This window comes from Trachypithecus francoisi, unplaced genomic scaffold (genome assembly GCF_009764315.1).
Source record: "Trachypithecus francoisi isolate TF-2019V2 unplaced genomic scaffold, Tfra_2.0 Lachesis_group6, whole genome shotgun sequence".
In the NCBI taxonomy this organism is placed as follows: Eukaryota; Metazoa; Chordata; class Mammalia; order Primates; family Cercopithecidae; genus Trachypithecus; species Trachypithecus francoisi.
Window position 1 is genome coordinate 120,008,399 of NW_022681471.1, and position 54,100 is coordinate 120,062,498.

At 40.7% G+C, this 54,100-nt stretch overlaps 2 protein-coding genes across 5 annotated transcripts in view; both read left to right on the top strand.

Moving 5' to 3' along the window:
* PIGA (phosphatidylinositol glycan anchor biosynthesis class A) overlaps positions 1–6,502 on the top strand; it is a 17,483-nt gene extending 10,981 nt beyond the window's left edge. For all 4 annotated transcript variants that reach the window (XM_033201129.1, XM_033201131.1, XM_033201130.1 and 1 more), the window contains 2 exons: positions 97–303; positions 4,576–6,502. In XM_033201129.1, the coding sequence (XP_033057020.1) occupies positions 97–303; positions 4,576–4,842 (474 nt within the window). In that variant the 3' untranslated portion in view covers positions 4,843–6,502. The remainder of the gene's footprint in view (positions 1–96; positions 304–4,575) is intronic.
* Positions 6,503–10,980: 4,478 nt separating this feature from the next.
* Positions 10,981–42,392, top strand: ASB11 (ankyrin repeat and SOCS box containing 11). Its single transcript, XM_033201599.1, is given in 9 exon segments — positions 10,981–11,038; positions 11,041–11,160; positions 23,935–24,014; positions 29,349–29,456; positions 33,438–33,588; positions 37,102–37,236; positions 38,681–38,800; positions 38,803–38,871; positions 40,743–42,392. Coding segments are annotated over 9 exon segments (966 nt in total). The 3' UTR covers positions 40,868–42,392.
* The last annotated feature ends 11,708 nt before the right edge of the window (positions 42,393–54,100 follow it).

Consider the following 54,100-nt stretch of genomic DNA (forward strand, 5'->3'; position numbering starts at 1 on the left):
TAATGAGACACATTTCATAATAATGTTTTAACTGGTTTTGTTGATCTTCCTGAGGCATGATTATGGTGGAGCATGCATTCTTTCTTTCTTTTTAAGATTGTAAGTACCAGAGTTGGTGGAATTCCGGAGGTGCTTCCAGAAGACCTTATTATTTTATGTGAGCCTTCAGTAAAATCTTTGTGTGAAGGATTGGAAAAGGCTGTTTTGCAACTGAAGTCAGGGACATTGCTGACTCCAGAAAACATCCATAACATAGTAAAGACTTTCTACACCTGGAGGAATGTTGCGGAAAGAACTGAAAAGGTATGTCACATGCTGAGAAAAGATTGTGTCTGAACTCTTACTTGATATTTCACATACACATTTGCTTTTTCTTACATAGAAGTTTACCATTTCTATTCTATTGCTTAAGTTGATGAAACCTCTTCCAGATGAAAAGAAACAGATTTGGTACACTTACCGGGCTAAGTGTCTAGTCAAGTTATTGCGTTTGATGTTTGAAAATAGCGGTAATACAGTCTGGCCCCCTCATTAAAATGGGCATTGCCGGGCGCGGTGGCTCAAGCCTGTAATCCCAGCACTTTGGGAGGCCGAGACGGGCGAATCACGAGGTCAGGAGATCGAGACTATCCTGGCTAATACGGTGAAACCCCGTCTCTACTTAAAAATACAAAAAACTAGCCGGGCGACGAGGCAGGCGCCTGTAGTCCCAGCTACTCGGGAGGCTGAGGCAGGAGAATGGCGTAAACCCGGGAGGCGGAGCTTGCAGTGAGCTGAGATCTGGCCACTGCACTCCAGTCTGGGTGGCAGAGCAAGACTCCGTCTCAAAAAAAAAAAAAAAAAAAAAAAAAATGGGCATAAAGAAGTTACAAAATGTTCTAAAAGTCACAATGAATAGAGACAAGATGAGTGTTAAATCTACTCTTAGATATTTTCTTGAAGCTGTTGATAATTCTAAAAGCAAACAGCTCTTTTAGGAAATGCATGGTTTTGCTGATTGCAGCAACTTTATAACTTGTGAATATTTTATTCAGGCTACTTCCTAAACCTCTTGTAGCCCTTTTGCTAACTACTGTGATTTTCTCCAGGAAAAGGATTTTTGCATCTTTGGGCTGATTGAGAACATAGTAAGTTAGAATTCAAAATGTACGTGACAAAAGTGGGAAAAATCACAAATGAAAAGCAGCAACAGAGAATTGACGAGTATAGGAAATAGATTAACACCCTTAGGTAGGAGATTACAGTTGTGGGAAATGCTTCCTGAATTTGAATTAGGGACTACTTTTATTCTCAGTTTCATCCTTTACATCCTTTTCATGATGTTCTCTGCCTCATGCCTCTTATTACCACGTAACAAGCTGAACAGAAACAACTCAGCTTCTTAGTATGTAGAAATTGTAAACCGGAAAGATAACCAGGTGGAACATGGAGAAGGTAGTAGTTTAGACTAATGCTACCAACGTGATATTCAGTGGAACAATGAGTTTTTAACCTAGAGTAGATAGCAAGTTGGAGCTGAGGAGAATAGCTCTTTACTGTAAGGCTTTCTTACTTGGTTTGAATGATGAATTCCAGTGTATAAGATGAACTCATTTGAATGGAAGTTCTAAAAACTTATCTCTAAAAATTGTCTTATACGTTTTCCATTGAAACATGAGATATTTGCAACAGTCAAGCATTTTTGACTGAAGCATTTTGAGACATTCTGACCTTCTACAAGTCTTGTACTATCTCCCCCATATGAAACATGGAATGTTGGAGTGTAGTGCTTACCTGTTGAGGAGTGCATGTCAAAGTCCCTGGGCAGCCTTTTCAGACTCTCTCTACTCCATCTTGATGTCCCCCTGCCTCCCCAACCACTCCCTATATTCCAGTGTTATCCTTTAGGAGCAGAGATAGAATTGGGGATATAATTGGCAGGGATATTTGGTTAGACAGGTTATTTTGATGATACCATCCTGATCTCCACTCCCTTTGAGAACCACGACACTGTAAGTTGCGACTTGGCCTTCTTGATGGACATCATATAAACTTCAGAAGCCTGAGCCACTGTAGGTAATAAGTTAACAGGGAAAGAACTATGGTGACGGTTTGTCAGTATATATTAAAGGGGTTAATTGGGATTTTTTTGGTAACCACATTTTTCTTTTAGTTATACTTAAAGTAATAGTACAGCATCTGTATTTTTTTACTTCTATGGTAATTTATAGTACACTTTTAGAAAAAGTAAATCCTTGCCTATAATTGATTGTCATTGCTAACATTCTCTTCATAGTAGTAAATTGTTATTTTATCACTTAAAACTGTAAGTAGATTAATTGACCTGAAATAAAGCTGGACAAAAAAGTCAGTTTGTAGTTACTCTTTTAACCCTATGACATTTTAATTCATTTCAATTCCTCCTTCTTAGTTTAACTGTGCTATTTAGAAAATCGATCATGAAATAAATTTGGAGTTCATGTTGTAAACATACTTTTTCAATTGCAATTCACCAGTCTCAGCATAATTCTCAACATAATTCTTATTAAAATGTTTGTATTCAGGACGTCCTCAGGGTAAAAGAGCTGGATGAAAACATGCCATACCTTTCAAGGGCTGTTGACCTGTACAACATGCACTGCATGTTATAACTTTCTTGAGTTCAAAAGGAGACGGTTTACAGGTCTGATATATGAGACTAAACAGAAGTAATACTCAAATTACAAAATATGAATGTTGGCCCATTTGATGTGTTCTGAACACGTATGTTTAAAGATCTTTGTTTTTTGATATTTTAGAGCTTAGTACTTACCGGTGTTTTAAAAAGCATGCCACCTTTTGAGAAATGTCTGTTCGTATCCTTTGTCCACTTTTTGATGGGGTTGTTTGCTTTTTTCTTGAAAATTTGATTGAGTTCTTTGTAGGTTCTGGATATTAGCCCTTTGTCAGATGAGTAGATTGCAAAAATTTTCTCCCATTCTGTAGGTTGCCTGTTCACTCTGATGGTAGTTTCTTTTGCTGTGCAGAAGCTCTTTCGTTTAATTAGATCCCATTTGTCAATTTTGGCTTTTGCTGCCGTTGCTTTTGGTGTTTTAGACATGAAGTCCTTGCCCATGCCTATGTCCTGAATGGTACTAGCTCATCATCACTGGCCATCAGAGAGATGCAAATCAAAACCACAATGAGATACCATCTCACACCAGTTAGAATGGCAATCATTAAAAAGTCAGGAAACAACAGGTGCTGGAGAGGATGTGGAGAAATAGGAACACTTTTACACTGTTGGTGGGATTGTAAACTAGTTCAACCATTATGGAAAACAGTATGGCAATTCCTCAAGGATCTAGAACTAGATGTACCATATGACCCAGCCATCCCACTACTGGGTATATACCCAAAGGATTATAAATCATGCTGCTATAAAGACACATGCACACGCATGTTCATTGCGGCACTATTCACAATAGCAAAGGCTTGGAATCAACCCAGATGTCCATCAGTGACAGACTGGATTAAGAAAATGTGGCACATATACACCATGGAATACTATGCAGCCATAAAAAAGGATCAGTTTGCGTCCTTTCCATGGATGCAGCTGGAAACCATCATTCTTAGCAAACTATCACAAGAACAGAAAACCATGCACCGCATGTTCTCACTCATAGGTGGGAACTGAACAATGAGATCACTTGGACTCGGGAAGGGGAACATCACACACCGGGGCCTATCATGGGGAGGGGGGAGGGGGGAGGGATTGCATTGAGAGTTATACCTGATATAAATGACGAATTGATGGGTGCTGACGAGTTGATGGGTGCAACACACCAACATGGCACAAGTATACATATGTAACAAACCTGCACGTTATGCACATGTACCCTAGAACTTAAAGTATAATAATAAAAAAAAAAAGCATGCCACCTACTTGCTCAGCAAAAAACGTTATTTCATTTGTCAACGTTTGACCTGTAGTATCTGCTGAAATTTCCCCCATCTCTTTATCTTCTTTTATTTGAAATCCATGAAATGCCTCTGTATGTCCTCACCATCCATGCTCAGCAACATGTACAGCCTCATGTGGCTGTTGAAAGAGGAGCCTCTGTGTTCCCAGAAGTATGCTAGATTGTAGCTCTCTGCTCGTGGTTGATGTCTGCCAGATGCCGGTGAGAGCATCTCAGCTTAGTCAAGGAATCTTCAAAGGCAAATCCTGCTTCAGTACTGCTGAATTAAATATTGACCCTACAGTGGTGACCCCAAAAGCTGTTCAGACTTTGCGGGACTTTGGAATTCTAGTAGTTGGCTAAAATTGATGGTGACTCCCTAGGGGAGAGGAACTGTGGCTTATTCTTTGTATCACACAGCCTCTAGCCTGGTGTCTTGCCCAGAATAAGTACCCAGTAAGTTTTGAATCAAATGGCAATAATTATCGTGATTAAGTTCATTAAGGATATCATTACTATGACAACAACAAAACACAAGCAACTTTTGTTTGTATTTGTTTATAAAATGTTCCTGTAGGATCTGGTCATTGTTTATCATGGGACAGGTGATGGGGTGATGGGTGAAAGTGCTCACACTTGGCTTCTCTCCCTCTAGGTATATGACCGGGTATCAATGGAAGCAGTGTTGCCAATGGACAAACGACTGGACAGACTTATTTCTCACTGCGGCCCAGTAACAGGCCACATCTTTGCTTTGTTGGCAGTTTTCAACTTCCTCTTCCTCATTTTCTTGAGATGGATGATTCCAGATTCTATCATTGATATTGCAGTAGATGCCACTGGGCCACAGGGTGCCTGGACTAATAACTATTCTCACAGTAAAAGAGAGGGTGAGAATAATGAGATATCTAAAACCAGGTAGAAGAAAGCCTAGATTGTAAGATTTTAAACATTTCTAATAGTTCTATTAAGACTATGGAAAATAACCTTGCTTTTGGGGGTTTTGTTTTTTAGAGTTAATTTAGTAAGTTATGCTACCTCTATATCATTCAATATTTTCTGTTGAGGAAAGATTAAAAAGTTATGCAATTCCTGAGTGTAGAAACTTCTTGCACTTATTTAAAAATTAGGAGAGAACATTTAAGCCACTCAGGTATGAAATTTTTCAGACTACTGAAATCCCTGTAGCAGAGATGTTTTAACATTATATTTTGAGAGCTTTGGGTGCTGAAGGGCCAAACGTTTTCTGGGCATTTTTTGGCCAGTTTTTAATGTTACACCATTAGACACTCACCAGATGTTTACAAGTTTTCTTTAGGGAACTACAATTATATGAACTGTTTTATATCATGTTCATATACATTTATTAGAAATCTAAATCACATCTTTAAACATTAGATTCACTCAGTAGGTGTTACATATAGTTAACAGGTTCCTTGAGTAAGATAGTCCATTAGTTACCAGCACATTTTGAACCCCTGCTCTGTGCAGAATGTTGAACTAGATGTTTCCCGCCATTAAGGACCAGGGGTGCATTGACTCTTTGTTTACCATTCAAATGGCTTACTTCATCATAATCATTGTTGATATGAGATAAATATCCAACATGCCAAAAATGCTCATGCCAGTTAATGCCGGGAAAAAAATCGCCAACACACTACTCGTACCTGTTGTATGCATTCTCCTAGGTAGGGCCTTCATCTTCAGTTGTGTTTATGAAGATATTTTGTGCTTTTTAAATACTGGGGACCGATATCACTGTTGATAGTGCAGAGAAACCCTCCACATTTTTCAGTGCATATTTGAGTTTTCTATAAATGCCTTCGTGTTTTCTGAGCAGAATGTATGAGGTGTGCCATCCCAAAACCAGCTGCTACCCTGTCCTTTTAATGTAAGTCACTCCCTTTCACTGTGGCCTCGCTGATGTCTGATAAGTATTGTCAGTGTGCAAAAAGCTTTACTTCAGAATGTTTTATTTATAGCAAACCGAGCTGAAAATTTTAGCAACAGTCTTTGTGGTTGGATGTTATTAACTGTAATTGTTGTTGCCCAGAGCCATGGGTTTTTTAACCCCAAATTATCCACATGGTGTGTATTATCAATTCTTTGAACTCTTAAGGTTTTTGTGAGAAAAGGACTGTGAATTCAAAACAGTGAGGCACTTGTGGGTGCACTACATAGATTCTGACAGTGTTGTGATACTGTAGAGGATTTTTAAAAATGACAACATTCACAAAATTTGTTACTTTTTAAAAAATAACATGCCTATTACCTGGTTGCACTGATATAAAAGAAATATATTTGTGTTTTGTTTGTACTAAAATGCAAAAGCAAGAGTGCAGTTTTTGAAATCTAGAAGTTAGGGGTACTTTTGTTGGAGAAAAATGGACTGATCTAAACCATTCAGGCTTACTGGGATTTTTATGCATAAAAACTCACATTTATAAACATGAAATAAACAGTGCCAATATTCATAGTAAAGTGAGAAACTATAATATTTGGCTATTATTCTATTCAACAGGTTTTAGATGCACGCCACCATTTTTTCCTTATATTTTTGCTTGAGTTTTTAAAATTGTCATTTAATTCTTTTTTTTTTTTGAGACGGAGACTCGCTCTGTCGCCCAGGCTGGAGTGCAGTGGCCCGATCTCAGCTCACTGCAAGCTCCGCCTCCCGGGTTCCCGCCATTCTCCTGCCTCAGCCTCCGGAGTAGGTGGGACTACAGGCGCCCGCCACAGTTTTTTGTATTTTTTTAGTAGAGACGGGGTTTCACCGTATTAGCCAGGATGGTCTCGATCTCCTGACCTCGTGATCCGCCCGTCTCGGCCTCCCAAAGTGCTGGGATTACAGGCTTGAGCCACCGCGCCCGGCCTTAATTCTTAAATTGTCATTTATTTGAGATGGAAATAAGATCTAAAGTTAGTTGCCTTTGCCTGTAAGACATGTAATTTGCAAATTACTACTCTTAACAAACGGAAGTAAATTTATTTTACGTAAATCTTAATTTTCAACCTTCCTGGATACCTTAATTGTAACTGTCAGTGTTGCACTGGTCGGTATGTAGAAACACATTGCTCTACCCTGCTACTTACGTTGATTTTAAAGTGAATTTACAGTGATGAGGAATTTGTGAGAACTATATTGTATTTCTTTTGATGTTTCAAAAGGTTGCCTATGAAAAACTGATTTGTTAAAACATGCTACATGTCCAAAAATAAAGACCAGAATGACATTTTGCTAATTTTCTGAGTTTGTCTTATTTTATGACCAGACTATTATTTACTAGTGGAACAGGCTATCCCTGCCCCCGACACAGTCTTTTCCAATGCAATTTGGATGTGTTGCTTGGTCTATGAGTAAAACAAGAAATACCCTTTGGGCGATGAATTACTCTGTCATTTTTTGTTTCTAGAATATCTTCTCTCTCTTACTCATGGAATAGCAAGTTCAATTGTGCCTTTGTTTCCTTACCCAAATAAGCCCTTGTTTTTCACTGCCCTAGCGTTATCATGTGAGACGAAAATATCTACAACCTGTATTGCGTATGTGAGCTACATATTTATGCTTTCTACTTTGCCCAACACAAATTCGTAAACTTTCTTAAAACATTATGAGACTTGTGATTTTCTTTTTTGTTTTTTTTTGTTTTTCCAGCTCATCAGCTATTGTTAGTGTATTTTCATTTATTTACTTATTTATTTATTTATTTATTTTTGAGACAGAGTTTCACTCTTGTTGCCCAGGCTGGAGTGCAGTGGCGTGATCCCGGCTAACTGCAACCTCTGCCTCCCGGGTTCAATGATTCTCCCGCCTCAACCTCCTGAGTAGCTGGGATTACAGGCGCCCACCACCACACAGGCTAACTTTAGTGTTTTTAGGAGAGATGGGGGTTTCACCATTTTGGCCAGGTTGATCTCGAAGTCCTGACCTCGTGATCTGCTGTTAGTGTATTTTATGTGTGGCCCAAGGCAATTCTTCCAATGTGACCTGGAGAAGCCAAAAGATTGGATATCCCTGATTTAGTTTCTCCCACCCCTTTTGTGGGAAGCAGTGGAAAGCAGTCACCTATGTTTATGTTTTGATTTATCTTACGCCAAAACTTATTTTTGGCAAAGTCAGGGTAGTATAGGTCTGTGTTTACTTTTGTGAAGTATTTTTAAAGCCTCTTTATCCATCTCTGCATTCCCAAATGAATGTGGCTAGATGTTAAATTGTATCCTGTGGCTGGATTTTTTAATATAAAATTATGAAAAAGTTCTATGTAGAATTTGATTTGTAGCCTATAGTACTTGGGGGAATTGATTTTACTTTATCCTTTATCATTTCTATTTGGGTATGGCTCAGTGGTTCTCAACTGGGGTTTGGGGGGGACAATTTTGTTTCCCAGGGGACATCCGGCAATGTGTGGTTGTTACTACTAGATGGGGGTGGGGCATTGGCATCAAGTGAGTAGAGGTCAGGGTTGCTGCTAAGCATTCCACAATGCTCTGGGCCATCCCCCACAACAGATATATCTGTCCCAAAATGTCAATAGTGCTGAGGCTGAGAAACCTTGGTGCTGTTGATTATTTCATCCGTGAAAGACAGCATGAATCAACTGTCCTTGTGTATCAGTAGCCTTTTATGCCCATCTCAAATGTAATGTTCAAATATAGTAAAGATGGCCTTTCCAGGAGTGGTGGCTCACGCCTGTAATCCCAGCACTTTGGGAGGCCGAGGCGGGCGGATCATGAGGTCAGGAGATCGAGACCATCCTGGCTAACACAGTGAAACCCTGTCTCTACTAAAAATACAAAAAATTAGCCGGGCGTGGTGGCGGGCACCTGTAGTCCCAGCTACTTGGGAGGCTGAGGCAGGAGAATGGCATGAACCTGGGAGGCGGAGCTTGCAGTGAGCTAAGATCCACTGCACTCCAGCCTGGGCGACAGAGCGAGACTCTGTCTCAAAAAAAAAAAAGATGGTCTCTCGGAAATAGTATAGACATCCATTTGAACCTTAAAAAAGTTGAGCTTCTCATGGCCAACTTTTTTGGCGTGTAAAACATTGGACAGCCATGTTTTAAATGAAAAAACCAAAACAAGATTGAATAATGTTAAAGAACAATATACATTACTGGTCTGACATGACTAAATGATTGTGTACTTAGAGTATAATTGAAGAAAGAGATACATGAAAAGGACTGAAAGAGTTGTATTCATGTATTTTCATACACTGGCATTCTACCAGGTAATATAAGCTCAGTGAAGTAAATCTTATGTTAGTATCCGTTCCTTGAGGGTTAAGACAACTCAAGGTCTTTATAGTGCTCTGATACACTGAAATCGATGAGCTGTAGTGGTTCAAGGTTGTATTCTTACATGTCAGCTTTTTAATGTAGTGAAACAGTTCTTAACCAGGCAGTCATTCTAATTTGCGTGCATGCTAGGAGAAATTCCCATATTTTTGCATAAAGCATTCGTTAAGATTTATTAGGCCGCTGGTATAACTATATTTTGGCTTGTCTTTTCAATTGATTTTAGAAATTTACAAAATCTAACATAGCCAAGAATGAAGGCAGAGGCCTAGAGTGATGAGGAAAACTAAAAATAAACCCATTTCACTTCTGTTGGCCAGCTGATAAGAGAAAATTGCCCAGCTAGAGAAGGTTGATTCATGAAATATTTGGGTACTTCATCCAGAACCTAGGGCATCTCTTTCGTCCATTTCACTATGACTTTTCCATGATGAAGGATAGCCCACATTTTTCAGAAATGGGCACCACCTTTACCAATGCTTGAAATGCAAGTGAATGATCAGGAGGGAACCTTGCCGTGGGACCTTGTGCCAGATGGAACTACCATGGCGAGTAGTCTGATGCTTCTAGTGTGACACTTTTACTTGGAGAGGCATCCAAGGTAGGCCTTTTATTAAATAAAGGCTTGACCAGGTGCAGTGGCTCACGCCTGTAATTCTAGCACTTTGGGAGGCCAAGGTGGGCAGATCACCTGAGGTCAGGGGTTTGAGACCAGCCTGGCCAACATGGCGAAACCTCGTCTCTACTAAAAATACGAACATTATCCAGGCGTGGTGACGCAAGCCTATAATCCCAGCTTCTCGGGAGGCTGAGGCAGGAGAATTGCTTGAACCCAGGAGGTAGAGGTTGCAGTGAGCCGAGATCGCACCACTGCACTCCAGCCTGGGCAACAGAATAAGACTCCATCTTAAAACTAAATAAAGTACATACAGCTTTAGGGTAAATTGTCTTTTTTTTCTTTTGAGATGGAATCTTGCTTTTGTCACCCAGTCTGGAGTGCAGTGGTGCGATCTTGGCTCACTGCAACCTCTGCCTCCCAGGTTCAAGCAATTCTCCTGCCTCAGCCTCCTGAGTAGCTGGGATTACAGGCGCCTGCCACGATGCCCGGCTAATTTTTGTACTTTCAGTAGAGACGGGGGTTTCGTCATGTTGGCCAGGCTGGTCTCGAACTCCTGACCTCAAGTGATCCGCCTGCTTCAGCCTCCCAAAGTGCTGGGAAAACAGGAGTGAACCACCACGCCCGACCAGGTAAATGGTCTTTTTTAACTGGTCATATTTTAGATTTGGACTTAATCCTCTATAAACTTCAGAATTAAGAGAAAATGAAATGCCCCAGGGAGTAGTACTTCCCACTTAGAACACAGAGCATATTTGCACTGTTTTTGTATGTCAAATAACTTGCTTTGTTTCTATGGAAGCTGAGAAGTTTCTATCTTTCCAACCCTGCTTTCTAACATAAAATAGGAAACAGGGGTTTAGGAGTATAAAATGTTTGGATATGAATCTTATTTGTTAGATAGTACTGAGTTGTGTAGTTCTAGAACTATTGGATGTTTCTGGTTAGAAGGAAGTTTCTTTAGTTTATTTAACACTGCTGTGGAGTCAGCACATGCAGTCGCCAAATCAGTTAGATTAGAACCTACAAACTGAGTTCTCGGTAACAGGAGCACTGAGTGCTAGAAGGTTTAAAATAGATGTCATATGATACCAATTATAACTCAGTGAAATTTTACAGTCCTAGGACCCTATACGGAGCATAAGCCAAAATGGAAGATGGTCCTGTTTTCTATGGCTTTAAAAACATTTTTATTACAATGTTTGCTACCTTTTTTTCTTTAAGCTTTTAATTAAAGTTTTTTTGGCTCTCCTAACCCATTTCTACATCGTCAAAGGAAATAGAAAAGAAGCGGCTAGGATAGCAGAAGAGATCTATGGTGGAATTTCAGGTAAAAGTACATGAATTTGTTCCTAATATTTAAAAAAAAAATCCCTCTTAGATAATTCATATGAATAGTATTTCTAGAAGGCAGATTATATTTATACTTTGATTTTAAGTGGGTAGTTTGAAAAACTGTCACTTAAAGTAGCAAATGCTGTTGGCTGCATCAGTTTGTGGAGGATTTTCAGCTTTATTTTTTGCAAGTTAGTAGATCTTGTAGCAGTTGTTATTTAAGAAGTAAATAGGTAGTGACTTACTAAGAGTATTTTGAGAAACTTCATTTCTACTGGCCAAAATAATTACTTGTATATAATTATTTTCTTTAATATTTTAAAGCAAACTTTAAAAATGAAGGGCATTCTAACCAGACTAAATTTTCTCAGGAAATAGAAAGACTAATAATTGAGATTAAAGCAGCAAACGTGGCAAGCTATGTGCATATATATATATATATATATATATATATATATATTTTTTTTTTTTTTTTTTTTGCTGTCATTAGCAATTGGAAGTGGCAAGCTATGTGTATTTTTTTGCTGTCATTAGCAATTGGAATTGATTAACCACTTGTCGCTGTCAGGAAAAGCTCTTCACTAAACCCATTTTATATGGTAGCATGCAAAGCACTGCAAACAAAGTTTATTCTAATATGAAATGCCAAGATTTGGGCAAATTTTAAATTCTCACACTTTGTAGAGAATAGTGTCCATTTCTGGAAAGAAATGATTTACTTTAATTGTAGTGAGATGCTACAAAAGTAAATGAGTCACATATCCCTGTCACTGCTGGGATTGTCACTTAATAGAGGAGTATTTATTCATAAACAAAGTTCAGAATTTCCCCATGTATTTTTAGTGTTCGCAGGGGTTCCAGGATTACATCATTCTTTATCTAGTATCCATTTCAATTTACATCCAGGATTCTCTTTCAAAATAGTCTTATGTGATTCCAATACACTAGACAACTCGGAAGACACTAGACAACAGCAGTCTTATCTAAAGAAATAAGACCTCCAAGGACGAAGCATCAGAATGCTTCAATTAACTGGGGAAAATGAGAAGAACGGTGAAGTTTCAGAAAGTATCAGAAGGTCCGGACCGTGGAAAGAGATTTCTTTTGGGGATTATATTTGTCACACATTTCAGGGAGGTATGTTACTTTGACTAGTTACAAAAAAAAAAAAGGAATGCTTCTGTTAAGTTTCAAGCTAAGCATGATCTGAAAAGTTATCTTCTAATTTAATTTGTCAGTTTGGGCAAGGGCTTTCTAAAATTTTCAGTAATAATTTTGGTGTTCTCATAGATACATCATTCTTCTGGTTTAAATTAGATGAAGTCCAACAAAGTCAATATTGGCAAGAACATGTTAAAAATGTTTTCTCCTGTTGCTCCTGTGCATTATTTCTGTCTTTGTGGTCTTTAATTAAGTGCACTCTTTTTTTTTTTTTTTTTTTTTGAGATGGAGTCTCGCTCTGTAGCCCAGGCTGGCGTGCAGTGGCACGATCTCGGCTCACTGCAACCTCTGCCTCCCAGGTCCCGGTTCAAGCAATTCTCCTGCCTTAGCCTCCTGAGTAGCTGGGATTACAGGCATGCACCACCATGCCCAGCTAATTTTTTTGTATTTTTAGTAGAGACAGGGTTTCACCATTTTGGCCAGGCTGGTCTTGAACTCCTGACCTCGTGATCTGCCCACCTCGGCCTCCCAAAGTGCTGGGATTACAGGCATGAGCCACCGCGCCCCAGCCTTAAGTGCAGTCTTAAAAAAGGTATAAAACCTTCTTACAGTCAAAACCCATGTAAGCATGGTTTGAATTTAATCTGGAGCTGGAATACAAATCTCTTATAGTTCATTCATTCTGTAGTGCAAATATCTTTACTTGTTCAATCTCTTAAAATGGTTTAATTTGCAAGTAGCATGGTATTCTAAGGTCAAAAGCATTTTTCAATTATTGGTAAAGAGGCAGGGAATGGTGCATGTTAATTTCCCAGTTTTATTACTTTCGTGTGTGTGTGTGTGTGTGTGTGTGTGTGTGTATACATATACATGAATCCCCCCCTCCACAAATTTACCAAGATTTGGTAAATAAGACTTTCTGTTTTTTGTTTGTTTGTTTTGAGATGGATTCTTGCTCTGTCACCCAGGCTGGAGTACAGATCTTGGCTCAGTGCAACCTCCTCCTCTGGGTTTCAAGCAGTTCTCATGCCTCAGCCTCCTGAGGAGCTGGGATTATAGGTGCACACCCGGCTAATTTTTGTATTTTTAGTAGCGATGGGGTTTCGTTATGTTGGCCAGGCTGGTCTCGAACTCCTGACCTCAAGTGATCTGCCCGCCTTGCCCTCCCAAAGTGCTGGGATTATAGGTGTGAGCCCCTGTGCCTGGACGCTAAATAAGTCTTTCTATAAGAATGTACCAGTAATATGCCAGGACCGGTAGTTTTCACATGGTTCTGTGTTTTTTCTTTAGATACCACTGTTAACAGTCAGATACTGTATTATTACAAATCTCCCCCTGCCTCACAAAATATTTAAAAAATAACAACTCTTTATTCCAAACCCAGTCCTTTAAATATTAAGGCAAGTAGGCCAATACACCTAAATAATAAATCCTCCTTAACCCCTCAGTCTCTCTAATTCCTAAATTATCCCACAACAATATATTTAAAGTTAGGCGCATTAAAAATCAAGAACAAAATTTTGGGAAAGTGTTAAACCAGAAATCACCTTTGCATTTGGTCACTTTTGCATTGGTCAGAGGAATGTTTGTTGGCAAAATGTATGACATTTAATCAGTAAATTAGCTAATTGACTTACAAAAGTCCCAGCCCAACGTTAAGTTTCTTGATTCTGCTAGCATATGCTGTTCCTGTAAACTATTGTCAGCAATGTCAAAAGCAAGGAAGGGCAGGAAAAGCCTATCCAGGACAGAGGTTAGACTTTCATAGGTCCAGAGCACTCTTTTTTTTTTTTGGAAGCTGCATTTAACACCACGTGCCTCATTAAATATCATTCTTTGTGCTGTAAAACCTTTTGGAAAGTTTTTTTTTTTTTTTTTTTCAATGGGGCGGTGGGGGTGGATTTCGTAGTCTGGAATACATTATTTTATATGTCTTTGTGGCTTAAACTATTACATTTGCTGATCACTCATCATAGTTGAATTAAGCCATGGTTGACTGTTATTAGTTTTGGCTTTTAAGCTTCTTTGTTTATTTTGTCAATTATATGTATATTTTTTTCTTTTTTAAAGTTTAAAACATTGCCCTTGGCCTTTGGTGTTATGCCTAGAGCACCAGATGGATCACTGGATCCCACCTTCAGTCCATAGATATTTCTGCGGACACTTTCTCAGGAGAGATGTGTTGCATGATTTTTCAAGCTTTGCTAATTTGTACTAAGCTATGTTTAGTACTGTGACTTGGTCATCAAGAAAGAAAATATAGTGTAGATACAGATTGATCATCTGTTATTCACAACCCTTCATCCAGCCATGTTTCAGAATTCAATAGCTTTTGAATGTTAGAAAGATCACACAATGTGCATGCTGTCTATTATACAGCACTTCTGATGGGGCCTGGAGCTGCCTCCCATGAGCAAACATTTTGATCTTTCCCTAGTGAACATATAAGTATTAACACTACGTGGAAATATAAAGAAAAATAATAAATTGCTTAACCTGGGTCCTGGCCATGCTTTGCTGCTAGACAAGTTTGCATAAATTTGGGGTAAAGCTTGGTTTTCAGAATGGAGGACCTTTACAAGTGCAGGTAACAGGTTGTAGAACTATAGTACCCTCTTTCAACAAAACAAAACAAAACAAAACAAAAAGGCTATTTTAAGCTGTGTCTGAAAGATCAGTACTCTTCTAAGGGTTATGCTAAAAATCACTTGTTGATGGACTGACCATGATTTGACAGCTATGCCTCTGCCTAACTCAGCATTCTGAATCCTTTTTCCTGTCTTTTCCATTCCAACAGGATAGCTTTTGTTTCATTCTTGCCCAAACCTCGACCTAGCCTTCTGCGCTTATTTAGTTTTGCTGGTTGTCTCCACAAACATTGGCCTAACCATCCTCTAAGTTGCATATCAGGTGCCTGCTGGCTTTTCCTAGGTTGGGACAACTAGTCCTTGGCAGAAGCTCTGCCCCGCACCAGTCCCCTTTAGCTCAGCTCTCTGGCCTTTAAGAGTTCAAAGGAGCCTTCTTTCTAATACACTGCAACATAGTTAATTGTGTCTAACACAGCTCCCTGTGTCTCATCTCCTCTCTAGAACTGGACATTCTGGAGAATATTTATTTTAGCTCAGTTTTATTACAATATTTTAGATATCTCAGGAAATATATTCTATTTTCCCAGTTACCTTGTTTCACATAAAATACCATTAATTCTGCTAGGCTCTTGCCTGTATTTTGGTTCAAAATTAAAATTCCTTATGAATTTTCTTTTTCCTTAATAAATGCTACAGAAGATGTTTCATATGATTTTATTTATTTATTTATTTATTTATTATTTATTTATTTTGAGATGGAGTTTCACTCTTATTGCCCAAGCTGGAGTGCAGTGATATGATCTTGGCTCACTGCAATCTCTGCCTCCTGGGTTCAAGCGATTCTCCTGCTTCAACCTCCCTAGTAGCTGGGAGTACAGGTGCCCACCACCACACCGGCTAATTTTTGTATTTTTAGTAGACACAGGGTTTCACCATGTTGGCCAGGCTGGTCTCGAACTCCTGACCTTAGGTGATCCACCTGCCTTGGCCTCCCAAAGTGCTAGGATTACAGGCGTGAGCCACTGGCCTCATATGCTTTTAGAACTTGAATAAAGAGAATAAAGATTGTTCCATGTGCACTGGGGATTATAACCAGTTAGGTCATCTTATTTGTTTATTTATTTATTTTGAGATGGAGTCTCGCTCTGTCGCCCAGGTTGGAGTGCAGCGGCAAAATCTTGGCTTACTGCAAGGTCCGCCTCCCAGGTTCATGCCATTCTCCTGCCTCAGCCTCCCAAGTAGCTGGGACTACAGGCTCCTGCCACCACGCTGGGCTAACTTTTTTGTATTTTTAGTGGAGACGGAGTTTCACTGCATTAGCCAGGATGGTCTCGATCTCCTGACCTTGTGATCTGCCCGCCTCAGCCTCCCAAAGTGCTGGGATTACAGGCATGAGCCACAGTGCCCGCCCGTTAGGTCATCTTTTTTAAATAAAAAAACAGTAATCTGAAATATTTGTTGAAATTAGAGTAAAAATGACAAAAACAGTTTAATCAGTTTTTATCTCAAATGGTTGGAACTTAGACAACTGTACTCCATCTGAACCAATGTTATTGAAATATATATGGTTTTAGAAGTTGTTGTGAAGTTGTCATTCAAACAGTCTGAGATACAAATCACATTCTGAGACAAATTCAAAGGGGGAAATGAAAAAGTACTTGAACATTTTCCACACACCTCATCAGGAATAAGCAAACATATTTGTGGAGTAAACTATCTTCATAATATGTTTGCAGCCCTGTGACATGGGCAGTCTACCAAAAAACTAAATATAGATTGCCTTAGAAGAGAATGATTGAGTCCTACTTAAGCATTCATTTATTTGGAAGTATTTATTTGCTCAGTTGCATACTTCCTGAAGGGAATGGAAAAACTCCCAAGCTGCCAAGTAACTTTTATCCTTAATTTCTCACAATTAGCTCCAATTTGCAAAATGAGAATGTAAGAGTGAGAGACTCTGTTGGGAACAAGGATAGAAAAGCAGGAGACTCCACCGTGGCAGTTTCTGGAAAAGGGTTCTGTGTGAAAACACTTGAAGGTCCTTTGAAGCAAGTTCTGGGAAATGATGGGACTAGAAAGGCTCCTTTCTTGAGAGTTACTTTGTTTCCAGTTGGGAAACAAAAAGGATTTCTACTTTTAAGGCGGTACAATTGATTTATTTCACACCATGTATAACAGTGGTCCCCAACCTTTTTGGCACCAGGGACCGGTTTCATGGAAGACAATTTTTCCATGGACCGGGGTGTGGGGGAATGGTTTTGGGATGATTCTTGTGCATTACATTTATTGTGCACTTTATTTTGTATTATTATTACATTGTAATATATAATTATATAATTATACAACTCACCGTAATGTAGAATCTGTGGGAGCCCTGAGCTTGTTTTCCTGCAACTAGATGGTCCCATCTAGGGGTGATGAGAGATGGTGACAGATCATCAGGCATTAGACTCATAAGGAGCGCCCAACCTAGATCCCTTGTGTGCGCAATTCACAATAGGGTTCACACTCTTATAAGAATCTAGTGCCACTGATGATCTGACAGGAGGCTGAGCTCAGGAGGTAATGCAAGCAATGGGGAGTGGCTGTAAATACAGAAGAAGCATCCGGGTGCAGTGGCTCACGCCTGTAATCCCAGCATTTTGGGAGGCCGAGGCAAGTGGATCACTTGAGGTCAGCAGTTCAAGACCAGCCTGGGCAACATGGCGAAATCCCGTCTCTACTAAAAATACAAAAATTAGCTGGGAGTGGTGGTGTGTGCTTGTAGTCCCAGCTACTTGGGAGGCTGAGGCTGGAGAATCGCTTGAACCTGGGAGGCAGAGGCTGCGGTAAGCCGAGATCGCGCCACTGCACTCCAGCCTGGGGCACAGAGCAAGGCTCCATCTCAAAACAAACAAACAAACAAACAAAAAAAAACAGAAGAAGCTTCACTTGCTCACCTGCTGCTCACCTCCTGCTGTGCAGCCCGGTTCCTAACAGGCCACAGAACAGCCCAGGGGTTAGGGACCCTTGATTTATAGAGAGGAGATGGATGTCAGAGCAACCCAAGATAAGTCAGTCTACCATGAGAATAAGGAGAAATTAAAAACCAATAGTTCTTAAAACCAGAACAAGGTGTGTTCTAAAGTCCCCATAACTTGAGTTTTAGTCCTATTTCTGATACTTCCTAGCCAGGAGACAGCTTCATGTGGAGCAGTGGTTGTCATGCATTTTGGGGTGTTACCATTCATAAAAGCAAGGCTCTTCCCCCCTTCACTGGAAGCTACGGGATGGGTACCCTAGGAGCAATACAAGTTTAGATAAGGAGCATTCAAAAGGAGGGGAGCCTGCCATTTCACTCTCAAGTTGGAAATCTGCTTAGAGAGACAAGTTGCTGAACCCCCCATGCCACAAGAATATGAGGAAGAGAATTTGAAAGCAGCGGTGTGGGGAGGGAGAAGCCCAGGACAACCACCCTTCCCTCTTTCTTGGTGGAATGGAAGATGGCACCACAGACTTGTTACCTTGATCTCAGAGGCACAGGATTGGAGTTGGGGACATCAGAGGATGCTGCAGTGATAAGAGACACTAGGAGAGGTGGCCAAATGCCAATGGGTAGGAAAGGTGCATGGGCATGAGCCCCAGTGTGAAGGGCATGCCACAGGCCTGGAGTGGGGCCTGAAGTGGAGACAGATCAAGCAGGACCAGCCTCCTCTTCCGGTGAGCGCTTCCCATCCCATTTCCCTTTCCTGTCCCTCTTCTTTCTCCCCACTCCCAACACTAGAGGTTTTTACCCTAGAAGAAGGAGGTGGGAAGCACGTGAAGAACATGCTGCCCTTCTGTCTCCAGCTGCTGGGTGGGCTGGAGAAGGCCATACCCTGCCCTGGGAGTGGGAAAAGGCCAGGAGCTGTGAAGAGGATCAGAGATTACAGTTAGAAAGAGGGCTAGTCTGTGTTACTTTAGAAACTCTTTATGAAAGTATGATGTAAATACAGAGACATGCACAAATCCTAAGTGAACAACTGCATGAATTTTCACAAAGTGAACACAATCAGGAACCAGCATCTAAGAGCAAGAAATTGCATATCATCAGCACAGCCTCCACCATGCCCTCTTGCAAACAGTCCTCACCCCTCCTTGGGGTGCTTTTGACTCCTAACACCCAAGGCAAGTTTCCTTTCCTGTGTACTTTATACCAAGGGTCTCCAGCCCCCAGACCGCAGACCGGTATCAGTCCATGGCCTGTTAGGAACTGGGCCATACAGCAGGAGGTGAGCGGCAGGTGAGGGAACATTACCGCTTGAGCTCCACCTTCTGTCAGATTAGTGGTGGCATTAGATTGTCATAGGAGTGTGAGCCCTATTGTGAACTGCCCAAGCGAGGGACCTACATTGCACTCTCTTTATGAGAATCTAATGCATGATGATCTGAGGTGGAACAGTTTCATCCTGAAACCATCCCCCACCCACCCCCATCTGTGGAAAAATTGTCTTCCACGAAACCAGTCCTTGGTGGCAAAAAGGTTGGGGACTGCTGCTTTATAGAAACCAAATCACACAGTACATGTTCTTTTGTGTCTGGCTTCTTTCACTCAATATTAGGTTTGTGAGATTTACCCATGTTGTGTATATGAGTTGAGTCTAATGGGACTGATAAGTAATGGAAAGTTACTAGAAATTGAGGATCACCACAGCCCACTTGGAGACAAGTTTTAGAAATAATGAAAACATTCGTGTTGATAACCTAAGTTAACTCATTTAACTGCAAGTTGCCATTTAAATCTGTTTTTATTTTTAAATGGAATACTTACAGTACCTTCAAGTGACTCAGGTTGACTGGCTATTGTCAGAACAATGAAACGACAAAGCCACACTTATGGGTTTGCCTCTTCCATTGGTCAGGGTGCCGAGTTGGCAGCCATGGGTGAAGACTGTCCGATCCACCCCAGTGTCTGCGTTCACTTCCAAGAGCAATTAGGCAAGAGTGTAAAGTGTCTGAAATACATTTCATATTGAATGAGATGGAGATGTATTAGAGGAAAAACCTCAATAATTGATATTATATGCATACATTGTCTCATTATTTCCAGTTTATGCAAATTATAAATATCCAAAGTTTTTTTTTTTTTTTTTTTTTTGAGATGGAGTGTCACTGTGTTACCCAGGCTGGAGTGCAAATGGTGCAATCTTGGCTCACTGCAACCTCCATCTCCAGGTTCAAGTGATTCTCCTGCCTCAGCCTCCCGAGTAGCTGGGATTACAGGCACCTACCACCACGCCTGCCTAATTTTTGTACTTTTAGTAGAGATGGGGTTTCATGTTGGCCAGGCTGGTTTCGAACTCCTGACCTCAGGTGATCCACCTGCCTCAGCCTCCCAAAGTGCTGGGATTACAGTGTGAGCCACCGTGCCTGGCCTCAAAGAGATTTTAAAATATTCTACTTGTCAACTTTCAACCAACTAAAGACAAGGGTAAATACAAATGCAATATATGCTCATGTTAAAAATTTTTATCTGTTTTTGAAATACCATTCGACCCAGCAATCCCATTACTGGGTATATACCTAAAGGGATATGAATTGTTCTGTTATAAAGACACATGCATGCATATGTTCATTACAGCACTATTCACAGTAGCAAAGACATGAACTCAACCCAAATGCCCATCAATGACAGACTGGATACAGAAAATGTGGTACATATACATTATGCAATACTATGCAGTCATAAAAAAGAATGAGATCATGTCCTTTGCAGAGACATGGATGGAGCTGGAGGCGATTATCCTTAGAAAACTAACAGGAACAGAAAACCAAATGCCACGTGTTCTCACTTATAAGTGGGAGCTAAATGATGAGAACACACGGACACATAGAGGGGAACAACACACACTGGGGCCTATCAGAGGGTGGAGAGTAGGAGGAGGGAGAGGATCAGGAAAAATAACTAAAGGATACTAGGCTTAATACCTGGGTGATGAAATACTCTGTAAAACAAACCCCCATGGCACAAGTTTACCTATGGAACAAACCTGCACATCCTGCACATGTACCCCTGAACTTAAAAGTTAAAGAAAAAAAATAAAATTGATGATGTCTATTATATATAATTATTTTCTTGGGATTTTTAAAAATCTATTTTTCTTTGTTATTATAAAAAGCAATACACATTCATATCAGGAGTATGGGATCACCAGTGATTTTATCTATCTACCTGTCTATCTATCTATCTATCTATCTATCTATCTATCTATCTATCATCTATCTATCTTTTTTTTTTCTTGTTAAAATGTTTGGAACTAATTTCAACCGACAGAAAAGTTACAAGAACAGTACAAAACATTTCCTGCTTCTCTTCACCCAGAGACTCCAACTGTCCTAATAAGGTCCTTTATAGCAAAAGGATCAGGTGTGTTGCCTTTAGATAGGGCATTTCGTCATCCCTTTCATGTGAAACTGTTCCTCAGTCTCGTCAATTATTTTGTAAAATGTCCCCTCAGTTTGGGTTGGGGCACAGTTTCCTCCTTATCAGATTTTGGTTACGCATTTTGGGCAGAAATGTCACAGAAGCGGTGGTGTGTTCTTCTCATTATGTTTCTTCTTATGGCACATGGTGTTGCTCATTGCATTCCATCAGATGACAATCTGTTCCATCACCCATGTTAACTTTGATCACTGCTGATGTTAACTTTGCTCACTGCTGATGTTAACTTTGATCACTTGGGCAAAGTGATGTCTATAATTCTGTTCCATAAAATTACCCCTGTTCCTTTTCTAGTTAGTAATTATTTTGCAGGGAGATGAGTTGAAGCTGATTCTATTATTTCTTCAATGTCTAAGTTGGAATTTTATTATAAGGAATCACTTTCTCTTCTCTGTCTTTATATGTTCATTTATGTCAGTGAGGACTTCTAGATTACCATTTTATTTGATAGGATATAATCTCTTATCTCATTGTTTATTTTGATACTCAGGTTGTCCCATATTTGGCCAGTGGAAGCCCCATTAAGCCAGCATCTATGTCTTTTTGTCACCCAGGTTAGAGTACAGTGGCATAATCTCAGCTCACTGCAACCTCTGCCTCCCAGGTTCAAGCGATTCTTCTGCCTCAGCCTCCTGAGTAGCTGGCACTACAGGCACGCGCCACCACACCTGGCTAATTTTTGTGTTTTTATCAGAGACAGGGTTTCACCATGTTGGCCAGGCTGATCTCAAACTCTTAACCTCATGATCCACCCTCCTTGGCCTCCCAAAGTGCTGGTATTACAGTGAGCCTGGTCAGCACTTTCTTACTTTCTTGCAAGATATTTAAGGCCCATCTTATATTTTACCTGGCCCAGACCTGGGATCAACATTTCTCTAAGGAGTCCTGGTTCAGGTTTTCTCAGTGCGCCATGCTAAAAAAATATGTATATACACACATCTATGTTTTACATTTAAATTTACTTTTATATCTAGATATATTGAAAATCACATTTTCATGCCAATTGCTCCAATATCAATCCAACCCTGTAAAGTGCATTCAAGTTTTCCCCATTTTCAGAACCCAAAGGGTCAGAGAAGTTCATACACTGAGTTTCAGTGTAGGAAAAGGTCTTATTGAAATGTTTCTAACCCTGATTCTCATCCACTGGAAAAATTCTTTCTTAAGGCCTTCAGTTATTTCAAATTCACAAAATTCAATTTTTGCTGGGATTTTCATGTCACCAAGTTTATAGGTACACCGTCAGGATCACCCACAAGAGGCTGAGGAGCCTTTGTGTTAAATCCAAATTACATTACATTCTATTCAGTGCATGAAGAGCACAACCATAATGTGAAAAAGTCCCACATTTTGCAAACTGGAGTAGGTTTGCTTCCAAAACAATTGATTGCCCTTTGGCAGGTTTAATGGGGGGTTACTTCTCAAATGCTCATTTAAACTAGTCTTGTTTGCAGACAAACAATTATAAGAAAAATATGTCTGGAAGGCAGCCCTAAGGCTGTTCCTTAGGGCACTGCTCTACTGTGCCTACTTATCAATCATACAATGTCTGGAGCACCTAACATCGTGATTGTATTTGATTGGCCTACTTAGAGACCAATGCACTTGACAAATATCAGATTATTATTTTTCCATTTTACCAGTAAGGAAACTGGGGTTCAAATAATTGTGGTAACTTGCTGAATTTGGCAGAGAAAGTGATCAAGATAGGACTTGAACCGTAGCAGTCTGGCTCCACTGGCCCGTGCTCAGTCATCACACTAAGCTGCGCACAACAAAGTTTTTAGGGAAAACCTTTTGGAAGATTAAATTGCCTGAAAAATGACATTCTGCATTGTAATAGATATGTCTTCATTATCAAATGAAGCAGATAAAATTACCTAGGGAATTTGGGGAAAAAACATTTTCCCTGATCCCTTAGAGCAAGCTTGTCCAACTGGCAGCCCAGGATGGCTGTGAATGTGGTCTAACACAAATTCATAAATTTTTGTAAAACATTATGAGATTTTTTTGGTGATTTTTTTGTTAGCTTATCAGATACTGTTAGTGTTAGTGTATTTCATGTGTGGCTCAAGACAATTCTTCTTCCAATGTGGCCCAGGGAAACCAAAAGATTGGACACCCCTGTCTTAGAGTCTCCTTCATAATACACAGGCTGTTGGGTCTTTGGGGTGGGGTAAAGGTGGAAGGCAGGAGAAGGATAAAATGTGGAAGCTCGTTGACCTTCTTGGCCCTTCATTTTGCCTTATGTAGAGCTATCGGATTCAAGCAATGGGCACTATATTTTTGAACTAAATCTATTGCTTATTAAAATTGCCCCCCAAAAGCCAGAGAGATTGACTGTTCCTTCTCTTGGCACACACCACCAAACCGTAAAGGACTTTACATTCAGTAGCTTGCCTCCCTGAAAGTGGCTGACGAGAGAGCCTGATGCGGGGTACCTGCTTTCCTCCTTTTCCCTCCTCTTCCCCCAAACCTCCTCTCACAGTGGGTGGGCAGCACGGACAAGTTGCAAGAAGAAGTCTTCAGGCCTTGACTTTGAGCTTGATTTGTGTTTCAGATTGCTGGGCTGATCGATCCCCACTTCATGAAGCTGCAGCTCAGGGGCGCTTACTGGCCCTTAAAACTTTAATTGCACAAGTAAGTGAACCGAAGACTTGATCCTTCATGCTTATGCTATAGTTACACATCATTCTTTATTAGCTTTGGCTGTAGCAGAGGTGTGGCTCACCCTATCCAGGTCCCACCATTGCCATTCTAGGCATGTATGCCCTCTCATACCTCACCATTTATTCCTCCTGCCTCTCCTTCCCTGGAGAGCTACTTCATTTTCTGCCCAGTTCCCTCTTTTTCCTCTGGGTCTTCCTTTACCTCGTAAGAAGTTTCCCTATGAGGGATGATAGAGGATGCTCTCAAATGTTTGTTGCACTAACTCACCTCATGCTCTTCCAGCATGCATTAGCACCAGCAGTCCTGAAGTTAAGTTAGTCAGCTATTGCTGCCTAACAAATGACCTCAAAGCATGATGGCTGAAAACAACAGATACTTGGATTTTCATGGTTTCTGTGGGCCAGGGAGCATTTAGCTAGGTGATTCTGGCTCTGGGTCTCTCACAGGCTGCCACGTGTCAGCCAGGGCTGCAGTCATCTCATGGCTCAAGTGGGGCAGGATCTGCTTTCAAACTCACTCATGTAGTTGTTGGGAAACCTCAATTCCTTGCCACATGAGCCTCTTCACAGGGCTGTGTCATGAGATGGCAGCTGGCTTCCCCCAGAGAGAGTGCAAGAGGTACCTAAGAAGGAAGTCACAGTTGTTTTATAACCTCATCTCCAAAATGACATTCTGTCACTTCTGCCATATTCTACTCATTAGGTGTGAGTCAACAAGTCCAGCCTACACTCAAGGGGAAGGGATTATGCAAGGGAGCCAATGCCTGGATTCCAGGGTTACTGGGTGCTATCTTAGAGACTGCCTATCCCAATGATACACTATTTTAAGAACACACATTAAAATAGGTTGACAATGGCTGAATCTGACTCCCTAGGGAACATTTATTGACGTCTTAGCTATGAAGGCTACTTTATTTATATTTATGACTACATCCCCAGCACCTTGAACAATGAATAGGGGCCTAGTAAGTATTTGTGAAATGAATGAATGAAAGTGTGCAGGCTCCATTCGCTTTGTATGTTTTAGGGTCTACATTTACACAGAGGAGGTAAGCCATCACGTCTTTCTTCCACAACTTGGCAATCATCTGGCTTTCTTGCTGCTTTGAATTTAAACAGCTGGGTGCACTGCTCTCTCTCTCTTTCTCTTTCTCTCTCTCTCTCTCTCTCTTTCTCTCTCTCTCTCTGTGTGCATTTGTATGTATTTTTCATTTATTTGTTTTTGATTTCTCTCCTTTATGAGTTGTGTTACTTCTTAAAAGGTAGAGGCAAATGGAAATCAGCACTGCCAGCAATGATCAAATGAACTTTGTACCTGATTTTATCACTTGCTTATTTATTTTTAAGTACTTTAAATTTGACGTGATTTGATTATTTTTAATATGTAATATATTCACATAGTTCAAAACTTAAAATTATCTAAAAAGGTGGACTGACCGGATGTGGTGGCTCGCGCCTGTAATCCTAGCACTTTAGGAGGCTGAAGTGGGTGGATCACCTGAGGTCAGGAGTTCGAGACCAGCCTGGGCAACATGGTGAAACCCCGTCTCTACTAAAAGTACAAAAATTAGCCGGGTGTGGTGGTAGGCGCCTATAATCCCAGCTACTTGGGAGGCTGAGGCAGGAAAATCGTTTGAACCTGTTGGGGGTGGAGGTTGCAGTGAGCCAAGATCGTGCCACTTCACTCCAGCCTGGGTGAAGGTATGAAACTCTGTCTCAAAAATAAATAAATAAAATTAAAAAGATGCACAATGAAACGTCTTGCACCCACCTCTTCTCTCTCAGTCTCCCACCTCAATACTTTCATTGGTATATTTTTAATGGGCTTTTTAAATTTTTGGATAATTTTAAAGAAGAGTTGAAAAGGATACAGAGAGTTCCCATATACACTGTACCCTTCACCCAACTTCCTTTAATATTGACATCTTATATAGCTATGGTACATTAGTCAAAAATAAGAAGTTAACATTGATACAACACCACTGACTAAACTGCTCACTATTGGGATTTCACCAGTTTTTCCTCTCATGTCCTATTTCTGTTCCAGGGTCCCACATTGCACTAACTATACTTAATAAGCATGTTAGCTTCAATAATATGATTAAATGTGTAAGGGGCATTCTTTACAGAAAAGTTCAACTTTTTCCTTTTACACCCCTACTTCTTTACCCTTATACACTGTTAAAAAATGTATTTGTCTACTTTTATAAACTTTATTTTACATTTAGATAGTATGGTCGATGTGAGTAAAACATTAAGCCGATGTGAGTGAAACATTAAGCCTATGTGAGTAAAACATTAAGTCACTGTGAGTAAATGTGAGTAAAACATTAAACCAAGATTCAGGAGCTCTTGGTTACACTGCTGGCTGTCACTGACAAGCAGTCTTAAAAAGTATTTGAACATTCTACTTCTCCATTTTCTCATGCACAGTTGAGGTGATCTACTCTAGATGATCTTTCAGGCCTGTCCAACATTACGTTTCTACAATTTTAGGGATTCTGAGATTTTGCACCATAACAAAGTTTTTTCTAGCACACTTCTGCCACCTTGTGGCTAGTATGTTTTTTCTTATTTTCTCAAAAGGAAAACAAAAATGAAAAGACCTTTTCTAACTCTTACTAGATGCCCAGTTTGAAATATGTAGCACAGATCTAGCGCAATGACATCATATTCAGGACATGAAAATAGACAGAATTCAGGAGTCAAAAAGATGCCTTATGATGAAGGGACAGACAATGATGGGAAATCACAGCTGCTGGCCACAGTAAGGATGCAACCAGAGATCTGGCAGGAGATGGTGGGCGTGTAAGTTGGAGTTTGGGGTTCAGGGTCATGGCATTGGGTTTGGAAGCTTTCAATTGGTCAGTTACAAGGCAGAGGATCAAAAGCAGGACTCAGCTGGGAAGGACAGACCAGGGACCTAATTCCTTTTATAAATCAAAAATAAAATTCTAAGCACTGTCCCCACCCCTGCAACCGTCTGAATGTACCCCTCCTGTCAGCCAGGGCATTCCAAAACTAACCTGAAAAATTGGTTCAGGCCATGACAGGAAAGGAGGGTTGAACATGCCTCATTATACCCGCCTCCCTTTTGGAACTCAGGAAAAGATGACCAGAATTTAACATCAACACAGACCTTAAGTCTGATAAGAAACATTTACAATCTATTCTCTCTGAAGCCTGCTACCTGGAGGCTTCATTCACATGATCAAACTTTGGTCTCCACAACCCCTTATCATCACCCAGACATACATTTCTATTGATAATAACTCAACCAACTGCTAATCAGAAAAAGTTTCAATCTGTCTATAATCTGGAGCCCCAGGCCCCCACTTTGAGTTGTCCAACCTTCCCAGGCCAAACAAATGTACATCTTACATGTATTTGATTGACATCTCATGTCTCCCTAAAATGTATAAAGCTAGGCTGTGCCCTGACTACCCTGGGCACATGTTCTCCGGATCTCCTGAGAGCTTGTCACAGGCCATTGGTCACTTATATTTGGCTCAGAATAAATCTCTTCGAATATTTTACAGAGTTTGACTGTTTTTGTCAACACCTTTGCAGATAGAAAGTGATCATCAGAGGGAGGGAAATGGTAAGAGTCAAGTTATTAAAATCAGGTTATGAAGTCAGAGTTGTCCAGCAGCTAGGCTGACCTTGTCATCTGGCACATGGAGTCCAGGACAAGGAAGGGGACACGTGGCAGTGTGGGGTGGGAGAACGTGTTAGGACGGGGTGGAGACACTCATACCTGGGTGAGGAAATGAAGGTTAGGAGAAGCGCGCCGGCCCCGAACTCTAGGACTCCAGGGACCTCTGCACACAGTGGAGTCATGGCCAAAGCAGTGCTGCTACTACACAGCACATGAATCCTAGGAGCACAGTCTACTTACTCTTAAGCCTGGGAGTTATTGTTTTGTTCCAGATCCAGTTCGACCTCCTGAACTTGTCTGCACTCCATCATCTATACCTCATACCTACTGTTATTCACACTCACAGAAGGCCCATGCCAGCCTGTTCCTAGACTCATAGTGACATCTCTGTGGCTCTCCTTGCTTTGATCTTACATCCCTACTCCTGCAATCAACCCTCCATGCTGCTACCAGTAGGCTTCTAAAAGGGCTAATCCATTAGCTCCAGACCCTCTGCAGCCTAGCAGACTTCATAGGTGCTCCATTTCCTCTAAGACATGCACTCCTTGCTTGGAAATCAAGGCCTTTCATGACCTAGCTCCAGCTTACTGTCCTCCTTCATCTCCTCCCATCTCCTGCTTCTTATTTCTGTGGGTTATTTCTGTTCCAGAAATCCAACTGTGGCCCTGCCATAGGAAGCAACAGGAAATAACTTCCTGTTGCTTCCTGAATTTGCAGTTTCTATTCTTTCCTAATGGCATACTCTTTCTTGGTCTTCACAGCTTGAAACATTTTATGCTTCAAGTCTTAGCTAAATACTACCTCATTTGCGAAGTTTTTCTTACTCCCCAAGCCAGATTCAAGGATATCCTATGCTCCCAAATGAATTTTGAACATGCTTCCAGTATAGCAATATTCTTGCTCTTTTGTCTTTCTTTTTGAGACGGAGTCTGGCTCTGTCGCCCAGGCTGGAGTGCGGTGGCCGGATCTCAGCTCACTGCAAGCTCCGCCTCCCAGGTTCACGCCATTCTCCTGCCTCCGCCTCCCAAGTAGCTGGGACTACAGGCGCCCGCCTCGTCGCCCGGCTAGGTTTTTGTATTCTTTAGTAGAGACGGGGTTTCACCGTATTAGCCAGGATGGTCTCGATCTCCTGACCTTGTGATCCGCCCGTCTCGGCCTCCCAAAGTGCTGGGATTACAGGCTTGAGCCACCGCGCCCGGCGCTCTTTTGTCTTTCATTTCTGCCTCCCCAGTAGGCCCTGGGAGAAGAGAGACACATGCCATAAGTTTTGAAGACCCAGGTCCTAGTACATTACCTGCTCCAGAATGTGGAATTAACATTTTTTTGGATAAATAAATGTGAGACTCTCATGCTGTGTTTAGGCTCCCTTGATTATAACTTCTACTTCTCTCTCTATGGTGCTAACATTACACCCACAGACTCTGAAAATGTCAGAAACATGTGAAACAACATTGCTTTCATTGCTATGACTAATGCAGCATTTCACTCTCTTTCGCTGGGCTTGGTGGCTTGCACTTGAAATCCCAGCTACTCAGGATGCTGAGGCAGGAAGATCAGTTGAGGCCAGGAGTTTGAGACCAGCCTGGGCAACATAGTGAGACCCCAGTCTCTAAAAAACAAATAAACTCTCTTCTTTCTAAATTATAGGGTGTCAATGTGAACCTCGTGACAATTAACCGGGTGTCTTCTCTCCACGAGGCATGCCTTGGAGGTCACGTGGCCTGTGCCAAAGCCTTATTGGAAAATGGTGCACACGTGAGTACTGCCCCTGCCCACTTGGGTCTGTCTGGCCAGATGCATCTATTAATGTTTAAATATAGTTTACCTTCCAGATGGCTTACCCACTGTGGGTATGGGCTGGGCTGGTTCTATCCATGTCCTTATTCCATCATTTAGGCTACTCCTCTCTCTTCAGCTTACACCCCTGTGTGTAAATATTCAGACATGGCAACTCACAGGAACCTTTTAAAACTGTGTTGCTGACCTTAAGAAATCTTTACTGTACCACGTTTTCTTTTCTTTTCTTTTTTGTTTTTTTTTTGAGACGGAGTCTCGCTCTGTTGCCCAGGCTGGAGTGTAGTGGCCTGATCTCGGCTCACTGCAAGCTCCGACTCCCGGGTTCACGCCATTCTCCTGCCTCAGCCTCCCGATTAGCTGGGACTACAGGCGCCCACCACCACGGCCGGCTTTTTTTTTTTTTTTTTTGTATTTTTTAGTAGAGATGGGATTTCACTGTGTTAGCCAGGATGGTCTGGATCTCCTGACCTCGTGATCCGCCCGCCTCGGCCTCCCAGAGTGCTGGGAATACAGGCGTGAGCCACCGCGCCCGGCCACCCTGTTTTCTTTATGCATTCATCTGTTGATGGACACTTCAGTTGCTTCCCGGTCTTTGTAATTGTGAACAGTGCTGCAGCAGACACGGGAGTGCGGATATCTCTTTGATGTACTGTTTTCCTTTCTTTTGGGTATATACCCAGCAGTAAGATTGCTGGATCATATGGCAGCTCTATTTTTAGTTTTCTGAGGAACCTCCAAACTGTTCCCCATAATGGTTGTACTAATTTATAATCCCGCTAACACTGTATGAGGCTTAATAACAAGATTTTAAAGAACAATAGAAAACACTCTTAATTCAACATCTTCCATGAACAACTATTTTTATTGAGCAAAATTATCAAAATAAATGACCTTTTAATAAACAATACATTGGGGGAAATCTACAGAATTGGACTTTATCTTATTTTAAATTTATCTCCGAGCTTTTTTCAAAGGGTGACTGAGGTGCATTATATAATATAGATACCAGAATAGAATCATAAAATCACAACTTCTAAAAATCTTCTGTATTTAGTTGCTGGATGCTCCTTGTTTCTAATTTTGTTGTTTAACTCAGTCCTTGCAATATTTATTTTATGAACTGCAATGTTTTAAAGTGCTTAATGACAATTTAAAAAATTTTATATGGAAATTGGGTTTCTACATGGAGAACTGAATATAAAAGTCTTCCTTGTGAAACTACTTTTCCTGATGCCATTGTGGTCGTGCATTTTCTTTTTTCATTTTTTTTCCCTCTTCTTTATTTTTTTTAGACAGAGTCTCACTAACACTGTTGCCCAGGCTGGAGTGCAGTGGCACAATCTCAGCTCACTGCAACCTCTGCTTCCCAGATTCAAACGATTCTCCTGCCTCAGCCTCCTGAGTAACTGGGATTACAGGTGCCCGCCACCACACCCAGCTAATTTTTGTATTTTTTAGTACAGATGGGGTTTTGCCATGCTGGCCAGGCTGGTTTCAGACTCCTGACCTCAGGTGATCCGCCCACTTTGGCCTCCCAAAGTGCTGGGATTACAGGCGTGAGCCACCGTGCCCTGCCAAGTGGTCGTGCATTTTCATTAGATAGTGCTTCTCTAAGTCACCGCTTAGTCAGCTCATGGGTAATGATGAAGGAAGGCTGTGTGAGAGCCATTTCCTTTCAAGCTAGATGACTGGAGTCACAGGCAGACTGCTGACAATATCAGGTCAGAGAGGAGGTTTTGTTGGGCACAAAGAGAAGAATAAGACATGTTTCTTTGTCTTTGTCAAGTTTATAAAGAAACAGCCAATAAATACTGTATCACACCATTTAACATTTAAATCAGAATGAGAAATGAAATAAGAGAAAGTTGGCCTTCAGTAGAAAGTCCCCCACAATTGGCAGTCCCATGAATACCTCAGACTCAGTGTAACTGTGCTTATCATGTTCTTCCCTCTGGGACCTGCTCCTCATCTTGGGTTCCTACTTTCAGAGGCCTGGTGAAACATCCTCTTGGTTTCCCAAGCTGCAAACCTGAGAGTCATCTTATTTCTTTCATCTCCCTATCTAATTAATGAAAAACTCCTGCTAATTTTCCTTTCTAAGTTTTTCCCAAGTCTATCCTCTCCTTTGTCCTACTCCCATAGTCATCTAAATTCTTTATTATATTTTCAAAATGATTTATTTTTTGCCAGGCGCGGTGGCTCACGCCTGTAATCCCAGCACTTTGGGAGGCCGAGGCAGGTGGATCACGAGATCAAGAGATCAAGACCATCCTGGCCAACATGGTGAAACCCCGTCTCTACTAAAAATACAAAAATTAGCTGGGCGTGGTGGCGGGCACCTGTAATCCCAGTTACTCAGGAGGCTAAGCAGCAGAATCTCTTGAACCCAGGAGGCGGAGGTTGCAGTGAGCTGAGATCATACCACTCTACTCCAGCCTAGCGACAGAGCAAGACTCCGTCTGAAAAATACAAAAAGCAATAAAAACTTCTTTTTGTATTTGTCTTGCCTAATAGAATTCAGCCTACTCAAGGAGAGGCAATTGTTCAGCCTACTCAAGGAGAGGCAATTGTCTTACCATTGTTTCCAAAACATTAGCACCTAGTAGATGCTCAATAAATGTTTGCTGACGTGAACTAAGAGAGAAATTTATAGGAAATCACATAAGAAGACAACTTCCTAGACTGGGGATGAGGATGATACTTAGAAAAACACAAATCAAACTAGTCCTACCAAATACTTTTTAGTAAAAATATAGAAACCCCTAGCAATATGAATTGACACACATTTTCCCCTGACCTTGCCTGTCTCTGCCATCTTAGCATCTTATCTTTAACTTTCCAATTTAATGGGGGTTAGGCTGGGTGTGGTGGCTCACACCTGTAATCCCTGCCCTTTGGCAGGCTGAGGCAAGAGGATCATTTGAACCCAGGAGTTTGAGACCAGCCTGGGCAACATAGCTAGACCCTGTCTACAAATAATTCTTCTAAATTTGTGGGTCATGGTGGTGCATGCCTGTAGTCCCAGCTGCTCAGGAGGCTGAGGCAGGAGGATTGCTTGAGCCTAGGAATTCAAGGCTGCAGTGAGCTATGATCACGACACTGCACTCCAGCCTGGATAACAGAGCAAGACCCTGTTTCACGGGTTATATTGCAACTCTGGAAACAAGTCTTTTTTTGTGTCCAAAGCAAGGACATTTAGAATCCTGATTATCACAAGCATGTATCCTTAGTTGTTGAAGCAAAACTGTTTCACATCAAAAACTTCACTGTCCTACATTTCAATGGCATCAGAGCTCCCTACCACTCCTGCAGTTCCCGATGTTCTTTCCAATCTATTGTTGATACACAAAGATGTTTCCCAGCCCTGCTGGTTCTCATGTGCTTCCCACATCCCTACAAGGTACCAAAGATGGTTGCAGACACCATGTTGATGGCTGTTTTCTATGTCCCTTTGGCTTGGTCATGCTATCTCTAGACGTAACAGCTGGCATGCGTAATTTGCTTGGATTATAGTAGACCAGAGAGGGAGTTGTGGCAAGAAAGACAGTAGATCTGTGGAGAATTGCCAAGGATTTTGTAAGCATGGATTTTGGGACCACAGCTAGCTGATTTCTCCAGTGCTTTTGGTTCCTGCCATGTTTGTTCATGATTCAGAGGGGAGTCATATTAATGGAAAATGGAAAATGGAAATAATTGTTGTTGCAAATGCTTATTGAGTGCTTACTGGGCGACACATAATGTTTTAAGTGTTTAACATATAGTAACTCACTCAATCCACCCAATAACTTCATGAGGTTTCATAATACTGTAAAGATGTGGAGTTCCCTCACTTATTCACCAGCGCGGGGAATTCCTCTAGGCAAATACATAGGAAGACATACTTGGAGATGGTGAGAATGAAATAACCAATCATCTGGCTCTCTCTTTGCCCGTCATTAGGTCAATGGAGTGACAGTTCACGGAGCCACGCCCCTCTTCAATGCTTGCTGCAGCGGCAGTGCTGCATGTGTCAATGTGCTGCTGGAGTTCGGAGCCAAGGCCCAGTTTGAGGTGCACCTGGCCTCGCCCATCCATGAGGCAGTGAAGAGAGGTAAATGAGCCACCACAATGCATGTGAAACATTGATGGGCTCACTCCAATCTGTATGAATCAGTGGTCTAGTGTTAGTCATTCAAGGGTGACCCTGATCTTCCTCACCATTAGAATATGTGTGGCCTAGAAATCCCACAGCAGTAACTTCAATTTGTCTAAATCTTCAGGAAATACCAGTGTGGCACAAAGAGCTCTACTTATAACTTCAGAATGCTTTCCTGACTCAGATTTTCCATTTCCTGGGGATGGTCTATTGGCAGGCCTTTCCAGAGCCTCTTTGCTGGTGCTTTGGTGGCAGCTGGTACAGCCAAGGCAGTAGTTGTGACTTACTTGAATTGTACTATGCTTATGTCTCTGTCCTTGGTAGGCAAGAATAGCTTATCCTCTGAAGCTCATAAAATACCAACCACTAACCTAAAGTAAACTCTGAAAGTGTCTGAAACCCAAGGCTGATACTATCTCTAATGGAATAGTAAATGTAACTGTTCATAATAAGTTACACGATCTAGATGGACTGATGACTTCAAAGTCATAGTTATCGGAAAGAAAAGGCTGCAACTTTCCAGAGTATAGCACTGGAAATCTTGAAGCTGACTCCAGACTCCTGTGTTGTCAGTTAATTTCAAAGTGAAGGAAAAGAGTAAATTCAAGGAATTTAAAAACTATATGCACAGACTAGACATGAAGGAGAAGATATCACTGAAAGGAGAAGGCCATTTGTCAAAGGTCACACACCCAAAGAGTGACATTTTGATGATAGCCAGTGAGGGAGTTGTTCTCTTATACTGAGATCAGAAATACAATGGTGAAGTTACAACACTCGAGAATAGTGATCTTTGCTGGTGTAATTGGGGATGAAATACTTTATTTCAAAAGGCAAAAGTGAAAGATCTGTTCCAGGTTATTAAACATGTCACTTGCCATTTTTTTTTTCCAGTGGATTACCTTAAATGATGCACAAGACCCAAATCTAAATTTATCTATGTATTTTATATTCTAAATGTATTTAATACACATTTATTAAATAATAGCTGATGTTAGTCATTTCCCAAACATCATGTAAGTCCTTTAAGTTGTAGAGTAATGAACTACTTTGGAAATGATATAAATGTCTTTCTTTTTTTTTTCTTTTTTTTTGACAGAGTCTCACGCTATTGCCCAGGCTGGAGTGCAGTGGTATGATTTCTGCTCACTGCAACCTCCGCCTCTCGGGTTCAAGCGATTCTCCTGCCTCAACCTCCCAAGTACTGGGATTGCAGGTGCCCGCCACCACAATTGGCTAATTTTTCTATTTTCAGTAGAGACGGGGGTTTCACCATGTTGGTCAGTCTGGTCTCGAACTCCTGACCTCAGGTGATCCACCTACCTAGGCCTCCCAAAGTGCTGAGATTACAGGCGTGAGCCACCGTGCTCGGCCATATAAGTCTTTTTTTTTTTTTTTTTTTTTGAGACAGAGTCTTGCTCTGTCTCACAGGCTGGAGTGCAATGGCACAATCTTGGCTTACTGCAACCTCCACCTCCAGGGTTCAAGCGATTCTCCTGCCTCAACCTCCCAAGTAGCTGGGATTACAGGTGCCTGCCACAGTGCCCAGCTAATTTTTGTATTTTTGAGTAGAGACAGGGTTTCATCATGTTGGCCAGGCTGGTGTCAAATTCCTGACCTCAGGTGATCCACCCGTCTCAGCCTTCCAAAGTGTTGGTATTACAAAAAGTCTTTATCAAAAATTTAATATTGATTTGATATAAATGTTTGAAGTAAAAATTAATGTTATTTGTATTTCCATACAAATGTTTAAAAATTGATAAGTATTGGGAATGGTTTGAATTAATTAGGTATGTCTGCAGTGCTTGGCTGATCGTATTTGGAGCTTTTGGTATCTGTGTGCCTATAAAACATATATATGCTCATAATAAACACATACTTTGTGTGTTTCTGTATATTTTTCTGTATTGTAAAAGCGTGTTAAGGATAAATATCCACAGAATGGAAGCATGATTAGCAAATTCATTATTTTATACACTTTGTATTAGTGCTAGCCATTTAACTTTTCTGTATTCATTTTCAAAACTTTCTGAGAATATTTAAATTTAACTCAAACTAGGCTGTTTCTTGTTCTTCAAAAAAAAAGACAAGAATTATTCAAAAATATGTGTTAAATACCCTGTATTTTCCAAGTAGTTTTAGGGACTTACTAGATATTATTTCTGGATTCTTATAGCTCTAAACCTCTATGAGCAAGCTGAGTCATAGTTTGAATCAATACCTTGACATATTGATGCTGTAATCCAGGTATAATATTTAATTATGTGAACAAATAGTTTGATTTGACAGTCCTGATTTGTACATTTTAATGCATATTTATACTTAATTTAGAATTTGTGATAAATCAGGTAGGTCTAAAATGAAGCTTACTTTTATGTTATCTACAAAGAATAGGTTGGCTAAATTAATTAGTAATGACATTATTTTTTAGGGAGACATTTAAATCTTCAAAGAGAACTAACTCTTTGCAAGCTCCCATCAATACCTCAGGAGCACTCTCTCCTGAACAAAGCATTCACAGGTTGCAAATTAATCATGTCTATCTATTTATTGGGCAAACTCTCAAAAGAGAATGCTTGCTTACATAGTTGTTGTTAGCCACTGAATTTGAAAGTGTATTTAAATATATTCTACACGTAAGACTTCTTTATTCTTTCTCATAGGTATTTTCCAGACTAACCAAAATAAGGTTGCAGGCCATATATCCAATCTCACATCATGGATAAGAAGAAAATGAGAGATTTGTAATGGAGAGGGGACAGGGTTCTCTTGGGTTTGAGCACTAGCTTTTCAGAGTAATAATAGGCCTAGTCGTTTGTCCCTCTGGGTCTTGTCACTTCCATTTGTAAAATGGTGGCATCATTCTGGAGAGTGATTTCAACTGTGCTACTTGGAGCCCTTAGTTTAGTTAAAGTTAAATCGGGTTGCAAAGAGAAGCTGCAGTGGGGAAGCATGGCCATGCTCCTCTTTTTATTGGTATTATTTTGGGGGTTTCTACCTAAGATTTCCAAAAACAACAAAAAAATTTTTTTTCTACTGCAAAAAGAGATCTAGGTTACTTATTTTTTTTATTTATGTATTTTGAGACAGAGTCTCGCTCTGTCAGGCAAGCTGGAGTGCAGCGGTGCGATCTCAGCTCTCTGTAACCGCCACCTCCTGGGTTCAAGCGATTCTCCTGCCTCAGCTTCCCGAGTAGCTGGGATTATGGGCGTGTGCTACCATGACCGGCTAATTTTTGTGTTTTTAGTAGAGATAGGGTTTCCCCATGTTGGCCAGGCTGGTCTCGAACTCCTGACCTCAGGTGATCTACCCACCTCAGCCTACCAAAGTGCTGGGATTTTAGGCGTGAGCCACTGCACCTGGCCAACCTAGGTTATTTCTAAAGCCCATTTCAGTTAAGCAATCCTATAATTCTGTGAATATTTAATATGTCCCTTACTTGAGTGAGGGTATCTTGTGTTCCACCAGGTCACAGAGAGTGCATGGAGATCCTGCTGGCAAATAATGTTAACATTGACCATGAGGTGCCTCAGCTTGGAACTCCCCTGTATGTGGCGTGCACCTACCAGAGGGTAGACTGTGTGAAGAAACTTCTAGAATTAGGTAATTTCCAAAATTATTTTCATGAAGAAACCTGTTAACTTTGTTGGTTTTCTGTAGCTTCAAAGATGAAGTTCTTGTCATGGTTCAAAAATATTCGGTTAGCATTTTATGTTTGAATGCTAAAAACAAAACTTCTCTAGAGAAACGACTGTATTTCTCAGTCCTGCTTTCTTTGATGTTAAATCCATTTACCTGGTATTGTTCTCCCTGGTTGTCACAAGATGGCTGCCAGCAATACCTGGGCTTACAGCCCTCCTTATCCATACACAGCAAGAAAGAGCATTGGCTCTTTTTGAGTCACATGCCCATCTTTGAACCCCTCATGGGGGCCAAGGAAATACAATACATTGATTGGTTTAGGCCTAGATTTCAACCTACTCTGCATTTATTAGGCTTCACTGGAAACACAAGAACTGAAACTCACAAGAGGGTGGTTTCCCTTCGGGAAATCTAGGTATGCTTGCCAGGAAGATGCTGGACGGTAAAAACAACAGACATTTGCTACAGGCTAGTTTATATCTATCCTGCTACAGTATCTAGTCATTTTAAAAGCAATTCTAAAAGCCATATACAGAAACCAAGAGTCTGTGGAAAAATGAACTATCTTTTTCTTTGTTTTTTCTGTTTTTGAGATGAAGTTTCGCTCTTATTGCCCAGGTTGGAGTGCAATGGCGCAACCTCAGCTCACTGCAACCTCCACCTCCAGGGGTCAAGTGATTCTCCTGCCCCAGCCTCCTGAGTAGCTGGGATTACAGGCGCACACCACCACGCCTGGCTAATTTATTGTATTTTTAGTAGAGACAGGGTTTTACCATGTTGGCTAGGCTGGTCTTGAACTCCTGACCACAGGTGATCCACCCACCTCAGCTTCCCAAAGTGCTGGGATTACAGGTGTGAGCCACTGTGCTCGGCCAGAAAAATGAAATATCTTCAAACTATTATTTGACTAAAGATTCAACAAACTTAGCCCCTGACATAAAGGTGGAGATTGTAGTAAAAACCTTTATTGTGAATTTTTACCTTGAGGAAGTTTTTGTCTTTTTTACTTCCCATCATTTACTATTCTCTATAGTAAGTTCAGAAATCATTTTTTGAGCCCCAAATAATATAAATACTAAATAAACTTAGCTTTATCTTTTGCCCCCAAACATAATAACTATGTAACAAGAGCCTCAAATACTTTATTTTGTATGCCACACAGTTTGTATGGGAAAGCAAATATTTAAAATGACTAAAAATATCTAAATTCACTTTTCTCACCAAATAATTTCAAGTAGTCTTAGTAGGCATTGCTGAGGTTCTAGGCTTAAATCATATGTTTTCAAAGATTTGTCAAATATGTCATGGTACTTAAAATGTCTTTATATGCAATTACTATAATTTGAAGCTCATTGTGCTTTACATTACCATTTAGTGTTGAATTGTGGCCATCTGTTTTGTTAAGGAGCCAGTGTCGACCATGGCCAGTGGCTGGACACCCCACTCCATGCTGCAGCAAGGCAGTCCAACGTGGAGGTCATCCACCTGCTAACCGACTACGGAGCTAACCTGAAGCGTAGAAATGCTCAGGCAAAAGTGCGCTTGATCTGGCGGCTCCAAAAAGCAGCGTGGAGCAGGCGCTCTTGCTCCGTGAAGGTAACCAAGGGCTGGGTATCCATTCCTCTTCCATAAGCACATTCTCTCCCCTTCCTGTCTCATCTGTAGCATTTTTTTTTCCTTTTTCTTTTCTTTTATTCTTTTTCCTTTTTTTTTCTTTCTTTTTTTTCTTTTTCCTTTCTCTTCCCTTTTTCTTTTTAATTGAAGGTGGCATTGTGGGAGGCGACAAGCCCTGCTGTCACTGACCTGTCTTCTGGGATTTTATATGCTGTGTATATTCACTAAAAACCAAGGGGCATTTACATATAACCAGAGTGTTGCTTTGTATTTTCCATAACAAGAAAATAACCAGAAAACCGGCCGGGTGTGGTGGCTCATGCCTGTAATCCCAGAACTTTGGGAGGCCAAGGCGGGTGGATCACAAGGTCAGGAGTTGGAGACCAGCCTGGCCAACATGGTGAAATCCTGTCTCTACTAAAAATACAAAAATTAGCCGGGTGTGGTCGCTGGTGTCTGTAGTTCCAGCTATTCAGGAGGCTGAGGCAGGAGAATTGCTTGAACCTGGGAGGCGGAGGTTGAAATGAGCCGAGATCTCACCACTGCATTCCAGCCTGGGCGACAGAGCGAGACTCCGTCTCAAAAAAAGAAAACCAGAAAACCTTGTTTTTACCCCAAAAATCTTGAATTTCCATTTCTGTCCTGGCATAAGCATATGATTGAGCAAACCAAAACTCTTTGTAATGTTGGGAGACAATCTAATGGCAAATTCAAAAGACTTGAGTCAGAGTCAGTAGGGGAGGACACAGAGTATTTCAGAAACCCGACTAAATGATGAGGTTGCGTGCCTGTTCCCCAGATCAGGGAGCAGGTGGGTCTGCATACTTCATTGCTTCATTCCCATTTCCACCACGGGCATTAAGAGCAACTATAATGCCAGAAGAGATAAGGCGAGCATCTGAAATTCAGAAGAGAACTTCTTACATCTATACAGTAAGAAAATATTTTGAGCCTATATTGATTATTTGTGTGCTTGGAGAATATTAAAGACAATTATAATTATTCAGCTTTATGTGTGCCAGGCACTGGGCTAAATTTGAAACATAGATCAATCTCACTGAATTTTTAAAACTTTAGAGCAGTGGGAACTTTATACGGTAGCAGCTGGTTGCTATGCCAGGTACAAATGGGAAAAGAAAAGCATAGACAAGGTCACACAGCTAGCGACATAATAGAATTAGGTAAGATTCTGAGCCATCTGACCCCAGAATGTGCACTCTTTTTTTTTTTGACATGGAGTCTCACTCTGTCTCTAGGTTGGAATGCAGTGGCGCCATCTCGGCTCACTGCAAGCTCCGCCTCCCGGGTTCAGGCCATTCTCCTGCCTCAGCCTCCCAAGTAGCTGGGACTACAGGCGCCCGCCACCATGCACGGCTAATTTTTTGTATTTTTTTTAGTAGAGACGGGGTTTCACCGTGTTAGCCAGGATGGTCTCGATCTCCTGACCACGTGATTCGCCCGCCTCGGCCTCCCAAAGTGCTGGGATTACAGGCGTGAGCCACCGCGCCCGGCCCAGTGTATTACTTTCATTGGCACATTCAATACATTAATGAGATGCATTCCCTTTAGACCCCACACTGCATTCCTAACTTGCCTCTGGTTAGCCTCATTCTTCAACATTGGTAATCCAAGTACCCTTGGAAGATCATCTTAAAGAAATGCATCCCTTCCGGAGGGGCAAATCGGGATCCGCTGTCTGTATTTAATGTCTGCTACATCATTCTATAGTTCCTATACCGATCCAGCTTCTCTTCTGCTTTTAGAAAGCTTCCCCTCTTCCAGTTCTCTGATTTCCCCCTTCCACACCATCTCCCACCACTGTGAAGTTAACACCATTTTCATTTCTCTCTCAGGCCCACCTGCTCTTTCCCAGCTCTGCCGCCTGTGTGTCCGGAAGTGTCTCGGTCGAGCATGTCATCAAGCCATCCACAAGCTACGTCTGCCGGAGCCACTTGAACGATTCCTCCTATACCAATAGTCCTAAGTGTCCCTGGGAAGATACTTGGAATGACACAGATTGTTGTCTGCTGTACCTAGAGTACCTAGTGTAGAAGCTCAACAGCTAGACTCTTAGTATCTTCAGATGAGCTCAGTTGAAGTAAATCCCCCATGAGCTAGAACACTTGAGGAGTGGAAACTCCTGGTTAGTGTCATGTTCTTATTAACCAGGGGCAACTAGAAACCGTTTAGCTTTTAGCTCTTGTTGTTAAGAAACTTAAAAAAACTGTGAAGTAGAGTGAAAACAATAGGCTATTTTTTGATGATTCAGGATCTTCTTGTACCTAAAAGTCAACATTCTGAATATTGTATAGACACATATAAATCAGGTGGATAAGATGATAACAAGTGTTAGGTATTCCAAGATATGTTCTTGATTCAGTTCTTCCCTTCAGCCCTTCCCCACTTTTTCTTTCCTTGAATTAATCTGCTATATTTTGATTTTTTTGTGTGTATATATATATATATATATATACACACACATGCACACATATATTTAATGTTTTCAAAGTCCTTAATATATGTATAAAGCTTATATATATGTTTTCAAAATTCTTTATATATGAAGTTATATATATTTATGTAGACTTTATATATATACATATACAAAGTTAAGGACTTCAAAAACATTGTGTAGTTAACTGAGGCTTCCAATGATCGAGGTCCTGGTTGATAAGAGAGACTCTGGAAGAGATCAGTGCACCCAGAGTTTGGCATCTTATTGCTTCTGATATGAAATGCTGTTATTTGAAGTAAGCAGTTCTAGGATTGAGAACACTGGGTGTCCCCAACAACCTGAACCGACAGTCATTGTCTGAGGCATGTTGCAACCCAAGCACTGCCTTATTTTCAAAGTCAAGATCCTCAGGGTTTTTGAAATAATTACATATTGATGCCAGCCACCAAAGTGGGCTCAATGCTGGGTCAATATTTTTTTCTGTGGATAGGGGCCAAAATAAGCACAAAGGTATATAAAAAGAGGCTTCTCCTTTTCTGTCTTCTCCTTCTTCTCATTTCTCTCTCCTTCTGCCACCCCTCCTCTTCCTCTCTTCTTTCTCCTTTTTGTGAATTTAGAACATGGGAACTGGATAGACTTTTAATTGTTATAAGTATTACTGTCATGGTTCAGTGTTTGGTTCTAAAATGAAAATTTCCTCTCAGATCATCCTAAGACTCATTTCACACATGTATTTTTTCCCTAATTTTTCTAGACCTTTGGCTCTCAACTGGAGACAATTTTGCCCCACTACCACGGAGACATTTGTCAACGTCTGCAGGCATGTTCAGTTGCAACAACTGGGGGAGAATTGCTACTGTCATCTAGAGGGTGGAGACCAGGGATGCAGCTAATCACGCACAGTGCACAGGAGCCCGCAACAAATAATTATCAAGTCTGGCCGGGCACAGTGGCTCACGCCTGTAATCCTAGCAATTTGGGAGGCCGAGGCAGGCAGATCACAAGGTCAGGAGTTTGAGACCAGCCTGGCCAATATGGTGAAACCTCATCTCTACTAAAAATACAAAAGTTAGCCAGGCGTGGTGGCAGGCGCCTATAGTCCCAGCTACTCAAGAGGCTGAGGCAGGAGAATTGCTTGAACCTAGGAGGCAGAGGTTGCAGTGAGCCGAGATTGCGCCACTGCACTCCAGCCTGCGTGACAGAGCGAGACTGCGTCTCAAAAAAAGAAAAAAAAAATTATCAGGTCCAAAATGTCAATAGTGCTGAGAGTGAGAAACCTTTCTCTCAGTCTGTGCTATTCAATACAGTAGCTACTAGCTACATATAGCTAATGAGCACAGGAATTGTGGCTAGGCTGAATTAACATGTGTTGTAAGTATAAAATACATATTACATTTTAGTGATTGAGTAAAAAAAAGAATATGAAGTATTGTGAACTTTGTTTTCTTTTGTTTTCTTTTTTTTGAGACGGAGTTTTGCTTTTGTCACCCAGTCTTGAGTGCAATGGCACGATCTCGGCTCGCTGCAACCTCTGCCTCCCACGTTCAAGCGATTCTCCTGCCTCAGCCTCTGGAGTAGCTGGGATTGCAGGCATCTGCCACTATGTCCGGCTAATTTTTGGTATTTTTAGTAGAGACGGGGTTTTACCATGTTGGCCGGGCTCGTCTCAAACTCCTGACCTCAACTGAACCCCCCGCCTCTTCTTTTTCTGTTTTATTTTTTATTTTTTTGTTTTGAAATATTAATACCGTTTGATGTTGTATTTTTAATTTTTTGAAAACTTCCATACTGTTTTCCATAGTGGTTGTAGTAATTTACATTCCACCAATAGTGTATAAGAATTCCCTTTTCTCCACATCTGCACCAGCATTTGTTATTTTCTATTTTTTGGATAGCCATTCTAACTGGGATAAGATGATATCTCATTGTGGTTTTGATTTGCATTTTCCTGATGATTAGTGATGCTGAGCATTCTTTCATATACCTGTTGGCCATTTGTATGTCTTTTCTTGGAGAAATGTCTATTCAGAGCCTTTGCTCATTTTAAAATCAGATTATTTGTTTTGTTGTTGTCAAGTATGGTCCAGCAATCCCATTACTGGATATTTATCAAAAAAAAAGGAAATCAATGTATGGAAGAGGTAGTTGCACCTCCATGTTTATTGTAGCTCTATTCAGAAGAGCAAGATATGAAATCAACTTAAATGTCTATCAATAGATCAATGGATAAAGAAAATGTGGTATATATACAAAATGAAATACTATTCAGCCTTAAAAAAGATGGAAATTCTGTCATTTGCAGCAACATGGATGAGCCTAGAGGACATGATGTTAAGTAAGCACAGAAAGATAAACACCATATGTTCTTGCTTACATGTGGAAGCTAAAAAAATTGAGCTCACAGAAATAGAGAGTAGAATTATGCTTATTAGAGGCTGGGAAGGGTAGTGGGGAGTGGGCAGTAGGGAAATGTTGGTTAATGGATACAAAATTATAATTGGATAGAAGAAATAATTTCTAGTGTTTCATAGCACTGTAGGGTAAATGTGGTTAACAATAATTTCTTATATATTTTGAAAAGCTAGAAGAGAAGATTTTGAATGTTCATAGCAGAAATGATAAATGTTTGAGGTGACGGATATGCTAATCACCCTGATTTGATCACTTCTAGGTATTAAAATGTCACTCTGTACCCCATAAACATATACAGTTATTACATACCAAATAAAATTAACTGAAAAAGCTTTTGATGTTGATCACACAATGAAATGATAATCTTTTGAATATATTAGGTTAAATAAAATATATTATTAAAATTAATTTCACTGGCTTTCTTTTTACTTTTTTAGTGTGACTATAACATTTTACATTACATGTGTGGCACACATTACATTTCTATTAACAGTACTCGATCATTTTCTGATTTTTACAATTTTGGAATATCTAATAATCTTAGTTTATTATCTGGAGAGAAAAGGTTACATTTTAATCTTACATCATATTTCCAAAACAAATCTTGCTTTTTAAAAAAAATTTTAAAAATTAAATAATGCTATAAAAATACTATAAGAAAATATACATGAATATACATGAAAGGGAAAGCATTTTTGAAGTATATCAAAGGCAGAAGGGTTAAAGGAAAATACCGATAAATTGGAATACAGCAAAAATTATGTTGCAAAAAATGCCATATATAAAATCAAAGTGCAAACCAAAATAGAGGAAAACTGTACGTGACATTTACAGGAGATCAAAAGTCAATATTCTGGGACAAAGGAGATTGTCACATCCCACCCTTAGCTTTCTCCTTTTCCCAGTGAAGAATTCTGGTGAACAAGGATGTAAATATTACCCAAACCTTGAGTAAAGTCTAAAACATATATGATACTTTGTGCATTTTTTAGAAGCTATTAAGGAAAGAACCTAGATTATTTATCTCGCTCTACATGCTATAATATATGTATTGCATGACGTGGTGGCAAAACAATATGTAAACTTACCTGTTTCAGGTGGGATCAAATTCTCCTTCTATGAGAGATGTGACAAGAAAAACTGAAGAGTGTTTGCAAACCTTGGGAAAGTCAATTTTCACAAATCTTGAGGAAGGTACAGCGTAAGTCCAATGGCCATGAAAGGAGGTACAATTCATTGTGCCCCAAATATTAAAGGGCAGAGTGATCTCAGCTGATATCTACATTTCAACATATAAATAGTTCATTTACTAATCAATAAGAATAATATAGGTTCATGAATAGAAATATTAGCAAAGGGAATGACTAGGAAACTTATCAAATAACATACAAATAAATAGTCATAAGGATGTTAAAGATGGAAAATTGATTGAAAGAAAGGATGGATTTGAAACAGGATGAGGAGCCATTTGAGCCATCATTAGAAAGAGGAAAGAATGGAGAGTCTCTTCCTATCTTAGAACGTTTAGAAATTGGAGACTTTCCTTCAAAGTGTTCTCACGAATGTATTTTTGTTTTGTTTTGTTTTGTTTTTTGTTTTTTTGGTCAACTGGGATCTTGCTGAATGTCTGAGTACTGTATTAAGCCCCGGGAGGCTCTAGGACATTCAACCAGTCTGTGACCCCAGGCAAGTGTTCCATTGCCCACTGCAACTGCAGACCATGGATGCCACAAATCATCTGTATGGACCTCCCAACAACGGTAGGCCTGTATTTGTGTTGGGGGAGGAGGTGGCACTCAAATCCTGAACAACTATTCACCAGAATTCATCTGATTGTCCAGGTCCCTGAATCCTAGAGTGGTGCTGATGTCTTACAATTTATGAATGAAGGTATTAGACATGAGGTAATCCTTAAGTTCCTTTTAAGGCCTAATCCATTAAGCTATATTTAGACCATCAGACTAATCATCTGGTTTTTATAACATTATTTTGTTACCAACTTTAGATCTAGGTTTGTTCTGCTTGCATGCAGTAAACCAATCACTGTGACACAGGTTTTGCAAAAGAGAAAAGATTTGCTCACAAGGCTGCCAAGCAAGGAAGCAGGAGAATAGCTCTCAAATCCACCTTCCCAAAGATAAGGCTTAGCTATATTTATGGGTTAGGGAAGTGGGGTGGTCTAAGGCATGGGAAAAAGTGATTGACAGTGGGGAAAAAAGTAACAGGTCTATTCTGGGCAAGCATAGCCAGGGTTCATGACATTACATAGGACATATAAACCAAAAATAGTGGCATTAGCATGATCTGAGGTGTCATTTTTGGTCTTCTGACCTCAGAAGGCCATTTCTCAGGCACTTGTGGAGGCCTAGTTGAAGAGCCAGTGACCTTAACTGGTTTGAACTGGACAGGAGCTGGCCCAAGTTCCTGAAAAACAACTGAAGCAATCATTACTGTGGTGAACTATGAATGTTATTTATAAAGTAGCCAGTGAAGATTAAGTTTCAGTGTTCACCAGAGAGGCATTCAACTACTGTGGCCTTCAGCTTCATGAAAAAAGAAAAGAAATAACAAAAAGCAAGCCACCAAAAGCAAGCAGGGCAGACAGACCTGATCAAATTAACCCTTCGGTTTCCATTTTGCCTGCGGTTTGGGGTTCTGAGATACTAATACAAATTATTTCACTTTTTACACTATATGGGATGCTTTCTTCCCAAAACAGTATAATTTTTATAATTTTAGTCATATTTGAAGTGCCCTAAGATAGCTTCTCAATTAATTCCTTAACACATTTTTTACTAAGCATCTATTATGTGCCAGACACTGTAGAACAGTGTGAAAGACAGACATGGTGTTTGCTCCCAAAACACGCATGTGTTACTGAGGACAGCAGGGATAAATAATACAAATATAATATCATATCAGGAAGTGACAGAAAGAAAAATAAAGCAGATTAAAGAGTGATGACAGAGGCTTACTATTTTAGATAAGCTGGCTAGGCAAGGTCCCTGGCAGGGTGACTGAATTTTAGAATAACTACTCACATATGTATATAATATTTATTAGTTAACTTCTACTCTTAAGATTTTTCAGTATTTCAGCACATCATTTTTTTTTATTCCTTTGCCTGATTTAACACAGATATCCTATTATAAAAGTATTTATGATTCCAGCTTTTCCCATAAACCATATTTTAATGATTTTCTGTTTCAAACCCTTTGGGACAACCTTTTAAAATATATCATATTCCTTAAGTATTTCCATATTGTTAGATACTTAAATTATTTCTAGTTTCTTGCTATTATAGATAACATTGACGTGAACCTCATTTTTAAACAAATCTTCAAAAATGTTTGAAGTATTTCTTAGATTTCCAGAAGTGTGATTTACATATAAAAACTATTTACAATAATAGTTTAAAATAATTTAAAATATCTACACAATGAATCATTTTAAGGAATGAATATTTTCATAACTAAATACCCATATTGCCTATCTATAAACCATCTGACTATGTCTGTGTAGACATATATGTATTTACCATCTATTTAGCTAGCTATTATTTATATGACTGTATCAATCCATCATCTACCTTTACCTATTATTTTAAAAAAATAGGCCGGGCGCGGTGGCTCAAGCCTGTAATCCCAGCACTTTGGGAGGCCGAGACGGGCGGATCACGAGGTCAGGAGATCGAGACCATCCTGGCTAACACGGTGAAACCCCGTCTCTACTAAAAAAAAAATACAAAAAAAACTAGCCGGGCGAGGTGGCGGGCGCCTGTAGTCCCAGCTACTCCGGAGACTGAGACAGGAGAATGGCGTAAACCCGGGAGGCGGAGCTTGCAGTGAGCTGAGATCCGGCCACTGCACTCCAGCCTGGGTGGCAGAGCAAGACTCCCTCTCAAAAAAAAAAAAAAAAAAAAAAAAAAATAGGCCAGGCACGGTGGCTCACGCCTGCAATCCCAGCACTTTGGGAGGCCAAGGGGGGCGGGTCATGAGGTCAGGAGATTGACAGCATCCTGGCTAACACGGTGAAACCCCGTCTCTACTAAAAAATACAAAAAATAAGCTGGGTGTGGTGGCGGGCGCCTGTAGTCCCAGCTACTCGGGAGGCTGAGGAAGGAGAATGCTGTGAACCCGGGAGGCGGAGCTTGCAGTGAGCTGAGATTGCGCCACTGCACTCTAGCCTGGGCGACAGAGCGAGACTCCATCTCAAAAAAAAAAAAAAGAAAAGAAAAAAGAAAGAAAAAGAAAAAATAAGCTTGCTATGTCACTTGAAGATTTAAGTCTCAACACCTTCCAAATCCCTTAAATTATTTAAATGTTTAGGTATGTAATCCAACGTCTCTAATTTTGGTTCACATTTGATTAAGGAACTGTTTCTCCCAAAGTAATTCTCCTCCCTTATATTCCTAATATTGCTTTGTCAAATAGACATGAGGTTTCTACACGAATCTTTTTTTCAGTAACAATGCTCATTGCTGAGAAGATTTATGCATTGAACACAAAGAGAATGGCTGACCCTTCAGAGACATCTCCTGAAGCTGCCATGGTGAGGGATGAATCGCTGAAAAACCACAGCTTGCCGGGGAGGATGCTCTCCACACTGGAGGACTTCACGTTTTTACCCATTGCATATCACTGCCAGGGACTGCACTTGCATGGATATGTTCCATTTGCATATGGAATCTATCATCTCCTTCCCTTAGCAGAGTCTGTACCAGGACAAATACACAGATCATACTTGAAATAGTAGCTTCTTATTTTAACAAATTTAGCTTGTAAACAAGTGTGCACCAGGTCTTAATTTCCATTTATTAATTTTTCTACTCCCGCCATTGTTATATCTTGATGTTTCCAGCTTACAAAAAATCTACAATAAAACAATGAATATCTGTATGCCCATCACCTCAATTCACCAATTGTTAGCATTTTGCTGCATTTGCCTCTCTATGCATGTGTATATGCACACACACATACATACCAGTATACATGCATGTACATGCATGTATACACATATACATCCACATGCATGTATTCACATACATATGCACATACAAATGTATACACACATATACATATATAAATGAACATGTGCACACACACCCATATGTGTAACTCATATATAATTAATACATATCCATATATTTAAAAATGAATGATTTGTAAGTTGTGGACATCATGATCCTTCACCAGGGCTAGGAACAGGATTAGGTGAATGAGACAAAAAATTTAAGAGGGCAACAAAAAGTCATTAATGTGCATATTTTAATGCACTGTTTTGAAAAGTCAATGTTAAGGCAAAAAGCCCATGATAGCCAAAATAATAAATTTTTAAATAAAGACAGGCTCTTGTTGTTTATGTCCCTGCATTACTGTGCAATGAGAATAGTGTTTCCAATCAGCCCCTGGTTCTGGGATATGTGGCTGCTGGGTTTACGAGGAGTGACAATGCTATGCAAACAGATTGGGCAACGCAGGCTTTATATATACTCATGTGTTTTGACTGCACAGCTTACATTAACTTTTTATACTTGGTGCAAAACATGCATAAAGGCATACATTTCCCTTTTGGCCTCTTGCTCCCATATGGTTCAGCACAGAGCAGTTCAGTGTGCATCTCCTAAGAACACAGAGATTCTCCTACGGAACGGTGGTGTAGTGATCACACACAGGAGGTTTGACACTGATGCACTACAATTATTCAATATATATCCAGATTTAAGTTCTCACACACACTTGTGGCATTAATGATATCTTTTCTGGCATGTTCCACCATTCAGGATCTCTTTGAGGATCATGCATTGAATGTAGTTACCAAGTCTCTTTATTCTCCTTTAATCTAGAAAGCAATGCCGTTGGCATTTTTGAAGAGTGCAGCCCCATTGTTACGTGATTATCTCTCAATTTTGATCCACCTGATTGTTTCCTCGAGAATACTGTATAATGTCAGATTTTTAAAAAACACATTCTTATTTGTCTTATTGTACTGCTTGGCGAAGTAAGATTGACTGACTTCTTTCTAAAGCAGTAGAAGCAGAGTATTCCATGTTGCTGAGCAGATGTATTCCTTTTCGGTGTTAAAGGTTTTGTGCTAGAAAAATTGCCAGCTGAAATAAGAAGAAGCTTCAGCTCCTGGACCAACTTTGACTGATTGGAAGTGACTTTAAAGGCTCCCCCAAGGTCTCAGTGTAACTGAGCATCCCAGCCTCAAAATGCATTTTAAACCTTTTTATTTTCTGTCTTGCTTTCATCCTTGAAACATACTTTGAAACTCTTTGTTTCTCTCTTTTCCATGAGGCACTTTTGTGAACAGTGCTCACTTATCTAATCATATGCTTGCTTAGAAATTCCAGGGGGCAATTTTGAAACAAAAAAGGCACAGAGACCCAGCAGCAGAATCCTCCTGCTTGGGGGAGTTATGAACAGTTAGCCCACCACTACTGCGCAGAAGTGAGGATGACAAAAACTGGACTTCCGGACCGGCAAGTACTCAAGATAGCCATGGGCAAGAGACACACAGAGTTCTTCCCTCCCTTGATATTCCCGTATTTTCCCACACCTTTTTCCTGCATAAATCCCTTCACTCAACCCAAAAAGTTGGAACGGTCTTTCAAAGGGGAGCCATTATCCACCTGGTAGTGTGTCCATAGTTGGTTCCTTCCAGTGGGTTCTTGGTCTTGCTGACTTCAAGAATGAAGCCATGGACCCTTGTGGTGAGTGTTACAGCTCTTAAAGGTGGCATGGACCCAAAGAATGAGCAGTAGCAAGATTTATTGTGAAGAGTGAAAGAACAAAGCTTCCACAGCATGGAAGGGACCCAAGCAGATTGCCGCTGCTGGCTGGGGGTGGCCAGCTTTTATTCCCTTATTTTTCCCCACCCACATCCTGCAGATGGTCCATTTTACAGAGTGCCGATTGGTCCATTTTCAGAGTGCTGATTGGTGCGTTTACAATCCTTTAGCTAGACACAGAGCACTGATTGGTGCGTTTCTACAGAGTGCTGATTGGTGCAATTACAATCCTTTAGCTAGACACAGAGCACTGATTGGTCCATTTTACAGAGTGCTGATTGCTGCCTTTACAATCCTTTAGCTAGATACAGAATACTGATTGGTGCACTTTTACAGAGTGCTGACTGGTGCATTTACAATCCTTTAGCTAGACACAGAGTGCTGATTGGTGCATTTACAATCCTTTGAACACAGAGTGCTGATTGGCATGTTTTTACAGAGTGCTGACTGGCACATTTACAATCCTTTAGCTAGACACAGAGTGCTGACTGGTGCATTTTTACAGAGTGCTGATTGGTGCATTTACAATCCTTTAGCTAGACACAGAGCACTGATTGGTGCGTTTCTACAGAATGCTGACTGGTGCGTTTACAATCCTTTAGCTAGACACAGAGTGCTGATTGGTGCATCTTTATGGAGTGCTGATTGGTCCTTTTACAATTCTTTAGCTAGACACAAAGTTCTCCAAGTCCCCACTCGACCCAGGAAGTCCAGCTGGCTTCACACCTCTCAGTAGCATTTGGATAAAGTTGATTTCCTTTCACCATACCTCCCGCTTCTTGAGCTTTCAGCTTCTTAGCAGCTGGACTTGAGCCAGCTACACTGGGGAGGAAAGAGTCTCCTAAACCATGCCTGAGGTGTGCCTTGGACAGCTAACTGAGGGGCAGGGCAGAGGCCCTGGCTAGTGTGAACACTGCTCCTGGTGAGGAATGATTGTGGCCTTATCTTCTGCTGCAGGCAACGATCATTCTGTTTTCCAACCTAACCTGTGCCAATTTCACTGAACATCCAGACACACACGCTGACACGCACCAAGGCTGACTAGAAGTTGGTAAGATTGCTCTTCTCTTATGGCTGTTGGTAAGCCAACCAATTTCTCCATAATCACAGCTCATACACATGTGATTCAACTTTATCCTCATACAAATCCACAAATGCATGAACTTCCCTTGTAAAGAACTGTTGTCAAACAGCTTAAAAATACACCTCACATCCTCCTATTCACTAGTGTTGATCAACATCATAAATAAAGTGAGAAGATTAAAGGCTGATGAATTGATTCCTTCCCAGGTAGTAGGGAAACAACCTGGAAATTTTCTTTATTGTCATTTTGGAACTTAATTTTGAATATGGAAAAGCCTTATCTACTTGGAATTTAATTAAAAGTAAATAAAGAAGCTGTACTACAAAGATTTTACTGGGAAGGAAAGGAAATGGTATCCAGTTTCCCCATTGTGCCCTTCTGTTCAACTCCTCATCCAGTCTGTGTTGGGAATCAATTTCTCACTCTCTGCCAAACAAATGTATCATTCTTCAAATCTTTCCTGATGGAGTGGTAAAGAATTTGTATGCTTATGGCCTTCTCAGTTAATTCTGCAAATAGAGATAGAGGGAAGTTTAGTAGTGTTTATACATTTTCAATGAGCAGTCTCTTTTTAAAAAGTGCAATTTGTATTGAGATCATTACATATTCACACGCAGTTGTAAGAAATCACATAGAGATCTCCAGTGCACTTTGCCCAGTTTCCCTCAATGATGACTTTTTGCAAAACTGTAGTACAATATTGTAACTGGGAAATCAACATTCATGCAGTCTTATTCAATTCCCCAGTTTTACTTGTACTCATTCCTGTGTGTGTCTTCAGTTTTATACAATTTATTACGTGTGCATAAGTATGCCTTTGACTTAGCATTTCCACTCTTAGGAATCTCTCCTCCAGAAATATTTGCCTATGTGCACAAAGCCACATGTACACAAATATGAACTTTAGTCTTTTCATAGTACTAACAGAAATAATGACATTCTGGTTGCATGATTAGGAGCATAATTAAATACTTCTGGCACAATATGGAATGCTATGCAGCAGTGAATAAAGACAGGAGCATAGCTATAAAAGCTGATATGGAAAGCTCTCACAGACAAAATAAGTGTAAAAAGCATGGAATAATAGAATAATATAGGAGCCAGGTGCGGTGGCTCATGCCTGTAATCCTAGCACTTTGGGAGGCCAAGGCAGGGGGATCACGTGAGGTCAGGAGTTCGATGCCAGCCTAGCCAACATGGTGAAACCCTGTTTCTACTTAAAATACAAAAATTAGCTGGGCGCAGTGGTGCGCTCCTGTAATCCCAGCTACTCGGGAGGCTGAGGCAGGAGAATTGCTTGAGCTCGGGAGGTGAAAGTTGCAGTGAGCCGAGATGACGCCATGGCACTCGAGCCCAGGTGACAAAGCGAGACCCTGTCTCAAAAAAAAGAATAATATAGGTACATTTATGTGGAAAATGTAAATTCATAAATGTGCATACATGTGTATGCATAGAAATGCCTTTAAAAATGTGAATGACACCCCTCAAACTGTTATAACAGCCACCAAATGTTTTCACTGAGACTCCGTAAATCTAAAACATCTAGTCCTCATCTTTGGCATTAAGACAAATCTGCAATCACTTCACAGCCAGTCTATGCTTGAGACTTAACTCAGAGCCTTCCCCCATGGGGATGAAAAATCCTCTTCCGCCTGGAAGAGAGGAACGGTGGGAGCCTAGAGGTGCTTGTCAGCCTGAAGTAGCACCCAGGGGTGTGAGGCAACTGGGCTTATCTGAAAAGACATGGACACAGAACATCCAATTTTTTTTTTTTAAGGTGGAGTCTTGCACTGTCGCCCGGGCTGGAGTCTCGCATCGTCACCTGGGCTGAAGTGCAGTGGCGTGATCTCAGCTCACTGCAACCTTTGCCTCCTGGGTTCAAGCGATTCTCCTGCCTCAGCCTCCCGAGTAGCTGGGATTACAGGCGCCTGCCACCACGCCCAGCTAATTTTTTTGTATTTTTAGTAGAGACGGGGTTTCACTATGTTAGCCAGGATGGTCTCAAACTCCTTACCTCGTGATCCGCCCACCTTGGCCTCCCAAAGTGCTGGGATTACAGGCATGAGCCACCGCGCCGGGCCCCAAATGTTTTGTATAAGCAAAAACAGCAAAACGTTAACAAAATAAGTTTTAGTAATTCACAATGAAAAGATAGCAGGTCTCTTCCACATCCCAGGCCCCCTAGCAATCCATTTTTCCAATTGCAACCGTTCATTATTTATTTAGAAGTTAAAATAAAATGAGTGGAGGAAAGGTGAGGTAGGACATTTAGTGAAATTCTTGCAACTGACAGGAACAAAATGTTCTTTCCAAAGGTACATTTTTTGTAACATATAGACACATTTTCCCGTAAGAAACTCCCAGCACAATTGAAAGCACATGTGCAGATGGCCAGGGCGTGCTGTGCATGTTACTGTGCAAGCAATTCAGCAGGGCTGCTGCAAAACCAGCTTTCTCAGCTCTGGGT